The sequence below is a fragment of the Mirounga angustirostris genome, unplaced genomic scaffold (assembly GCF_029215605.1).
Source record: "Mirounga angustirostris isolate CCGP_5_RB_7025 unplaced genomic scaffold, mMirAng1.0.hap1 SCAF_4, whole genome shotgun sequence".
In the NCBI taxonomy this organism is placed as follows: Eukaryota; Metazoa; Chordata; class Mammalia; order Carnivora; family Phocidae; genus Mirounga; species Mirounga angustirostris.
Genome location: NW_026991712.1, coordinates 21,877,379 through 21,949,467, shown reverse-complemented (window position 1 = coordinate 21,949,467; position 72,089 = coordinate 21,877,379). Strand labels below are relative to the sequence as shown.

General features: G+C 39.4%; 1 pseudogene; it reads left to right on the top strand.

Moving 5' to 3' along the window:
- Positions 1–46,009: 46,009 nt before the first annotated feature.
- Positions 46,010–46,700, top strand: LOC123858782 (large ribosomal subunit protein uL6-like; annotated as a pseudogene).
- Positions 46,701–72,089: the final 25,389 nt, after the last annotated feature.

Genomic DNA, 72,089 nt, shown 5'->3' with positions numbered 1-72,089 from the left:
TCAAAACATCAACTCTTTTCATGGAAATGGAACAAATAATCCTAAAATTTGTATGGAACCAGAAAAGACCCTGAACAGCCAGAGGAATGTTGAAAAAGAAAAAACAAAGCTGATGGCATCACAATTCCGGACTTCAAACTCTATTACTGAGCTATAATATCAAGACAGTATGGTACTGGCACAAAAACAGACACATAGATCAATGGAACAGAATAGAGAGCCCAGAAATGGACCCTCAACTCCCTGGTCAACTAATCTGTGACAAAGCAGGAAAGAATGTCCAATGGAAAAAAGATAGTCCCTTCAACCAATGGTGTTGGGAAAATTGGACAGCCACAAGCAGAAGAATGAAACTGGACCATTTCCTTACGGCACACACAAAAATAGACTCAAAATGGATGAAAAGACCTAAATGTGAGACAGGAATCCATCAAAATCCTAGAGGAGAACACAGGCAGCAACCTCTTCTGATCTCAGCCACAGCAACTTCTTCCTAGAAACATCGCCAAAGGCAAGGGAAGCAAGGGCGAAAATGAACTGTTGGGACTTCATCAAGATAAAAAGCTTTGCACAGGGGCGCCTGGGTGGCTCAGTCGTTAAGCACCTGCCTTCGACTCAGTCCTGGGATCGAGCCCCACATTGGGCTCCCTGCTCAGCAGGGAGCCTGCTTCTCCTCTCCCTCTGCCTGCCACTTTGCCTACTTGTGATCTCTCTCTTGCTCTCTCTCTGTGTCAAATAAATAAAAAATAAATAAATAAATAAAGCTTTTGCACAGCAAAGGAAACAGTCAACAAAACCAAAAGACAACCGACAGAATGGAAGAAGATATTTGCAAATGACATATCAGATAAAGGGCTAGTATCCAAAATCTATAAAGAACTTATCAAACTCGACACCCAAAAAACAAATAATCCAATCAAGAAATGGGCAGAAGATATGAACAGACATTTCTGCAAAGAAGACATCCAATGGCCAACAGACATATGAAAAAGTGCTCAACATCACTCGGCATCAGAGAAACACAAACAAAATCTCAATGAGATACCACCTAACAGCAGTCAGAATGGCTAAAATGAACAAGTCAGGAAACGACAGATGTTGGCGAGGATTCAGAGAATGGGGAACCCTCCTACACTGTTGGTGGGAATGCAAGCTGGTGCAGCCACTCTGGAAAACAGTATGGAGGTTCCTCAAAAAGTTGAAAATAGAGCTACCCTACGACCCAGCAATTGCACTATTGGATATTTACCCCAAAGATACAAATGTAGTGATCCGAAGGGGCACGTGCACCCCAATGTTTATAGCAGTAATGTTCACAACAGCCAAACTATGGAAAGAGCCTAGATGTCCATCAACAGATGAACGGATAAAGAAGATGTGGAATATATATACAATGGAATATTATGCAGCCATCAAATATGAAATCTTGCCATTTGCAACGACATGGATGGAACTAGAGGGTATTATGCTAAGTGAAATAAGTCAATCAGAGAAAGACAATTACCATATGATCTCGCTGATATGTGGAATTTGAGAAACAAGGCAGAGGACCATGGGGAAAGAGAGTTAAAAATGAAATGGGATGAAACTAGAGAGGGAGACAAACTGTAAGAGACTCTCAATCTCAGGAAACAAACTGAGGGTTGCTGGAGTGGTGGGGGGTGGGAGGGATGGGGTGGCTGGGTGATGGACACTGGGGAGGGTATGTGCTATGGTGAGCGCCGTGAATTGTGTAAGACTGATGAATCATAGACCTCTACTCCTGAAACAAATAATACATTATATGTTAATAAAAAAATGTAAATGGGCAAGCAGATTTCCTCATGTAGTTTTAACCATATGGAACCTCATCAGCACAAAGGGTACTGAGTTTATGAAATAAAAAAGTCCAGAACACTAAAATATATATATATATATATTGTCTTGGTTTAGATTTTTCCAGAAGCAGTCCGTCAAACAAGGACTTATGTGCAAGTAGTCTATTTTAGTAGTGATCCCAGGAAACAGGATAGGGAAATGAAAGTAAGGTAGAGAGGAAAGAAGACATTAAATATGGGTTGTTAAGTCAGAAATCATAATATATAACTGGAGTTTCATCTCACTGGGAAACAATGGGATATGGGCAGAATAAGCCTCGAAGTCATCCCAAAAAGAGATGTGAGGAAGATGAAGTATTTATCGCCAGCCCACATCTACCATTGAGTGGGAGCTCCTTCCAGGAACCCTCTGGGTGGGCTGAGCATACTCCCATGACCAGAAAAAAAAACAAAAAAAACAAAAAAACACGTGTTCCTAGGCAGGGATTTATAGGGATCTGACATTAAGCATCCCCCCCAAGGGGGGAATGTGGTTAAACAAGTGCTTCTGCTATAATGATTTTCTCCATGTTACAGATAAGAAAACTGAGGCACATATAGGTTAAATGACTTACCTTGGAATATTAACTTAGTAATGATTTGACCCTTGAAATCTGGCCCCAGGGTATATAACTCCTAATGATAATACTGTGCCCCACCATTGTGTAAAAGGATGGAAGGAAGGAAGGAAACAGAAAGAGAGGAAGGGAGGGAGGAAAAAGTCAGTTCTTCATGAACACATCTTATTTCTACTACTAGATTCAAGCTTCCAGAGAACAGAAATTACATTTTATTCATCTTTATATCCCTCCTCAGCCATCTTTCAACCAACCCTACAACCCTGCACCCACCCTGAATGCTACCAAAAAAATGCTCTGCACCGAGTAAATCCCAATAAATAGTTGTTGGTGGGTGAGCAAACCCCTGTCTAAGGAGATAACCATATGGCCCTGACCATTAGGATGCTTATAATCAAAAACTATATTTTCAATTCCTGATACAGTGTAGACTAGTAGGCTTTGGAGTCAGAATCACTCCCAGGAATCATTCACTCTCAGCATTTCACATTCCATAGTTGATACTCCTAATGGGTTCCTAATAAATCATTTCCTATCTGCAATATTGCATGATTTCACAATTTGCAAGATGTTTACACGTTCCTCACTCTACTTATTTCTTCATGAGTTACTTCAAACGCCTATGTACCTCTACTACTGCACTCTCAATTGCCCTAAATTGTATAAAGGAGAAAAACAAAGGTCAGAATCTATAAAAATGAAAGTAAAAGTATGTTTTATAGGATTCTTTTTCAGCAAATATTCACTCCCCCCTCCCTGGGGGTAGAGCATATAACCCTGGACCACCGACATAAAGCCGTGTCATCGGTTTTGGCTAAAGGAATATAGGCAAAGGTGATGTGCTTATTCCAAAATGAGCCTTTAAAAAACAGCAAGTTTCAGGGCACCTGGGTGGCTCAGTCATTAAGCGTCTGCCTTCGGCTCAGGTCATGATCCCAGGATCCTGGGATCGAGCCCCGCATCGGGCTCCCTGCTCAGCAGGAAGCCTGCTTCTCCCTCTCCCACTCCCCCTGCTTGTGTTCCCTCTCTCTCTCTCTCTGTGTCAAATAAATAAATTAAAAAAAAAAAAAAAAAACAGCAAGTTTCTTCTAGCCCTGCAGTGTTCCTGCAATTTGCCATGGGAATGACATACCCAGGTAGCTGCAGCCCCTTGGTCCTGGGTTCCGGAAGGAAAGGTACAGAAACTGACATGAATCTGATCTTGAACCTGAAGCAGAACTGAGCCTAGTTGACCTACAGTTCTATGAGCAAGAAGTTGATTTACATATTCACAAGTAAGAAATATTTATGAGTACGTGCTATGTTGGTTGTTCTAAGCCATTGAGATTTGGGAATTGATTTTTATGCAGTATTATTGCAACAACAGTTGACTAATACCACAGGTGTGTAGTATTTGAAGTTCTCATGTGTCTTTCATGGCCAGGCTCTCGGCACTTGAAGAAATCCTCAGTCTCCCCAGATGTTTCCCACTTGAGCAATGGAGTTGGATGGCTGGGAATAGAAGCTTTGCTTATTTCAGGCCAAGGGCTCAGGACCCTCAGAGGATTCAGGACTGGTGAAAAGCCACAGCATGGTCCAAGATACAGGTGCTCATGCTTATATATAAGTAGATGCATCACTTATTCGTGGAACATAAGGAATAGCATGGAGGACATTAGGAGAAGGAAGGGAAAAATGGGGGGGGGAATTGGAGGGAGAGATGAACCATGAGAGACTATGGACTCTGAGAAACAAACAGGGTTTTAGAGGGGAGGGGCATGGGGGGATTGGTTAGCCCAGTGATGGGTATTAAGGAGGGCACGTACTGCATGGAGCACTGGGTGTTATATGAAAACAATGGATCGTGGATCACCACATCAAAAACCAGTGATGTATTGTATGGTGACTAACATAACATAATAAAATTAAAAAAAAAAAGTAGATGCATCATTAACTTCAACAGCAATAAATTAAAGTGATTTTCAGTTGATTATTATATCTCAAATGAAATAAAATTAACTTTCTACTAATTAGCCACAAATTCCTAATGTGTTTATCTTTACCATCCCAGCTCTGCTAAGTTGAAAGCCTCAAATCCATCAACCAATAAATCATTCCTTGGGTTTCACTTCAGGGACCAATTAAAAGCATCAACATGTTTTCTTCCATTACACTGGCAGGGTTTACCTCCAGCTGTTGGGATCAGGGCTTCTAAAAGTATGAAGCATGATTGTCCAGGGAAAAGGCACTTCAGACAACTGGAGGAAAACAGATTCTGTGGAAAGCTAGTTTAGGCAAGCCTAGTGGTTCTGCCCTCCCCACTTTATTCAGAGGGCACATCCTTCCCTGAACATGTGCTAAATAATACAGCTGACACCGCAGCAGGAAAGGTCCTGCTCCCAAACCTGGAGGGAGAGCTCCTGGCAGATAATCCAAGGGCTGGTAATTTAGCACTTACGCAGGCATCACTCCTCCTGAGGGTCTCCTTTTACGTCTCCTGCTCTGTGAAACTTTCCACTCAGGACTTAGATAAATGTTTTCCAGATGGTATCAATCATGGTGTTACCTACTAATAGGAATCAAGGAAAAGTAATTGAATTAATTAGCAAGTCAAAAAGGAAAAGGAGGAGTACTGTGCATGAAAGAAGAAAAAGAAGAAACCTCGGAGTTACCTAATCTTCTAGAGTCAAGGTCATTCAAGAAAAAGGGGTCTGGATGAACGTCAAGAAACCTGAGACCTAGCCAATAGCATGGTTGCTCCAAACCACAGGCTTTGGTTTTCAACAGACATAGGCTGCGATCTCACTTCAGTCTCAAATTAACTATACAGAATGGGCAAGCTACTTGGCCTCCCTGAGCCCGTTTCCTCACATGCTTAAAAACAAAGTAAAATAATGCAACTTGTATAATGCCATTTTTACAGACGAAGGTGCATAGATGTAAAGCACCTAGCCAAGTGTCTACCCATAGGCACTAAAAAACTGTTCATTCCCATCTGCAGTCGAATGGCCCCAATTTTTCCCCCTTCCTGAATCCACACCATTGCCACATCTGGGGCAGAGTGTACTTTCCCACTCCTCACTTTGGGCTTGACCACATGGCTTGCTTTGACCAATAAATGTGGGCAGATGTGACAGTGTGCCCATTCTGAGACTAAGCTTTCAAAGAGACCCTACATATTTCCACTTGCCCTTCCCACTTCCACCTTAACCACAGAAAAACATCCTGGCTGGCCTGCTGGTCCAAGAAGGAGAAAAAAGACGGGGAGCAGGGATGTGCCAGCCAATTTACAGAATCAGCAAGCCCAGCCCAGCCCAGAACATCTATAACAGCTGTATCATCTCCTGTTCCTCCTCTGAGCTCTAACTGCATATCTGTCCAGAACTTACTGAATAAATATCTTTTACAATGCTGATATTAGAGAAGAGGCCCAGAAAATAGTAAGCTTAAACGCATCACACAAACTTCTGCTATACTTCTCCTTACACACTTTCAGGTGTTTAAGAAAAGTAACTTTGTTATGATGAGACCTATTTTTTAATACTTTTATTACAAATGCCCTATTCTGCTGAGTAGCAGAAAAAAATCTCTTGGTCATTTTAGGGTTTCTTCCCCCTCCAGTGTCTAAGTTTTGGAGATTCATCACAGGGCATGATGGGGGGGCGGGGGGCAGGAGGTTGGGAGAGACGATGTGGACATCATTGTTTCTGGTTGTCTATCTTTGCAGGTCTCTGCTGAAATGTCTTGGCCTATGTCAGCAAGGATCCAGGGTCTGATTCATTCTTGGCTGACCTTCTTCTGGAAGCCTATGATGATCTCAACTGAAGGAAGCTTGGAGCTGTTCTCAGACATGCAAGAAGTGTTCTGAAGCATCTGCATCTTGCTGAGGTCAAGCGGCATACGGTGCATTGGTCTTGGACATGTCTATCTGGAAGCACCTGCTGGATATTTCTTATTGACTGTCCAGATTCTCACAGAAAAGGGAGCATGGGTCCTCTTGCATAAGGATTCTATAACAGGCCTTCTGAGGCCACTGCCATTCTCTCCTCTCCCTCCTAGATTGAGCATGGAATATGGCAGGATGAAAGGTCGCCTCTGTCAGGAGCCCAGAAAGGTATCAAAACATTCCCCCTCCAACTCTCTTTCTTCAATTCTGGGGGATATTTTAGTATCAGACGTGAGGAGATTTGCTGTTTTCCTTTCTTCCATCATCTGCAAGACCTATCCTTTTGAAACTCAAACGCTGAGAAAACTTTCCTTTTCTCTCTTTCGTGTGGATAATCACTACTTTGAAACACCAAGTCTGCAAAATTCTAACTGTGGCCTGTTAAAGAGTCAAGGGGCAATGCATTTCAAGAAAAACAACCAAACTCCTATCGGTTGACATTTCAAAACTATTTTCCGTCACAATTGCGTGTACTTGTTTTGTGAAATTCAAGATATGAGGTACTAAATATTACTTTGTGTTTGCATCATGATGGATTTCTTATATAATCTACTATTTAACTCAAGGAGATATTGGGTAAATAAGTGAATTAATAACTAGGATTTCTATATCAGCTCTTGTTCTCATTATGTTTTGGGTTGTCTGTTTTCGATATTTGGAGATGCACTCTTTGGCCCAGCTGTACTTATGCCTAGATTAACCTGTGATTTGCAGATGTGTTCTAGTTCCACAATGCCAGAAAAATTCAATTATGCCTACTAAGGTCATCTCTAGAAAGCATGACCATATTGACATTTTACAGTGAATAGTGGCCATCAGAGAATACCTAGCCAATAGCACACTATATCTGCTTATATTATAATGGCCAAAATAACCAGGTGTGAAACCAGTATTTTAGCTCTATTTATAGCCAAATCGAACCAGGCAATGATCCAAGCAAAGGGCTAGCACTCAGTCCAATTCAAGCTGAGCAAGTGTGACTTCATGCTGCAAAGGGTGAACAAAAATGCGAGCCATTGTATCATGTATTGAGATTTAAAATAGAATAGAACCTCCTGGAGAGGGTAAATATTGACATGAACAAGCTGGCTTCTGAGTATTTACCTCGATTTGCAAGTAGGTATCAAGAGCAAGATAGGATTGTCAAATGCAATAGTACCCTATAGGACATTCTCTAGAGAGCTACTTGCAGGCTATTATGTTCCTCAAAACATGAATATCCATAAACTACTTAAGGACTTCTATTTTTGGCCATGATGGAGTATGAGGGGAAAGATTTACTCTGATACTTTAAAAAAACTAAAGAAAAAATACATGAAATAACCGTTTTCACACACTGGACAACAGGCAGTGCGCGAGAGTGTTCAGTGAGAAAAGAGAAACAAAAGAGATGAGCCTATGGTTTCCTATCATAATGCCTGGAGACAGTCCTCAGGTTGGTTTGCAGGGAATGGAATCCAAACTGTTACCAGAAGTCTCCCTAAGGTGACAAGACAGAGTTGAGAAAATGGGAAGCCCATGGTGGCTCAAAATCACAGAGACAACAACCAGAGATGAGACTGCTTCACGGATGGAGAGATCTGGGGATCTGAAGATGGTTCCTTTGGAGTCTTCAGTTAATTACTGCTCAGTGCACCCATGTTAGGAAAACTCCCTGAGGCCAGACAAGGAATCAGCAGGAAGGATTAGAGGGAAGAGCCCCTGGGGCTCATACAAAGCAGAGGACAGTTTGTGTTCCTACCTGCCAGAGTTGAAAAACCTTATAATGCATGGGAGCATCACATCGAGTACTCCAAAGAGTACTGCCTCAGTCCTGGGACAAAATTAGTCTTTGACTAAAGATTTCTCTAGTCCCACCTTAAATTCAAACCTTGAAAAAAAAATCAATCTGTTTCCAAGTAACTTAAGGATACCCCAGAACAAAGATCAAGAATACTTAAATGTGTGTAAAATATCCAGCAACCAACAAGGTAAAATTGACAATATCCGGCATATAATAAAAAATTACCAGGGGCTCCTGGGTGGCTCAGTTGGTTAAGGGTCTGACTCTTGGTTTCGGCTCAGGTCATGATCTCAGGATCATGAGATGGAGCCCTGTGTCTCACCTCACGCTCAGTGGGGGTGTCTGCTTGGGATTCTCTCCCTCTCCCTCTGCCCCTACCCCACACTCTCTCGCACACCCATGTGCACACTTGCGCTCTCTCAAACAAAAAAAAAAATTTCAAATCTTTAAAAAAAATTACCAGGCAGGCAAAGAAGCATGAAAATATGACCTATCACAAGGAAAAAAAAAAAACAATCAATAAAAATAGGCTAATGAAAACAGATGCTAAAAATAATAGACAACAGCATTAAAACATCTATTATGCCAATATTGCAGATGTTCAGGAAGGCAGAATAAAGAACAAGAATGTTAAACTTTTCAAGATGAAGAGTAAAATGTCTGTATTGAAGAATAGGATTGACAGCAGATGAATGAGGCAGGAAAATGTTAATAAATACATAGCAATTTAATCCAAAATGAAAGAGAGAAAACTGAAAAAAAATAAAATAAAATAATGTGAGCTGTGGGTCAACTTCAACATGCATATAATTGAAGTCCATGAAGTGGGGGTATTAGAAAAATACCTGAAAAAATATGGCCAAAATATTTCTAAATTTGATGAAAACTATAAACCTATAGATATAAGGATTCCAATAAACCCCAAATACAATAGAACCACTTCAAGACACATCATAAGAAAATGACTAAAATCAGTGATTAAGATAAAACCTTAAAAACAGAATCAACACATGCAAAACAGAAAAAAAAAAAAGAAAGAAAAAAAAATGACCACAGAGTTCTTGTTGGAAAGAAAGTAAGCCTGACAATCATGGGGCGACACCTTCAAAGACCTGAAAAAAGTTTTCACTTAGAGCTCTATTCCCAGTGAAAATATCCTTCAAAACTGAAGGTGAAGTAAAAATTTTGTGAGACAGTACGAAAGCTGAAAGAATTCATTATCAGTAGACCTCCAACATAAGACATGTTAAAGAAAGAAAAATGATACCAGATGGAAGTCTGGATCTACACAAAGATGAGGGAAACCAGATACATAAATACATGGGTAAAGAGAAAACATTCTTTTTCATTTTTTAAATCTCTCTAAAAGATCATTGACAGCTTAAATAAAAAAATAATAATGAATCGTGGGCTATGTCACATCCATGGAAGTAAAATGCATATCAATAGCACAAAGATCTTGAGAGGGAAAATGGAAATAAACTATTGTTTCTTATACTATACAGAAAGTGGTGTAATATTATTTGAACATAGACTGTGATAAGATAAAGTTGTATATAATAAACCCTCAAATAGCTACTCTAAGAATAAAACTGAGAGTTTAATAAGCCAACAAAGAAGATAACAATGAGATGTTTAAAATGTTATTCAATTATTCCAAAAAGAAGGCAAAAAGAGGAAAATGGTACCAAAAAGAAAAACATATGATAAGAATAGAAAACAAAAAACCAAATATTATATTTAAATTAACCATATCGATGATCACATTAAATGGAAATCATCTAAACCTGCCGATTAAAAGGTAGAGATTGGGCGCCTAGGTGGCTCTGTTGGTTAAGCGACTGCCTTCAGCTCAGGTCATGATCCTGGAGTCCTGGGATCGAGTCCCACATCAGGCTCCCTGCTCAGCAGGGAGTCTGCTTCTCCCTCTGACCTGCCCCCCTCATGCTCTCTATCTCATTCTCTCTCTCAAATAAATAAATAAAATCTTTTAAAAATAAATAAATAAAAGGTAGAGATTGTCAGACTGAATAAAAACACAAGACTCAACAATATGCTGCCTGTAAGTAATACTCTTCAAATATAATTACACAAAGAGGCTGAAAGTAAAAAAATATATACTAATAAGATTAATTCCACATTTGAAAAAGTAATCAAGTAATTCATATTAAGGGGCTAGAAAAGAAAAACATTATAAAATAATTCCAATCAATGTAAAAAAAAAGCATTTGACAAAATCTAACATCCACTTAGGATAAGAAATCTCACAAAAGTAGGACTGAAAGGAACCTCCTCATCCTGAAAAAGGACTTCTACAAAAGACCTACACTCAAATCACACAGAATGGTGAAAGATAAAAGGCTAGAATCAAGACCAAAAACAAGAAAGGACATCTGCTCTTAATATTTCTGTTTAACATTGTACTGAAGGTTCTAGTCAGTTAAATAAGACAAGCAAAAGATATGAAAGTAAAACTGTCTTTATTCACAGATGACATGATCATCTGTGTGGAAAATACTAAGGATTTCACCAAGACTCTACTGGTACTAATAAATGGGGTTAGCAAGATTTTAGAATAGAAGGTCAATATACAAAAACCAATTGTATTTCTATATACTAGAAACAATCATAGAGTGAAATTAAAACACAATGTCATTTACAATGGCACCAGAAAATATGAAATACTTGGAATAAATTTGACAGAAGATGTGTATGACCCATATACTGAATACTACAAAACACTGGAATGGGAAATTAAAGAAGACCTCAATAAATGAAAAGTTGTATCATATTCATTGATTCGAAAACTCAATATTATTAAAACATCAATTCTCTCCAAACTGACTGACAGATTCAATGTAATCTCAATCAAAATTGCAGCAGACTTTTTGTGGGCCTGTGTAAAAATGAGCAAGGGGTTTCTAACACTTACGTGGAAATGCAAACAACCTAGATTAGCCAAAGTAAGAGAGTCCAAAAGTTGACCTTCTTGTATATGGTTAATTGACTTCTCACAAATGCACTAAATTAATTAATGGGGAAAAGATAATCTTTTCAACAAAATGATGTTGGGACAACTAGCGAGCCAGATGCAAATAAATAAAGCTCAGCCCTTACCTCCTCCATTATATAAAAAAGGCCCCAAAGTGAGCCATTGACCTGATTATAAGAACTAAAATTATACAATGTCCAGAAGAAACCATAGGAGGCAGTATTGCCTTGAATCTGGTAAAGGTTTATTAAACGGGACATCAAAAGCACAAACTATGAAAGCAAAACATCAATAAATAGGACCTCATCAAAATTAAATATGTTTGCTCTTCAGCAGTCCATGTTATATAAATGAAAAGCAGGCATGGGCAAAGATATTGGCCAAACACATATCTGCCTAAGGACCTGCAGCTCTTTATAAAAAGGTCCTTATATCTCAATAATCAAAAGGAAAACAACCCAATAAAAAATAGCAAAAGAACTGAACAGTCATTTAACCAACATAAATAAAAATATGGATGGCAAAATAGCTCATGAAAATACACCTAGCATCAGTTCTCATTAGGTAAATCTAAATTAAAACCACAATGATACAATACAACACATCCACTTAGATGGCTCAGAGTGAAAGGACTGACCATACCAAACGTTGGTGAGGATAGAGAGTAACTGAGTTCTCATACACTGTTGACATGAATGTAGAAGGGTTGGGAAATATGTAACCATTTCTTTAAAAGTTAAACATTCCTTCCATATGACCCAGCCATTCCACCCCTGGGTATTTACTCAAGAGAATGAGAACATATGCCCATAAGAAGTTGTATGCAAATGTTCATTGCACCTTTACTTGTAATTGCAAAGAATGGAAAAGTCCTAAACATTCAAACAAATGAATAGATAATCAAATTGTGATGTATCTCTATAATGCTATTACTCAACAATATAAAACCATTGATACATGCAACATGGATGAATCTCAGAATAATTATATTGAATGAAAAAATACCAGACAAAAAACAGCATACTCTATTATGCCATCTATTCACAAGTCTATACAATGCAACCTAATCTATACTGACAGAAAGCACATCAGTGGTGGCCTGGTTATGGGAAATGGGGAAGAAATGAATTACAAGGAGACCCAAGGAACATACGAAGTGATGGATACACTCATTCTCTTGACTCTGTTGATGGTTTTACAGGTATATATGCATCTCAAACTCATAACATTTTATAATTTAAATATATGCTCTTTATTTTGGGCCAAGTATATACCTCAATAAAGAAAGAAACAATATTTCATGAAAAGAAATCATTTTCTTGATATATACTACCACAATCACCAAAACTCACTTTGTATCCAACTGGATGTTCAACAAGAAGGCATTTTGGCTCTCCACCCCCACCCCACTATGTAGTTCTCCCTGGCCAATCACACTGATGAACTGTGGCAGAAGAGATGAGGATCACTTCCAGGTAGGGTCAAAAAAAAAAAAAAAAATCCTTCTGAGTAATTATGTACTCTTTCCTGAGTAATCGTGCACTCTTTTATTTAAACCATATTTTGACTAAGTGGCAATTACTCTGAGAACTCTGAGCATGACAGAGCCACAAAACTGAGTAAGACTGGAATCCTGGATCACTGTCTGAAGCAGAACTGCCTAAGAGATCCATGTGACCAGCTCTGCTCTTTTTGAACTATTTCAACAGTGAAAAATAAATGCTCCTCTGTTTTACTCACTTACTTATTTGACAGAGAGAGAGAGAGCACACGCACAAGCAGGGGGGAGGAGCAGAGGGAGGGGGAGAAGCAGGCTCCCCCCTCCCCACCCCCGCTGAGCAGAGAGCCAGACATGTGACTTGATCCCAGGGCTGGGATCAATACCTGAGCAAAAGGCAGACGCCTAACCAACTGAGCAACCCAGGCTCCCCAAATGCTCCTCTGTTAAGGAACTAAGAGTTGGAGGTTTTTTCTGTTATAGTAGCTGGCATTATCTTAACCATTAGAGAAATTCATCTCTTGATTTGGGGTGGTGCTTTGTCTAAAAACAAAATGAAACAACAACAAAAAACTAGCATATATAGCATTGGCTTAGCAGTCAATGATGATGGGTGGTGAGAAAAAAGATATAAAAAGATATAAGATATTATACATCTGGAGAATTCTGTTGTGCTCATTTGGTAAAAATTTGGTAAAATTTTCACCCATGATCCTTTGGAAGGGAGACCACCCTCCTACTGAACCGTTAATCTCTGCCTTGTCTTTACATCACCTGCTCCTCCACATGGTGTCAAATCCCTCTCTGCTTCTCTCTCATTAGATCACTTGTGATTACATTTAGGGCCCACCTGGAGAGTGCAGGTGAACTACCTCCCCATCTCAAGATCCTTAACCGCATCTGCAAGGTCCTTTCTGTCCCAAATAGAGTAACATTTCCAGGTTTCAGGGATTAGGACTGGGTATCTTTGGGAATCAAGATTCAGCCTCCTACATAGATGAAGTTTTATAGGAGGCATTTTAAATATGTTCAAATAATTAAAGGAAAGTATGTCTAAAGAAGATTTTTAAAAAGTATGAGAATAATGCCTCACCAAACGAGAATATCAATAAAGAGATAGACATTGTGAACGAAAACAGACTAGAAATTTTAGAACTGAAAAGTAACATAAATGAAATGAAAAATTCAGTAGAGGGGCTCAAGCACCTTTAAACTGGCAGAAGAAAGAGGAGCCGAAAGTCTGAGGGAAAGAAAGGTAAAAGAATGAAGAAATATTATCAGAGCACCAGAGATGTGTGGGACATCACCATGGACACGAACATACACATAACGAAAGGAGAAAGGAGCTGCACGTATTTCTTACTGGGGGTTATGGTGCAAAAAGTTTGGGACGTGCTAGCCTAAGAGCATGCTAGAGGATGTGCTCTTGGAGGACAGCTCTGTCCTTGTATGAGAGATAATTTATGGGTCCAAATTCCTAGCCGGTGGGATTGAAGCAAAGTTATTCATCAGAACTCAGACAAACTGCAAATGCCATTTGTCTTCTGTGATGGTTCATATGAAATAAGGAACATCTGAGGCTCCTCTAGGGCCAGGCTCTACTGAAGTTGCCCTAGGAACCAAAGTTACCAACACCAGCAACTGATGAGAGTTTGTCTGCCTCCATCAGACGATGAAGCAGTGGTGTTTGCCTCATATTATCTCCCTTAATCATCACGAAAGCCCTCTGTGATGGATAATACTGCCCCAGCTTTAGAGACTGAGGTTCAGGACAGTTTCACAGTTTGTCCAGATTTATGCAGCTAGTCAGTAGCTCAGCTGAGATCTGAATGAGTTTCCCCTGGTTCCCAGGGATCCAAAATCTGAAACCGTAGTCTTTCACCGCTCCAAGACAGCACATGTGCATCTATGTTCTATATATGAACATCTTTTATTTTGTTTATTTAAAAAAAAATTATTTGGGTGCCTTGGTGGCTCAAGTCTGTTAAGCATCTGCCTTCCGCCCAGGTCATGATCTCAGGGTCCTGGAACCAAGTCCTGCATTGGACTCCCTGCTCGGCAGGGAGTCTGCTTCTCCCTCTGTCCCTCCCCCTGCTTGTGCTGGCTTTTTCTCTCTCTCAAAATAAATAAATAAATAAATAAATAAATAAATAAATAAATAAATAAATAAATAAATAAAAAGAAATATTTATTTATTTGAGAGAGAGAGAGAGGGAGAGCTCATCTGCAGTGGGAGGGGCAGAGGAAGAAGGAGACAAGCAGACTCCCTGCTGAGTGTGGAGCCCAATGTAGGCTCAATCCCAGGACCCCGAGAGCATGACCTGAGCCAAAATTGAGAGTTGGGCACTTAACCAACTGAGCCACCCAGGTGCCCCTATATGAACATATTTTAAATGAAGATAAAGTCTCTCATTTATTTCACACATTTTCAATTTCTTTTTGAGATATAATTGACATAACATATTAATTTCAGATGTACACACCGATCCAATATTGGTATATATTATGAAATGATCACCACAAGTCTACTTGACATTCATCACCATTGAGAGCTACCAAGTTTTATTTTTTAATTTGCAATTATTTGATCAAAAATAAGGCTCATGGCTTCAAGATCACTCACTTGTAATACAGTAGAACAAACCAGAAAATATATTACCGACATCCTCCAAGAAAGAAAGCGTGTGTTTTCCTAAGATTTCTAAATATTCGTTGGTTCCATGGGAAAGTAGACTGTTCCAGAGAGCTGCTAGAGATGATGATGATGATAAATACTCATAGGGCCAGCTAAACAGATCTGAAAAATAGAACCTCTTAAAAACAACTCTTCACTATTGGTTTACAATCCTCTCCGTTTCAGGACATTTAACAAAGAAAAATGCTATGGTCTTGCTTTCAGGTAAAAAAAAAAAAAAAGAAGAAGAAGAAGAAAAATAAATTTCAGAAATAGGCCAAGTAAAGTGGACCATGAAGCAACAGCTCCTCCTACAGCATCTGAGAAGGTTTTTCTCTCTTCTTGGTCAGCTTTCAGGCTTCCTTCCCCATTCAAATATGCTGATTATCCTCTCAATTCCCAGGAATCTCCTCCTGCCCGGAAACTACTGTCAGCATTAGAGTTTTAAACCCACTTATACTAAGTGGAAAGTGGCCTTTTAAAGCAGAAAGGTCCCCCCAGAGCACAAGCTCTAACGTTACTAAAGGCGGAATCCTAAACTGATCCGTGTAAGTGCGAGGCTAGTTCCAGGAGTGGGAGAGAGAAGCCCGAGGATTCCAAGGCTAGACTATTAGGAGAGATTCTACCTCCATTTACGGGAAGTACTCAGGAATCTCAGGTACTTCAAATACTGCCCATTTTGTCGGCCACCTCTTACTTTCTAACCAGGCCACAAGATGGCGCTACTCTCCAACTGTTCACTTCCTGCACCAGCCAGGGCCCCAGGGTGCACAGGAGCTCAGCAGGCAAAAAACTTGGTAAAAATAAAGTGGGTTTTTTGTTTTTTTTTTTTTTTGGCTGAAAGATATATTAAATCAGCAACCTCTGCTTTTAAAGGAAACTTCAGACACGAGGAAAGAGAATGCTCGAATTATGAGCTACTTCTTCCTGAATTTTGGTAAATATTTAAGCATAGATTCTTTAACATATGGCACCAGAAGCTTACTATTGGAAAAAAAAAAAAAAAAGCAGAATACCACAAGCCATTTTTAAGAAAGGCTTTATTCTTTGTCTCCGAGACACGGTCCCCTGAATCAATGAAAAAAAGCAAGCAATAATGCTTTTCCTCTTGAGAAATTTCTCCAAGTGTGCGATGGATTTCGTTTATTTTTCTTTTGGGGCTGCATATGGATTGGTTGGCAGAGTTTCTGCAGTGGATTTTAAGCTGACCTAAAACACACCCTGACATACAAACACGTGTGTACACACATGCTTGCCCTTCAGTGACTGGAATTCTACCGCACGGAGCTCCATTGCCCCACCGCACGGCTGACGAGGCCCCTGCCTGACCCGTCTCTCTGGAAACCTTTTCACAGGCAAAGGCTCCACTCTCATCCAAGCCAACTCGGAACTCGGAACTCGGATGCTACTTCCTCGCCAGCCTCCTGGCTTCTATAAGCACATTCGGTTGAAGTGACCAGGCCAGCACTTAGAACTTCGTTGGTAAATGTCACAAAGTAACTTCCAACACACATCGTTCAGAAAAATGCGTCATTCCAACAAAAACCACACTTTGCCAGAAGAAGCTTTTTCCTGTGTGGAAAAGATAGCAGAAAGGAAGAGACGTTGCATAGTTACGGATTTATTCTAAACGGCACACATTTTCTCTTTCAAAACACAGTTCACCAAAGTGGCGACATTTGGGAAAAACAGGTGTATTTTTTTAATTTCCCTCCCATATCACATCTGCTTCATATCATCTCTCTTCTCTCTCTCTCTCTTTTTTTTTAAGATTTTATTTATTTATTTGACAGAGAGAGCCACAGCGAGAGCAGGAACACAAGCAGGGGGAGTCGGGGGAGGGGGGGAAGCAGGCTTCCCGCTGAGCAGGGAGCCCGATGCGGGGCTCGATCCCAGGACCCTGGGATCACGACCCGAGCGGAAGGCAGACGCTTAACCAACCGGAGCCACCCAGGCGCCCTCATCTCTCTTCTCTTAATGCACCTCGCCATCTCCCTCTTCCTCCGTCCAGCCTCCAGCAGACAGGCAGCCGGGCAGGCGGCCCAGGAGCTGAGCGTGAAGCATGAGCTCCGCCTACTGACAACTGCCGAGAAGACAGGCTCACCCAAACTCACCGCAGACCATCCAAATTAGAGGTAGACTTTCCCGAATTTAGTCCAAGTTGCAAAAAATCGCTTAAACACACACACATACACACACACACAAATGTAAATAATAATATTATATTAAAACTTCATGCATTTAGAGGGAGCATTTGGTTTAACCTTCTGCAAAAATATTTTCAGGAGTGGATTGATTATGCAAATATATGCAATGACAAGACCAGCTTTCAGTTCAGTCTTGTGTTACCGTGCCTTTCAGATGTTGAAAGCCCATCCTAAGACCCAGAGATCTCCTCCGCGGGCTCTGATCAAGGGCAAGAAATTTCCTGATCCATTCCATAACAAGATAGGAAGCTTTGGTTTATGGCCTTTAGGAGATTGCAGAATGCATCCCCAACAGTCTCAGGAGCCCAGAGGCAGCTGGTCAATGGCAGTCATCTGGAGGGAACCACATAGTAGAGTAGGTCAAAATTTAATTTTTCCCTTTGTTCTATATTGAGCTGACCCTGGAACTGTTCCTTTCCCTTCCTGCCTTACTATGGATGGATGGTTTTGTTCTAAATTCTTATAATTTGTGAGACATCGTTCAGAATTATCTCTGCATTGTCTTGTTGTGTAGAACATTTATTTGACAGATGCTTACGTGTCCAACACTGTTCTTTGATGCTCAGTTATAAAGCTGCCACCCTCAGAGCCCAGCACAAGAAACAGACGAGCAAAGCATTGAGTAGGGGGCTAGGAGAGCAGGGGTTTCCTGGATAGACATGGATGTCAGCAGGTGACCTAATAATTTAATTATACAAAGTTATGTGTGCCATGTTTTTGGGTCTTGGATTGTACTCTCTTCTCTTGGGAATCCAACCCCCCTATGGCTGCCACCTACCCATTTTGGACTTTGGTAAGTATTCTCCCTCTCGTCAATTCTGGGGTTCCAATACATCATGTACAGTTAAATAATATCTAAGTAACTTTTTCACCATTAACCCTTCCCCCAGTGTCTCAAAAACAAGTATTTATCTGCTCTCATTATGATTAGAGGCCATGATATCTTTAGTAACAATAAATTGATGGATTTTTCCAACCCTTCGAAAATCGGGTGCTTTGACATTTCACACCCGTAAAGCCATGGCATTTATCCATTCAGAGGGGAGTTAACACCACCAAGAATTAAAGACGTCATTTCCTAGGCTTTGGCTTTCAAAATGAAATTATTTAAACCTACAGTCAGCCGGTAGTCTGAAAGCAAAGCTTTTACATTTCAAAAGAAAAATAAAGTTTTGTGGAGTGATGAAAGGGTTTTAACATTGCAACGAGCCAGACATTGCAGAACTGACACTAGAACAGATCACAGAGCAAGGAAGAATTCAGAATACGACCCGAGAAAGAGGCGTGTCAGGATGGGGGCGGAGCTCCGGGCGTGGCATCAGGCGCACATGGCCCCATTTTCTGCCCGCTGTCTTTGGGGCTGGAACTCAAAGGCTGGGATAGAAATACGTGGGTGGGTTCGGGTGGGTGAGTGTTTTATGTTTGGCTTCCCTGAACTTGAGAGATCGTAAAAACAGCTTTTCAGAACAAATTTGCAGAGGTGCCATACTGACTTGAGCTGAGTAGCAAGGGCTAAGGGAAGTCCTGAGGGCTCCTTATGATCACAATGCACACCACCACCGGGTAAAGTAAGCACCTGAGAGGGCTGGTGGACCAAAAGGCCGTGAAAATAAAGGTGCAGAAAGCAAGAACCTTATAGCTGGAGACAATGGCAGAATGTCTGACTTTAAGCAACGGATGCAAGTACAAAATTCAACAGCTAGGGGAAATAAGGGGCACTTGGGGGACACCAGAGGACTCCACTGCCCACCCAGACAGGCGCTAGAGAAAGCTTCCTGCCCTGGAGGCCATGTGTCCCTCTACTCACTTAAAAGTACTTAACCCATGTCTTCAAAAAGAGGAAGTAGAAGGGGAATTCTTTAAAAGGGGTGAACAGTTCTGTTAGGAAGTTTCAACTTTAGACTGAAAAATAGATATATTTACATATGTATTTTATATGCATGTGTATATATTTGCATACATTATGCATGTATATACATTTTATATATACATATGTGTTTACAGTGGCCATATGTATACATATATATCTTTACAGTGGTGATAGAGCCAGTTTGCATGGGCTAGTGAAAGCCAATCTTAAGCATCTCTTCTCAGCTCCATATTCAGCAACATCATGTTGGTGGCTTGAAATTGGCCCCATGGGATATTTACACTATAGAAACTAGCAATGCTACAAATCAGGAACTCCTCCCACAAAAAGTGATTGTTAAACATTGGCCAGCTCACATACGTCATCAGATGTGTGAATATGTGTGTGCGTGCATTCACGTGCTTTCTCATCAGAGTGTTTTAAACTAAAAGAGACTAAGTCACCTTTACCAAGCATTCTCTCCCACATCTCACCCTCGAAACACGCGCGCGCGCACACACACGCGCGCACGCGCACATGCGTGGAATCATCCTCAGAAATGAGAATTTCTGAGCAAGATGAGACCTGTGATTCAAAAGAAGAAGTTAGCTTTTACACATGTGAGACGTGAAGAGTAAATTTCAACCACACTATGCTTTACAAGGAGATACCTATCTTTTGGGTCATTACTGACAATGTTGGCTGCTCCTATCTCTGTCATCATATGGTTGGTGGAGTAAATCTGCATTTGACTCTCTGCTCAACACTTATTATGTGATCCTGCATAAGTTATTCTACCTCTCAGTTCCCATTTCCTCCTGCATAAAATATCCTTACCTAGTAGGGTCGTTGAGGAGAGAAACGCAAGTACAGGCCAGGTCAATATTAGGCTTAATAAACAAGTACTGTTAAAGGTAAGGTACTCGGTTAATAGAACAGATGCTTTCTTCCATGCATCTGCGATGGGCTGGAGAGAGCCCACTGGGAGTAGGGGAGTGAGGGAATCACAGTCCACAGCAAAAGGCATCACCCTACACTTTTTAAAAGAGCTTACTTATGGGGCGTCTGGGTGGCTCGTTAAGCGTCTGCCTTCAGCTCAGGTCATGATCCCAGCGTCCTGGGATCGAGCCCCGCATCATGCTCCCTGCTCCACAGGGAGTCAGCTTCTCCCTCTCCCACTTGTGTTCCTCTGCTTGTGTTCCCTCTCCTGCTGTGTCTCTCTCTGTCAAATAAATAAAATCTTTAAAAAAAAAAAAAAAAGGAGCTTACTTACAAGTCTGCAGGAGATTATGTGCTCCCCCAGGGGGCGTGGGGGAGTGAGCCTGACTGCAGAGGGGTGGGGGGACACGATCAAATGTGGTCCGCTTCACTCTCTAGGAATAACATCCTAAGGCTGGGCACGGAGCTGGGTATCTGAGGAGCTTTCTTAAATCAAAAGCAAAAAGGTTTGGGAAAGGCCTGCTTGTGCACACAGCTCCTTGAATGCAAAATACATATGTGGCAAAGTGACAGACCAACGCCAGCCAGCACGGAGGGGACAGCAGGGGCTGACAGTGTAAGGCTGAATCCGCTCACACGCCTCCCCCAGGAAACAAAAAGGCAGGTGAAAAAATCAGAGAGAGGTGAACGAGAGCATGAAAGGCCTTTTTTATTCTCAACTAAGTGTGGCGTGAAAGGTGATCCGTGTGAAAGGGAACAAGGCTGCCGGTGGCAGAGAGGCGAACGCGGGACAGCGTTCTTAATATTTGCTGTCTGCGCTGGGAGGGAAGAGGCTGGATAATTGCCCAAATCTCATAACCTTTAATTACCCACATCCCGGAGGACAAATTAAAGAATGTGCCAATAACACCTGAAACCAAGGTTACAGGTTCTAGAACTGTCAGACAACAGTTCCTTAGAAGTGAAGGAATTTTCCTTGATATTTTCACACCCATGGGTAGGAGAGAGTGAGCAGCGAGGACGTGAGAATCCTCAGAGGTCTGCCACCCCAGCCTGGCCTCTTTTTCCAACGTCTCCCTCCTCCCCACTCCCAGCCTACCAGGCGCACGCCCCCACCCCAGTTCTAAACATAAACATTGGCTGCGAAGTGACGGCATAACATTAAAGAAGGGGGGAGTGGGGGGCTCACGGGAAAGATTCTGAGCATCACACTTGCCATCTATTTTAGAGGATCAAAGAGAATAGTGGCAATGACCCCGCCTCTCTCCCCTTCCCATTCTTCCTTTGTTACAACTCTTTGAAGATGTGCCTCCTATCATTTGGGTTTCCAAACATGCTCCCAATAGCAGCTAGGCCGGAAATGGAGGTAGAAAACAAGAGGATTTGGCGGGTAAGATGGAACTTGGACTGTGGCAGAGGAAGAGCCAGCTGGTACAAGAGGGAATGTGGGCACTGCGACGAGGCATTAGATCCAGAGTGAAGGAAGCCCTGGCTAACTCAGAAGCAAGCTGCGTTTCAGGATGCACATCCCTAGCCGAAAGCACCTCCGCGTCTGCTGCGAGAACCAGAAAAGTGCTTTTGTCTGCGATGGGGAATTTGGAAACCCAGTTAGGGAAAACTGGTTAGAATGTTGAAAAGTCCCAAAGCAGGACCTCCCCTAGGAGTCCATGTGCAAACACATGTCATTGTTGTTTTTGGCCCAGTTGTGCAATCCACCCGTCTACACATATATATGTATGGGCACCTGCCTTGCTTCATTATTGTGCAGGGCATGATAAGGTTTCAGGAGGTGGTGCCTGGACTCAAGACACATGAAGTCCAGTGGGAAAGATGAGTTTAGCATCAACAGCAAGATCCCACGTATGATGAAATGCTACATAAATAAATTCACGGAACCAAAAAGGCGGTCATTTGTTCTTCTGCCTATTCTTTGAGGATAGGAAGATAATCTCTTCAGTTCATCAGTATCAAGGAGACCACCACGCACAAATAGGAATCCCATAACTGTGGCTAGAGTCAACTTACTGCTCCCATTTGTTGGGGGATAAAGGGAAAGTTTCTACCATAAATGCCCTTTCTTGGCAGTGCAGGAGACAGCACTCAGAGACAGAAAGGGAGCCAATGTTTAGCCTGGAAATCTTTGCCCAAGGTCTTCCTATACCATTATTTATTTGTGTTCTTGGGCAAGATGTTTTAACTCTGTCTCAGTTTTCTCATCTGTAATATAAAGATAAATATAATTTCTATCAGGCTCTACTGTGAGGATAAAATGAGAGAATGCAAGTAAAAGAGCTTTGCAAAATTAAAAAGTGGATGAATAAGAAGTTTTAGTGATGATAATCATAACCTACAATAAGCTTTCCCACCTCTGGGCTAAGTATTGCTTTCTTTAACCTGTAAATTACCTTGGGAAAAGGTAGCATGCAATGCTCCCATCACTTCCCTGTGAATGAGGCCACAGATTTCCTCTGGTTGCTGAAGGGCCTTGATCCAGCATAGGGAACCTGGGCATCAAAGGCTTCTAAGTCTTACCTAGGGCTGTCCCATACCATGTTTAGATTTATGGAAGAAGACGTTTTAAAGAAGTGAGTGGAAAGAAAAATTCTTGTAGCACCTGTTGCAAACCTCATTGTTCATATCAAATAGTAGAGAAGGGTCTGAGATGCTACTTGGAATCAACAATGGCCAAAACCAAATGTCAGGCCAGTGACAACCATCTTGGCACATTTCTGGCATGTTCTACCTTAGCTTCTTTTCAGGCTTTTTTGTGGGAATGTCTAAGGAGATCCTGAGCCTGGGTAGAGTGAAAGGGCATTAGGGAAAGAAAAAGGGGGAGCAGTTCTTTCTTCAGTGGATACCCACATGTCCTCTGTAAACCTCAGCCATAGGGTGTTAGATGAAAGGCCATCACTTCTTACCCTCTTCTCTACGCTTTTTTATTCAAATCAGGGCCAAGACCAAGTAAGACAACTAAGATGCCTAGGGCCAAAGTTTAAAGAGGTGTTCATTCATTCTCAAGGTTGATGCTTGATTAAAAAAAAAAAAAAAAAGAAAGAAACATCAAAGGTTGCCTTAAATAAGGAATGAAATACAAAGGGCCAACAATTAGCTTGATGCTAGGTATGAAGGAAAAAAAGGGCTAGGGAAGCCACTTTCTCCTGACGAGATGTGCATTATATGTAAGATTCAGCAACCTGTAACACCGACTAATAGAGTAACTACCTCTCCTTCTTGCTGCCATCCTAGATTCACTGGCCATCTGTCATCGCAGACTCGCAGGATCCCAGAAGTATTAGGGTCAGGGTAATTGTTCCACTTTGCTTTGCTCTAGTCTAGAAGTGCCTCAGAGGGTTATCCTGTTAGTTGTTCGATCCTCTGTGTTCCCAAAATACTCTCTCCCTATATTTTATTCACCTTGAACAGTGAGAATCTACCTCCTTTCTTGGCACATTGACAGTGTTTAATATGTTGTGTGAAAGATGTGATAAATGCTCAAATTCACTTCAAAACACGTCTGCTGAGGGCACACTATCATTCTTGCCTTGAGTGGAGGGAAAGAGCCTCTTAATCTTGTCTTTTAGATTTCTCATTGGCTCATGTTCTTGGATGAAATTTTTCCACTGAAAATAGAATATACTTAAGATTAGAATGCCTTTTTGTTAAAAAAAAATAAGAAAAAGAAGGAAAAATGTGCAAGCACTAAAGAGCCAACGAAGTTCAAAAAGGAAATTCTGCAATGCTGCACACAATCTAAGCCAGGAATTATCTTGACAGTATGTGGCTGGCTGGTTTTTCTAGGCTGGCTAATTTTTAAGGAATTGGCTGAGGTTAAAACAGCAAACAAAAACATTTTTGCCTTCTTGGGAAGAAAATTTGCTTGGATCTTAAGGTGATGATGTTGGTAAAGTAGCCTTTTCCACCACCATTCTCAGAAAGTCAATCTGAAACACTTGATATTCTGTCCTTGCCCTGAACCTACATCTAGGGGAGTTGTTAATGAGGGATCCATGAATGGGTGGCTCAGGGAGACAGAACTCCCTGAAAAAAACATGCACAATATTGTAAGAAAACATACATGTGCTTCTGTGCATGTGTGGGCATTTTGTGAAGGAAGACCACAGTTTGGTCATCTTCCAAAGTTTAAGAACTACTGTACCACATTTAAGATTTCAAAAAAAATATCTGTTAAATGAATCACAATTTCATAGTGGAAAGAATATTATCCAGGAGCCCCAAGATCTGGTGGCTTTGCCAATACCCACATGAGAGACTAAGGACAAAGTCCATTAGATTTTTTGAAGCTCAGCTTTCTTAAGTGTTTTAAGAATTTTTAAGTATTACCATCAGGTGATAGACAAAGGGCTCTAAATTTAAGAAGGATATTGACAACAATGAACAACTTTCCCCCAAATCTCCAATGAAGAACTAGTTAGTGGACAGTTTAATTCCAGGGTCCAAATGGGCTCCCTTCATAGAAAAAACAGAGTGAAGGAAATGTGCATTCCTTGGTATAAATCTTTAAGAATGTTCTATCTACTGTTGCCAACACTGACACTTCTCTAAGGAGCCTTTGAAATAGTGCAAAAATTTGACAAGACAGATATCTGGAGACTCATACTTTCTTCTCTTAGAAATAAAATAAAACATCTAGATAAAGAAAGTTAAGGGTCAAGGTTTAGAATCTGCAGCCCAAGAATTTTACACCCCACCCTCTAAAATATACTCAGGCCAAGAATGTGGCCAAAAACTAGGTAGTTAAAACAGACACTCCCTCTCTGGGTTTAGATAAAAACAAGGACGGGTCATCTTCAGAAAATTTTACCATGGGATAATGAAAACAAATTCTTTTATAGACTAGAAGTGACTAAAAACTGGCAGAATTTGAGATGCTAAACCCTAACCTGTTTAAATTTTAAAATGCATCAAACATTAAAAACATGAGGATTAGAAGGATAAGGACAAAAATATGACGTATGGGTTTTGCTCTGTACAGGAAGAAATAAATTTTCCTACTCCCTTTCTCTCATTTTGAGAATATTAGAAGACAACACCCTGCTTGAATATCTGATCTGGGGCAAGGTAAGATTAAAAAAAATAAATAAGAATAAAAATTTCAAACTTTCTGCTGATGCTTTGTGCTCTTCAGGGTGGAAAAAAAGAAGTACATGGTGACTTTGTTGATGAAAACACCTGACAGAGTCTTTCCAGTTGAGAAAGACAGGCCCCACGGGCAGATCTCCAGCAATGGTTCTCAACTGACTGCACTTCAGAATCACTAGGGAACCTTTAAAAATAGAAATAGAGATGCCTAGCATTCACCAGGAAATTCTGATCTTGTTGGGGACAGATAATGCCTAGCGAGCAGAATTTATAAAAGTTCCTGTTGATGATTCTAGTGAGCAGCCAGAATTGAAAACCACTCTTCTAGAAGAAGGTTGAGGAAAAAGTCTAAATTGCTCTGCTTAATCAAGTTATGAGAATTCTTAGTTTGGAACTGGTAGCTTGAGAGAGAGGAGTTAGGAATTATGGAATTGGATACGGAAAAAATACAGACAAAGGGATTAAAAAAGGAAAATGAATGGATCTCAAAGACTGGCTCAGACTGGAGCCTCTGTAGGACAGACACATGGTAAGAGATTCCCTACCACGGATGGCCAAGTATCTTCAAGATTGTTGATGTGAAATATTCTATTGTAAGTATCTACTTGTCCTCTGTTGTAGTGTGATGTTGCTCTATCAACAGTACTCAGTTTCTCAGGAGTGAAGGTTAGTGAAGAAAGAACCAAGAAAATAATAAACAGACTCTCCAGTATTAAGGAGGGCACGTGTTGTGATGAGCACTGGGTGTTCTATGCAACTAATGAATCATTGAATACTACATCAAAAACTAATGATGTACTATACAGTGGCTAACTGAACATAATAAAATAAATAAATAAACAAACAGACAGACAGACTCTCCAGAAAACTGAGGATTTGGGAGAAAGTGTTAAGCTTACTCTAGATCATGAAATGTGGACTTAAGTCTCTTTGTTCAACAATTATGCTGAGTTGTTTTGCTTCTGACCATGATGAAACACCTGGTAGTAGATTATCCATTCCACCATCAATAACTATAAAACTGGACAAAATTTATTAAAAAAAACAAACAAACAATATGCTGAGATTAGACAAAGAATAGCACAGCAAGGTAATTCCCAAAGAAAGGAACACAAATAAGGTGAACCCTATTTGTAAACTAAACAACTAATCTGATTTGCACAAGGCTGAGAAAATTTTAAGTCATGACCAAGAAGAGTTCAAGACCTCATTGAACAGGGCATTTAGTAGAGAGACCATAACGGCCACACATTAAGAATAGTTATATAGACAAAGAGTTAACACTTCTCTAAGACAAGCTCTAACAGAAGTTAAAAACAAGCCTTGAAAGTAACAAATGGACCTAGAAGCAAAGTTAACTGATTCCTAGTACAACATATGACACTCTTTTTAGGAAGAAAGCAAAATCTAGGTATTCTAACTAGGTAACAATCACAATACCCAGTATCCAATCAAAAATTACTAGGCATGGGGGTGCCTGGGTGGCTCAGTAGGATAAGCATCTGCCTTCTGCTCAGGTCCTGATCTCAGGGTCCTGAGCCTGAGCTCCACATCAGGCTCCCTGCACAGCAGGGAGGCTGCTTCTCCTTCTGCCCCTTCCCCTGCTCATGCTCTCATTCTCTCTCTCTCTCTCTCTCTCAAGTAAATAAATTCTGAAAAAAAAAAAGAAAATTACCAGGCATGTAAAGAAGCAGAATATCAGGATCCATCATAGAAAAGCCAAAACAATTTTGAAAACGTGAGACAAAGTAGGAGGACTTACACTTCCTATTTTCAACTTTCATTGTAAAGCTATAATAGTTTAAAAACTATGGTAAGGAAATAAGCATAGCAATACAGATCAAAGGGAAAGAATATTGTTTTGGAGAACGTTTATGAGGTAATTCAATGCAAAAAGAACACTTTTTCCAACAAGTTGTGCAAAAACAGCAATATAGGACAAAAAGAAGTGTAATCCTTATTTAAAACATAAACAAAAAGTAACTTAAAATTGATTTAATCTAAATTTTTAAAACCTATATTATTTCCAGAAGAAAATATAGAATATCTTTGTGACCTTTGGGTGGGCAAGATTTTTAAAAAATTATTACAAAAATAACTCACCATAAAAGAAAAAGATTGATAAATTAGAATTTCATCAACCTTCTCTTTAAAAAAACACTTTTTGGAAAGTGAAAAGGCTGAGAGAGGATATTTACAGCACATATTGCAATATCTAACAAAAAGCATTTTCAAAATAAGTACAGAAAGTTTACATCTCAGTAATAAGATGAACAAACCAATAAAAACTTGGCAAAAGATGGAACAGACACTTCACAAAAGAGGATATTCAGATGACTATTAAACACAAGAAAAAATGTTCAACATCATTATTCATTGAGGAATGCAAATGAAATCACAATGATACACCACTAGAATAACTAAAATTAAAAATACTGACAATACCAGGTGTGGGCAAGGATGTGGAGAAACGTGAACTGTCATGCATTATCAATGGAAGTGTTAACTGATACAACTAGTTTGAAACACAGCTTGGCAGTTTCTTCTATAGTTAAATAAACACTACATGACTCAGAAGTTCTACTATAAGAAAAATGTAAACACATTTCCACACAAAGGTGTGTACACAAATGTTCACAAGCATTGTTCATCAGAGCCACAAAATGGAAACAACACACATATGCATCAAGAAGTGGCACATGCACCTGAAACTAATAGGATATTGTATGTCAGTTATACTTCAATTAAAAATAAATAAATAGGGATGCCTAAGTGGCTCAGTTAATTGAGTGGCCAGCTCTTGATTTCGGCTCAGGTCATAATCTCAGAATCCTGGGATCGAGCCACGCATGGGTCTCCATGCTCAGTGGGGACTCTGCTTGAGGATTCTCTCTCTCCCTCTTCATCAGCCCCTCCCCCTGCTCTCTCTCTCTCTCTAAATGAATAAATATTAAATAAATGAATAAATAAATAAAATTTAAAAAGAAGTGATGTATTCGTACAACTACTACTCAGCAATTAAAAGAAACAAAGTACTAATACTGGGAGAAAGATGGCACAGGAACAGGAGACCTAAATTTCATCTGGTCCCAGGAATTCAGCTAGATAGGGATCAAACCATTCTAAATACCTACGAACTCAACAGGAGATGGAAGAAAAGATAAGCAGCAACTCTCTGAACAGAAAAGCAACCACTTTCTGGAAGGTAGGACGTGCGGAGAAGTGAATCTGAGGCGATATTCAGGAGGATAGATGGCGAGGGTAGGGAGCTCCCGTGGGCCGCTACCGGCAAGTGATAGAGCCACGGAGCACAAAATTGCAACTTTTAGAAGCTGCTCCACCGAGGGACGTCGCTCCACTGGCTAAGCGGGGGATGGAAACCTCGCTGGGACAGTGTGGTCTCAGGACCCTCAGGGTCACAGAAAGAACGGGGGTGCCTGAGTGCAGCAGAGCTCCCAGGTGTTGGAGCGGGGAAGCCGGCTGCAGAGACAAAGCTGAGGACTGGGCTCTCAGCTCAGGGTTGCCATAAACTGTGATCTGCAGCACAGTTGGGCCACTGCTCCTCCAGCAGGGACCTAACATGTGGCAGATCTGGAGAGACTCCCCTTCCTCCCCCAGGAGGAGCGGCATGGGAGCGTGCCGCAGGGATCTGCTGGGTTTGGAGACTCCACATGGGGTCATGTGACAGAGATAGAAGCACTCAGTCACAGGCCGGGTGAGCACGGAGTGCGGCCGGAGACCGGGGAGACGGGAGTGATTGACTGCTTTTCTCTGGGGCTCACTGAGGAGTGGGGCCCCAAGTTCTCAGCTCCTCTGGGGCGGAGATTGGGAGGCCGCCATTTTCACTCTTATCCTCCAAAGCTGTACAAAAACTCTGGAGAGCAAAGCCGAGCAGATTACTTAGCCCAGCCCCGGCAAGGGCAGGGCAATTCCACCTCCGACAAAGACATTTGAGAACCACTGCAACAGGCCCCTCCCCAAGAAGATCAGCAAGAAAGGCCAGCCAAAGCCAAGTTTACCAATCAATGAGAACGGCAGAACTCCAGCCCTAGGGGAATACTGCACATAGAATTCATGGCTTTTTCCCCATGATTCTTTAGTCTTTCAAAGTCAATTTTTTTAATTTTCTTTTTTCTTTTTCTTTTTTTTTTTTTTTGAATTTTTCTTTTTCCCCTTTTCAACCAACATCTTATCAATCCTTTTTTTTTTTTAATCTTTTTTATTTTTCATTTTTAGAGTCATATTCTATCCATTCATAGTAGTTAACCTTATTTTTGGTATATATATATAAGTTGTTCTCTCTTTAAAATTTTGGGATACAGTTTCCTCTAACAGACCAAAATATACCCTAATCTCTAGTGTATGGTTTTTGTTCTAGTCTCCTGCCTGATCACATTCTCTCCCCCTTTTTTTTTTAATTTCTCCTCTTTTTCAACCAACTTCTTATCAATTCCTTTTATAAAATCTTTTATAATTTTCATCTTTACAGTCAAATTCCATCCCTTCATCATATTTACCCTTATTTTTGTACATATATAAATTTTTCTTTAAAATTTTGGGAGGCACTTTCTTCTAACAGACAAAAATACACCCAAAATCTAGTGTGTGGCACTGATCTATGCACCAGCCTGATCATATTTGATCATATTCTGTTTTTTTTATTTCTTTTTCTCTTTTTCTTTTCTTCTTTTCTTTTTTCCTTTTCTTTCCCCCCAGTTTTGGGTCTCTTCTAATTTGTTTATTGTATATTTTTCTGGGGTTGTTGTTACCCTGTTAGCATTTTGTTCTCTCATTCATCTATTCTCCTCTGGACAAAATGACAAGATGAAAAAACTCACCTCAAAAAAAAGAACAAGAGGCAGTACCGACTGCCAGGGACCTAATTTATATGGACATTAGTAAGATGTCAAAACTAGAGTTCAGAATGACGATTACAAAGATACTAGCTGGCCTTGAAAAAAAGCATGGAAGATACTAGAGAAACCCTTTCTGGAGAAATAAAAGAACTAAAATCTAACCAAGTTGAAATCAAAAAGGCTATTAATGAGGTGCAATAAAAAATGGAGGCTCTAACTGCTAGGATAAATGAGGCAGAAGAATTAGTGATATAGAAGACCAAATGATGGAGAATACAGAAGCTGAGAAAAAGAGATAAACAACTACTGGATCAAGAGGGCAGAATTTGAGAGATAAGTGATACCATAAGATGAAACAATATTAGAATAACTGGGATCCCAGAAGAGAAAGAGAGAGGGGGCAGAAGGTATATTGGAGCAAATTATAGCAGCAAACTTCCCCAACAGGGGAAGGAAACAGGCATCAAAATCCAGGAGGCACAGAGAACCCCCCTCAAAATAGGTCAACACCCCAACATCTAATAGTAAAACTTACAAGTCTCAGAGACAAAGAGAAAATCCTGAAAGCAGCTTGGGACAAGAGGTCTGTAACCTACAATGGTACAAACATTAGATTGGCAACAGACCTATCCACAGAGACTGGCAGGCCAGAAAGGACTGGCATGATATATTCAGAGCACTAAATGAGAAAAATATGCAGCCAAGAATACTATATCCAGCTAGGCTGTCACTGAAAATAGAAGGAGAGATAAAAAGCTTCCAGGACAAACAAAACTAAAAGAATTTGCGAACACCAAACCAGTCCTACAAGAAATACTGAAAGGGGTCCTCAAAGCAAAGAAAGAGCCTAAAAGTAACAAAGACCAGAAAGGAACACAGACAATATACAGTAACAGTCACCTTACAGGCAATACGATGGCACTAAATTCATATCTTTCAATAGTTACCCTGAATGTAAATGGGCTAAATGCCCCAATCAAAAGACACAGGCTATCAGATTGGATAAAAAAACAAGACCCATTGATATGCTGTCTGCAAGAGACTCATTTTAGACCCAACGACACCTCCAGATTGAAAGGGAGGGGGTGGAAAACCCTTTACTAGGCTAATGGACATCCAAAGAAAGCTGGGGTGGCAATCCTTATATCAGACAAATTAGATTTTAAACGAAAGACTATAAGAGATGAGGAAGGACACTACATAATACTTAAAGGGTCTATCCAACAAGAAGATCTAACAATTGTAAATATTTATGCCCCTCACATGGGAGCAGCCAATTATATAAGCCAACTAATAACAAAATCAAAGAAACACATTGAAAATAATACAATAATAGTAGAGGACTTTAACACCCCCCTCACTGAAATGAACAGATCATCTAAGCAAAATATCAACAAGGAAATAAAGGCTTTAAATGACACACTGGACCAGATGGACTTCACAGATATATTCAGAACATTCCATCCAAAAGCAACAGAATACACATTCTTCTCTAGCGCCCATGGAACATTCTCCAGAATAGATCACATCCTAGGTCACAAATCAGGTCTCAACCGGTACCAAAAGACTGTGATCATTCCCTGCATATTTTCGGACCACAATGCTTTGAAACTAGAACTCAATCACAAGAGGAAAGTCAGAAAGAACTCAAATACATGGAGGCTAAAGAGCATCGTACTGAAGAATGAATGGCTCAAAGAGAAAACTAAAGAAGATTTTAAAAAATTCATGGAAACAAATGAAAATGAAAACACAACTCTTCAAAGTCTTTGGGATACAGCAAAGGCAGTCCTAAGAGGAAAGTATATAGCAACACAAACCTTTCTCAAGAAACAAGAAAGATCTCAAATACACAACCTAACCCTACACCTAAAGGAGCTGGAGAAATAACAGCAAATAAAGCCTAAACCCAGCAGGAGAAGAGAAATAATAAAGATCAGAGCAGAAATCAATGAAATAGAAACCAAAAGAATAGTAGAACAGATCAATGAAACTAGGAGCTGGTTCTTTGAGAGAATTAATAAGAGTGATAAACCCCTGGCAAGACTTACCAAAAAGAAAAGAAAAATGTCCCAAATAAATAAAATCATGAATGATAGAGGAGCGATCACAACCAACACCAAAGAAATACAAACAATTATAAGAACATATTATGAGCAACTATATACCAGCAAATTAGACAATCTGGAAGAAATGGATGCATTCTAGAGACCTATAAACTACCAAAACTGAATCAGGAAGAAATAGAAAACCTGAACAGACCCATAACCACTAAGGAAATTGAAACAGTAATCAAAAATCTCCCAACAAACAAGAGCCCAGGGCCAGATGGTTTCCCAGGGGAATTCTACCAAACATTTCAAGAAGAATTAATACCTATTCTTCTGAAACTGTTCCAAAAAATAAAAATGGAAGGAAAACTTCCAAACTCATGTTATGAGGCCAGCATTACCTTGATCCCAAAAACAGACAAAGACCCCATCAAAAAGGAGAATTACAGACCAACATCCCTGATGAACATGGAGCAAAAATTCTCCCCAAAATACTAGCCAATAGGATCCAACAGTACATTAAAAGGATTATTCACCATGAACAAGTGGGATTTATTCCTGGGCTGCAATGTTGGTTCAACATCTGCAAATCAATCAATGTGATACAATACATTAATAAAAGAAAGAACAAGAACCATATGATCCTCTCAAAAGATGCAGAAAAAGCATTTGACAAAGTACAGCATTCTTTCTCGATTAAAACTCTTCACAGTGGGGCATCTGGGTGGCTCAGTTGGTTAAATCGACTGCCTTCGGCTCAGGTCATGACCCTGGAATCCCTGGATCGAGTCCCGCATCGGGCTCCCTGCTCGGCGGGGAGTCTGCTTCTCCCTCTGACCCTCCCCCCTCTCATGTGCTCTCTCTCATTCTCTCTCTCTCAAATAAATAAATAAAATCTTTAAAAAAAAACTCTTCACAGTGTATGGATAGAGGGTACATACCTCAGTATCATAAAAGCCATCTATGAAAAACCCACAGCGAATATCCTACTCAATGGGATAAAACTGAGAGCTTTTCCCCTAAGGTCAGGAACACAGCAGGGATGTCCACTATCACCACTGCTATTCAACATAGTACTAGAAGTCCTAGCCTCAGCAATCAGACAACAAAAAGAAATAAAAGGCATCAAATCGGCAAAGAAGAAGTCAAACTTTCACTCTTTGCAGATGATATGATACTTTACGTGGAAAGCCCAAAAGACTCCTCCCCAAAACTGTTAGAACTCATACAGGAATTCAGTAAAGTGGCAGGATATAAAATCAATGCAGAGAAATCAGTGGCATTTCTATACACCAACAACAAGACAGAAGAAAGAGAAATTAAGGAGTCAATCCCATTTACAACTGCCCCAAAAACCATAAGATACCTAGGAATAAATCTAAGCAAAGAGGCAAAGGATCTGTACTCAGAAAACAGAATACTCGTGACAGAAATTGAGGAAGACACAAAGAAATGGAAAAAAGTTCCATGCTTATGGATTGGAAGAACAAATATTGTGAAGATGTCAATGCTACCTAGAGCAACCTACACATTTAATGCAATCCCTATCAAAATACCATCAACTCTTTTCACAGAAATGGAACAAATAATCCTAAAATTTGTACTGAACCAGAAAAGACCCTGAACAGCCAGAGGAATGTTGAAAAAGAAAAAACAAAGCTGGTGGCATCACAATTCCAGGCTTCAAGCTCTATTACAAAGCTGTAATCATCAAGACAGTATGGAACTGGCACAAAAACAGACACATAGATCAATGGAACAGATAGAGAGCCCAGAAATGGACCCTTAACTCTATAGTCAACTAATCTTCGACAAAGCAGGAAAGAATGTCCAATGGAAAAAAGACAGTCTCTTCAACAAATGGTGTTGGGAAAATTGGACAGCCACAAGCAGAAGAATGAAACTGTGCCATTTCCTTACAGCACACAAAAATAGGCTCAAAATGGATGAAAGACCTAAGTGTGAGACAGGAATCCATCAAAATCCTAGAGGAGAACACAGGCAGCAACCTCTTCGATCTCCGCTGCAGCAACTTCTTCCTAGAAACATTGCCAAAAGCAAGGGAAGCAAGGGCAAAAATGAACTACTGGGACTTCATCACGATAAAATCTTTTGCACAGCAAAGGAAACAGTCAACAAAACCAAAAGACAACCGACAGAATGGAAGAAGATATTTGCAAATGACATATCAGATAAAGGGCTAGCATCCAAAATCTATAAAGAACTTATCAAACTCAAAACCCAAAGAACAAAGAAGCCAATCAAGAAATGGGCAGAAGACATGAACAGACATTTCTGCAAAGAATACATCCAAATGGCCAACAGACACATGAAAAAATGCTCAACATCACTTGGCAACAGAAATACAAATCAAAACCACAATGAGATACCACCTCACACCAGTCAGAATGGCTAAAATGAACAAGTCAGGAAACGACAGATGTTGGCGGGTATGTGGAGAAAGGGGAACCCTCCTACACTGTTGGTGGGAATGCAAGCTAGTGCAGCCACTCTGGAAAACAGTATGGAGGTTCCTCAAAATTTGAAAATAGAGCTACCCTATGACCCAGCAATTGCACTACTGGGTATTTACCCCAAAGCTACAAATGTAGGGATTCGAAGGGGTATGTGCACCCCATTGTTTATAGCAGTAATGTCCACAATAGCCAAACTATGGAAAGAGCCAAGATGTCTATCAACAGATAAATGGATAAAGAAGATGTGGTATAGGGGCGCCTGGGTGGCTCAGTCGGTTAAGCGACTGCCTTCGGCTCAGGTCATGATCCTGGAGTCCCGGGATCGAGTCCCGCATCGGGCTCCCTGCTCGGCAGGGAGTCTGCTTCTCCCTCTGACCCTCCTCCCTCTCATGCTCTCTGTCTCTCATTCTCTCTCAAATAAATAAATAAAATCTTAAAAAAAAAAAAAAAAAGATTTGGTATATATACACAATGGAATATTATGCAGCCATCAAAAAAAATCTCACCATTTGCAATGATGTGGATGGAACTAGAGGGTATTATGCTAAGCGAAATAAGTCAATCAGAGAAAGACATGTATCATATGATCTCACTGATATATGAGGAATTCTTAATCTCAGGAAAGAAACTGAGGGTAGCTGGAGTGGTGGGGTGTGGGAGGGATGGGGTGACTGGGTGATAGACATTGGGAGGGTATGTGCTATGGTGAGAACTGTGAATTGTGTAAGACTGATGAATCACAGACCTGTACCTCTGAAACAAATAATACATTTTATGTTTAAAAAAAAGAAGAAGAAGAAGATAGTAGGAAGGGAAAAATTAAGGGGGGAAATTGGAGGGGGAGACGAACAATGAGAGACGATGGACTCCGAATAACAAACTGAGGGTTCTAGAGGGGAGAGGGGTGGGGCGATGGGTTAGTCTGGTGATGAGTATTAAAGAGGGCAGGTATTGAATGGAGCACTGGGTGTTATACGCAAACAATGAATCATGGAACACTACATCAAAAACTAATGACTAACAAATTAAATTTTAAAAAAAGAAATAAAAAAAAGAAATAAACTACTAACATATACAACATGGATGAATCTCAAAAATACCATATTTAGCCAGGTAGAACAACAGTGTGTGATCCTATTCTTTACAAAACTAATCCTTAGATACAGAAAACAGTTCAGTGGATTGGGCTTGAGAAGGAAGTTGACTGCAAAAAGGCATGAGGGGAAAATTAAAGGTAATGAAAATATTTTTTAATTTTATTGTGCTGGAATAAACCAAATACATTTCTCAAACCTTATTAAACTGTAAGAGTAAATTTGGATCATTTTATTGTGTATAAATTTTGCCTCAATAAAATTGATAAAAACAAACAATTATATGGAGAGAATTTGTCTATAAAGTGAGAAAATAAAAAGCAATAGACAACCTAGTAGCTAGAGATTCTTAAAAATTCAACCAGTGAGACAATTTGCATCAGGAACAAAGTATTTTTTAACCTGTCAGTACCCTTTTTTTCTCATTGTAAAATAGGGATCATATAAGTACTTCTTACATAGGATTGCCCTGATAATCAAATTAGTCAATATATGTAAAGCAGTTAGAATAAATCCTGAAATATTAAGAATTCAATACAGGTTAGCTATAGTTGTCATTGCTTCTACTAAGAGTCAAAACTATACCAGGTGTGTGGAGGGTATAGTGATAAGCATTGTGGATGACCCCACTCTTGAGGAGCGTAGGTTTTAGTGGGAAGCAAGACCAGGTAATTCTCAGTCCACGGTGAGGTACTCTGGGAGACTGGTGGACAAGTGCCCCTTTACAGTCATGTAAGCTTCCCAACATTTGTCACATGAAAATGTATTTTCTGCCTTTCTCTTGGAAAATAAATGGGTGGAATTGACACATTGTGGGTATTGCCTATTATTATTACATAATTTATAATATAATCTGTATGTACATTTCCCAGAGAACAATTTATATGTACTGAAACAAAAGGAATATGTATTTCTTGATAACTTAGTTTGAAATTTTGCTTGCTATTTTTATGTTGCTCTTAGGAAAAAAGCAAAGGAACTTCCTTCAAAGGAGAACAAAATTATGATCGGATGTTACTATGGCTCATCATGTCAGCCTCGGGATACATGTTAAAACAGTCAGGAATCTGACTTTCAAGAAATCATTTGGACATGTCCTTTGGGCTTGGGTTGAGGGCATCATTTCTATGTCCAACTTCGAAGACCAAAGTGCCTGCTGTAGTAGTTTCCTGTGGCTACAGCAAAAAACTACCACAAACTGGGCGGCATAAGACACCACATATTTATTCTCTCACACTTCTGGAGGCTAGAAATCCTAAATCAACGTGTCCACAGGGCCTCACTTTTCTGGAAGCTCTGGGAAGAGAATCCATTTTATGTTTCTCTCCTAACTTCTAGTGGCTTCTGGTAACCCTTGGAACTCTGACTTTTAACTACATCAGTCCAATCTCTTCCTCCTTCTTCACATGGCCTTCTCCTCTATTTGTTCTTTTCTTTTGCTCTTATAAGGACATTTGTCATTGGATTTAAGTTTTACCCGCGTAATCCAGGATGATCTCATCTCAAGATCCTGAACTTCATTATGTCTGCAAAGACCCTTTTGCCAAATAAGGTAACATTCACAGGTTCCAGGAATTTGGACATGAACGTATCTTTTTGGGAGTCACCATTCAACCCACTACACATCCATCTTCCTACCGTGCTTGGATTTTTTAGATAATCCCCATGTTCTACAGAGGACAAAAATGTAATTCTGGGATTACTGAATATTACTTAGCATTGCCAGAATGAAGGAATAAAGGAAACAGGGGAATTACTGAATTTAAGATTCATGAGGACAGACATTGTGTATGTTATTCACTCTTATTCCACAACACCTTTAACAGTGCCCAGCATACATACAGTTTTTTTTTTAAGAGAGAGAGACCGAGTGAGAGCACAAACAGGGGTGGGGGAGGGGCAGAGGAAGAGGGAGAGAGAGAATTTTAAGTAGGCTCCACACCCAGCGTGGAGCCTGATGGGACTCGATCTCATGACCCTGAGATCATGACCTGAGCTAAAATCAAGAGTCAGACGCTTAACCAACTAAACCACCCAGGGACCCCTAGGAGATTTTTGGTAGATGTTTATTAATTCTAAGAATGAATAGATAACTCACAAACTAGTCTTTGTATCTTGGTGTCCTGAAAAAATCAAATTTGGCCTCAATTAGTCAATGAAATTTTGGTAAGGCCCCCAAGCAAAGAGACTATAACGAGAAAAAGCTAATGCTGACTCCTGGTAGCACAGGGTAGCAGAAATGCTCCTGGTGACCCAAGTTGGGCCAGGATCGGAGGGAAAATGAATCCCATGGTGGGGGCAGCTGCAGAGCCAGGAGAGAGGCAAAGCTTTATTCTAGGCTCTGAGGCAATGAGTCTCCCTCTTCCAGTTATCACAAATATATCTCCTTCCCATGATCATTCAGCAGGTCTTTTGACAATAAAGCAACAGTTGAGAATGAGAGATTATATCCTTTTTGAAGCTTTCAACTACAGGAAACCATAGACTTAAAAAAGCAAAACAATAACAAAAACTAACTCTTCATGTGTTTTCCTGTAAAGAGAAAGTGGATAGGGGACTCCCAGGAGCATCCATTCTTCAAATTCTCATCCCCTGGGTTTGCCCAGAGATTACCTGATTAGCAGGCTTTCACCCAAAAGTTATGAGCTACAGGGAAACTCAGTGATTGGGGCAAACAGATCAGTCAAGAAATTCTCTGAGTGACACTCTTTATGGCCTTCCAAGAGACACTTGACCACTCTGTGTCTCAATTATTGGCAAACTGGGGACAGTGGTAACAACACTTGCTTACCCTACAGGGATGCTGTAAGGGCCAATTAACCGTGGGCAATGTCACTGGAGATTGAAGGATGAGTGCCATTATGTAGTTACAAGGCATTATTACTGTAGTGTGAGTGGTGAATGGAAAGTAGAGGCTTAGCAAGGAAATTCATGGGTCTGCCTTGCAGCAGCTTCCTGATAAATTGCCAATAAAGCCTTCCTAATTTATCTCATTCTGCCTGCACGGTGACTTATACCTGACAGTCTCTGCGGAAGACAGAGAGGAAGAACGAGGCAGCCAAGCCAGGTACAAAACATTGACAACATGAAATCAGGCACTACAGAAGAGGTTTCTTCTGAAGCTGAATTTTAATCATCCCTTTACATTCTATCTTGAATATTGATTGAGCAAGGGCCATGGGAGGGGTTTGCCATGAAATTAGAGAGAAAGGGATAAATTCTGAAGATGCATTTCACCTGGAATCATTAGGCAGTGACCTTTAGGATTTAAACTGGTGTTCATCAGCTTGACTTCAGATCCTCTAGTGAGAAATGGGGCACAAAACCGAGCCACAGGTCCAGACAGTGTAGGCTGATGGCTCTGTCTGAGCATTTCGATAATGTATGAAGCCGATTTGGGCCACACCAAAAGGTTGCCTTAAGAGCTGAAATGAAAATACATAAGCAATTACAGAGCTGCAGGGTCAGTAGTTTGGGGAGAGGGCCTGGAAAAATTAAAGAATGTCTTCAAAACCAAACCAATATGCCAAACTCCACTTGGGGACTCTGGCCCAATGCCAGGCCAGATGTGTTATGACTAGCTCCTTGTGGTGGGCAAAAGAGAAAAAAAATGGACTTGCATAAGAAAATAAAGAGACAACCGAGAAAAAAAAAAAAGAAAAAAATAAAGATACGTCTTTAGACACAGAAAAGCCTAGACTACTAGGACAAAAAACATCTGCTCAACAGAAATCTGATTCTGCCAGTCGACCAAGGAGATTTAGGGATTTAAGAGAAAATCCAAAAACCTGGAATACCTCAGAGTGCTAAAAAATGCGGAAGATTTTTGGAGCCTGAGAAACCATTTGGGCATGGGAGAGAAGGGCCACGGGGCATGGGAGGTGGTAATTCTCACCGTTTTCCAAAGCCGTTAATTCCTTCTGCCTTTATAATCCTTATCATCACTGAGCTCTTATGTCAGACACTGTGCTAAGTGGTTTAGATATATTGTCACGCCTAATTGTTGCAACAGCTGTGTAAGTTAGAGACTGAAATTATTCCCATTTAAGACATGAGCAATCTGAGGCTCAGACAGGTTATAAAATTTTCTCACAACCCCAGAGTTAACAACTGGTAAATCTGGGACTCAACCCTGAGACTTTGACTCCAGCGGCCTTGTTTAAATACTAATATTGTTCTCTCTCCTGAAACACCTTTCTGGGCAATAAAACACCTTCTGAGGTAAGTGCTACTGAAATTCCTACCAGGATTACAGCTCAGATGAAATGGAACAAATGCCCTACAAAATGCTATTAAGAAAATGCTATGGGATTGTGTTGAAAGAAGAGATAAATTTCATTGGGCTGAGGAAAATGGATGAGACAAAGACGAGAGAGGAGAGGCAGCATGGAGGCAGAGACTGAACTTTTCACTGGCCTTTTTAGCATGAAGTAATTGCCACCTCATAAAATCCTCACAGCAGTCCTCTGAAGCACGTAGCATTTTTACCTATTTTACAAATAGGGAAACTGAAGCAGAGAAATGTGCAAAATGCAACCCATAGTTATAAATACAACAGAAGGATTAGGAGCTAGAGCGCCATGTTGGGGTCTTGAGCTCTAAAGACCTCACTCTTTCTGTTAAATTGCACTGCACGATGGGAAGTGGCATCAAGGTGGGGCTTGCGTACCATCTAGGGTTTCCACAGGAAGAACAGGAAACATATTCCAGATAAAAGAGAGTGTGAGCCGACAGCATCACACACAGGAAGAAAAACAAAAGGAGACAGTATGTGAGATTGAAGATGCAGAGGTGGGAAAGTGCAGTGAATTTTTGCAAAACTCTAAATAGTCTAACTTAGATAAATGTGAAGGATCAGAAGAGGTCTGGAAAAGAATGGCTCCCAAAGTCATGAATTTTACCTTGTTCAAGGGGTACGAACCTTCATTCTGGACAGAGACAGTTACTGCAGGTTAACTAAACTTATTGTGGCAATCTTTGCAAAGTATATATAAATCAAACCACTATGCTGTACACGATAAACTTACATAGCATTATATGTTAATTATGTCTCAACAAAACTGGAAAAAATTAAAAAATAAAACATTTTTAAGAGAAGGTGATCAGTGAGGTACAACCACATCAGTATATATGCTGTGTGGGAACTGAAAAGTTGCTGCTGGTCTCCTCTCCTGAATCCGGCCCAGGAGGTACCAAAAGAAGCAAAAGGAAGATTGAGAAATCTATCAAAGTAAGAAAAAACAGAGAAACACCAGGGATAAGGGAAAACAATGGGTTAGGTCCTTGCATATGTTTTGGGTGTAGTCATCAATGCAGAGCATCTGGATAGGGAGCAAAGAAACAATTTTCCGTGCACTATTTTCTCTCCCCAACATCCCCTTGAGATTACTAAACTACAAAGCAGATCAAGAGCAACCCAGCACAGACCCTGCAGTGAGGCAGGGAAACTTGGGGTGATGCTAACGTCCTCCTGGAGTATATAGCAGCTAACCACAGGTGCTAACAGGTCTGGCTGGCCTTTCCGTGCTCCCTCCTCCCTGAACATCCCTTCCCCACACCGAGTGCTAAGTGACTACAACTAAGGTTAACCATCCTTGATTAAGAGCAGTGCCAAGATCAATATACAAGTCATAATTCATTTCAGCAAATACTTTCTCTGCATCAGTTAAAACTGTCATATGGATTTTCTCCTTTATTCTATTAATGTGGTGAATTAAATTAACTGGTTTTCAAATGTTACACCAACCTCGCATTCTTAGGATTAACCTTACTTGGTGATGATATATAATCCTTTTCATATAGGACTAGATTTGATTTGCAAATATCAAATTTGCATCCATGTTCAAGAGGGGTATTAATCTGTATTTTTTTTGAGAGAGAGAACATGTGGAGGGGCAGAGGGGGAGAGAGAGAGAGAGAGAGAGAGAGAGAGAGAATCTTGAGCAGGCTCCATATCCAGGGAGGAGCCCGAGGTGGGGCTCAATCTCACCATCCAAGATCATGACCTGAGACAAAACCAAGAGTCAGACACTTAACTAACTGAGCCACCCCAGGGCCCCTTAATTGGTAGTTTTACTTATTTTTTAATGTTTGTTTTGTATTGTAATTTCTTTGCCAGTTTTCGGTATTGGTGTTTTGAAGTTCTCAAAAGAAGTTTGGAAGTGTTCTCTCCCTTTCTATTTTCTGAAAGAGATTGCATAAATTTGGTGACAATTCTTCCTTAAATGTTTGATAGCATTTACTAAAGAACCATCTGGGCCAGCAGTTTTCTTCACGTGAAGATTGTTGACAACAATTTCAGCTGATTTAAGAAATGCAGAACTGTTGATATTTTCTGTTCCATCTTGTGTTAGTGTTGGTAAATTTTATTTTCAAGGAATGTGTGTGTTTCAACTAAATGGTGACCTGGTGTTGTTCATAGCATTCTCTTATTTTTTACTGAATATCTGCTGAATCAACAGTGACTATTCCTCTATCATTTCTGAAAGCATATTAGTACATTATGCTTTTGCTCCTTTTCTTCTGTCCAATCTGGTTAAGGGTTTATGAATTCATTAATCCTTTGAAAGAACCATCTTTTCCCTAAGTTAATTTTCCCTCTTGTTTGCTTATTTCTACTTCATGGACATTTACTCTAATATTTATTAGAAAATCTTCCTTCTTTGTGTTTATTTCACTTCTCTTTTTCTTGTTTCTTAAAGTAAAATTTAATTGTAGACTCTTTTTTGTTTTTTAAGATTTTATTTATCCATTTGAGAGAGAGAGGCAGAAAGAGCACGAGCAGGGGGAGAGGCAGAGGGAGAGGGAGAAGCGGACTCCCCGCTGAGACAGGACCTCCCCCCCTCAGTGTGGGGCTCTATCCCAGGACCTGGAGATCATGACCTGAGCCAAAGGCAGACACTTAACCGTCTAAGCCACCCAGGCGCCCCTTATTGTAGACTTTCGGTTTCTAACATGGGCATTTAGGATGATACATTTATTTTTAAACGTTCTGAAAATTTTAATTTGTTGTCCTTTTATTGTCATCCAGTTCAAAATATTTTTAATTTTCTTTGCTTTACTGAGTTATAGATTACTTAGAAGTGTTGTTTTATTTTCAAATATTCAGAGTTTTCCTAGATTATTTTCTGTTTCAATTCAGTAATTAGGAAACATACTCCGCATAATTTCAATAATTTTAAATTTGTTAAAATTCATTTTATGGTGCAGTACACAGTCTATCTCATTGAATGTACCACATACACTTCAAGAGAATGGGCATACTGTATGTCTTTAGTGCATTTTACTATAATTATCAATTAGGTCAAGGTAGTTGATAGTGTTTGTCAGACTAGGTTTTTACTGGTTTTGCTGTTACTTGTTTATCAATTGCTAAGAGAGAGGTGGTCACATTCCCAAATATTATTTGAAATACTCTCTCTCTCCCTTTAATTTTGTTAATTTTTGCTTCATCTATTTTAAAGCTCTGTTATGAAGTGAATATACATTTAGAGTTGGCATGTCTTCACAATAAACTGACTATCGTGTTATTATGGAATGCCCTTCTTTATCTCTTTGTCTTGAAGTACTGATTTTATTTGATACTAATATAGTTACTAACCCTCCTTATATTTGCTGTTTGTATATCATTTTTTTCTATCCCTTTATTTTGAATCTCTTTATTTCTATATAAATTGCATCTTTTATACAGCATACAGATGAAGAGGGGGGTATTACTGCTTTTTTTTTCTCTTTTAATAATTTCTGCCTTTTAGTTGTTTAGTTCATAATAGCTAATATTGATGTGATTTGATATCGTCTACCGCCTTATTATTTATTTTCTTTTTTTTCTCCTCTCTATTTCTATCTCTGTGCTCTTCATTTCTTGACTCCTTTTGGATCATTTGAATATTTTATTAGAATTCCATTTCAAGTTATCTTTTGGTTTCTGGATTATACCTCTGTTATTTTTTAAAGCTGGTACTCTGTGAATTACAATATATATCCCTAACTTTTCACAGCCTACTTAGAGTTAGTATCATCCCTTTCATGTAAAATGTGAAAATTTTACAATCATAGAGACCCATCTACCACCCCATTGTTCTTTATGCTACAGTTATCATATCTATTATAAAAGTGGTAAGAAAATGTTATTTGTTTTCAACAGTCAAATGTATTTTAAAGAAATTGGTAAGAAAAATATACAGTATTTATCATTTCTAATGCTGTTTGTTTGTTATAAAAGATCTGAGTTTCCTTTCAGGTAACATTTTCCTAGAGCCTGAAGAATTTCTTCTAGCATTCCTTGGAGTCTTATGTCTGCTGGTAATGAATACTCTTAGTCTTATTGCATCTGAAAATGTCTTTATTTTGCCTTCATTTTTGAAGGTTATTTTCATGGGATGTAGATTTCTGGGTTGACAGTTTTGTTTTTCTTTCAGCTTTAAAGATGTTTTCCCACTGTCTTATGGCTTTCTTAGTTTCTGATGAGAATTCAGGAGTCTTTTGAATTGCTGCATCCCTGTACAGTGTGTATTGCTTTTCTCTAGCTGCTTTTTAGAGTTTTCATCTTTGGGTTTCAGTAGATTGACTATGATTCCTAGCTGTGGGTTCACTGAACTTCTTCTTTTTTTTTTTTTAAGATTTTATTTATTTATTTGAGAGAGAGAGAAGGAGAGAGAGAGAACACATGAGAGGGGATAGGATCAGAGGACGAAGCAGACTCCCCGCTGAGCAGGAGCCCGATGCGGGACTCGATCCCGGGACTCCGGGATCATGACCTGAGCCGAAGGCAGTCGCTTAACCAACTGAGCCACCCAGGTGCCCCTTCACTGAACTTCTTGAGAGACCATATTTATGCCTTTATCTAAATTCAAAAAACTGTCCAACATCGATTCTTCAAAATGGTATCAAGGCAAAATTCACATAACATAAAATTAACTATTTAACAGTTTGATGGCCTTTAGTATATTCTCAATGTTGTGCAACCATCACCTCTACCTAGTTCAAAATATTTTCATCACCCCTAATGGCAATCCTCTACCCATTAAGCAGCTACTCCTCAGCCCTCTCTCCACCAGCCTGTGACAACTACTAATCTGCTTTCTGTCCTATGGATTTACCTATTCTAAATATTTCATATAAATGAAATTGTATAATTTCTGACCTTTTGTGTCTGGCTTCTTTCACTGAGCATAATGATTTTGATGTTCATTCATGTTGTAACATGTATCAGCCCTTCATTTTTATGGCTGGATAATATTCTATTACATGGTTATACATATTTTATTTACCTCTCCATCCACTGGGGGACACTTCAGTTATTTCCATCTTTTGGCTATTGTAATTAGTGCTTCTGTGAGCATGTACAGATATTTCTTAGAATACCTCTTTTTAATTATTTTCCTCAATGGTTGCATCATTTGACACCCCCACCAGCAACGTACATGGGTTCCAATTTCTCTACATCCTCATCGACACTGGCTATTTTGTTGTTGCTTTTTTTAGCAACAGTGAGTCAGAAAAAAATTTGAAGACACAAAAACACAAAGAACAAACAAAAAGAAAAATCAGACTACATCCCAATGGGTGTGAAATGGTAATTCATTGTGGTTTTGATTTTTGTTTCTCTAATATGTAAAGATATTAAGCATCTTTTCATGTGCTAGTTGGCCTTTTGTATATCTTCTTTGGAGAGATGTCTATTGAAGTCTTCTCACTTTTAAACCGTGTTATTTGTCTTTTTGTTGTTCTGTTGTGTTATTTATATATTATGGATATTAGACTTTTATCAGATATATGATTTGCAAATACTTTCACTCAGTCTATACACTGTCTTTTCACTTTCTTGATAAATGTCCTTTGATGCACAAAATTTTTAATTTTGATGTAGTCTGATTTTTCTTTTTGTTTGTTCTTTGTGTTTTTGTGTCTTCAAATTTTTTTCTGACTCACTGTATCTTTCTTATCTTCTGCAATGCCAGTTACACGTACACTAGACATTTGGTATTGTGCCTCAGGTCCTGAGGCTCTCTCTTCTTCAGACTCTTTCATTTGTCATCTCCATGCTGACAAGTTGACCTAGTACTTTAAAAATTTTCCTTTGCATCATTACACATAGCCACTTTAAAATCTATGTGTTCTAGCTCTTTGCCACATCTCCTGCAAGAATGAAGACGATTCTCAGCAATCAGACTGTCGACATTCCAGAAAATGTCGACATCACTCTGAAGGGATGCAGTTATTGTGAAGGGACCCAGAGGAACCCTACGAAGGGACTTGAATCACATCAATGTATAACTCAGTCTTCTCGGAAAGAAAAAGAAGAGGCTCCAAGTTGACAAATGGTGGGGAAATAGAAAAGAGCTGGCTACTGTTCGCACTATCTGTAGTCGCGTACAGAACATGATCAAGGGCGTTACACTGGGCTTCCTTTACAAGATGAGGTCTGTGTATGTTCACTTCCCCATCAACGTTGTTATTCAGGAGAATGGTTCTCTTGTTGAAATCCGAAATTTCTTGGGTGAGAAATACATCCACAGGGTTCAGATGAGGCCAGGTGTTGCTTGTTCTGTATCTCAAGCCCAAAAAGATGAGTTAATTCTTGAAGGAAATGACATTGAATTTGTATCAAACTCAGCTGCTTTGATTCAGCAAGCCACAACTGTTAAAAACAAGGATATCAGAAAATTTTTGGATGGTATCTATGTTTCTGAAAAAGGAGAAGTTCAGCAGGCTGATAAATAAGATCTGAGTTGTCCCTCTACAGAAACAGCAAGATGCCGGATGATTTTTCAGACTTATTTGCAATATTTTAAAGATACAATAAAAGCTATACTAAAATCTATGGGTTCTAATCCCTGTTGGGCTTAGTGGTTTGCTTATTCTTTTTTTTGAGAATGAATCATATTTTCCTAGTTCTTCAAATGTTAAGTAATTTTCTATTATATCCTGGAAAGTAACTCCGCTATATTCCTCTAGAGAATGGGTATTTTGGTTGTTTTGGTAGACAAATAACTTGGTTGAATTCAAGATGCAACTATTTTGGGGAAAGGGTTCTAACCTCAATCCAGTTCCTTTATCTGTAGCTGGACTGCTTTAATTCTGCACCCCCCCCCAACATATGTGGCTTCATGGTTAGAGAATTGGGTAGAATTTATTTACAAAATTCAGGGCTCTCTCTCTTGCTCTTTCTTTTCCTGGATACGACCCATCCCTTTACTTTCCAGCAGCTGTGGTTCCCCTGAATTCTGTCCTCTGGTTCATTAGGCCAGAAAGTCTGTTTTCTATCAAGGTTTTAAGCTTTAGCCGACTTTCAGGCTAACAGCTAAAATAATGGGAAATTTATCCCATTCTGTTCTCTTCTTGCAGTTTTTGACTCTCCTTCAGAGTCTGCCTTTTTTTGTTCACTGCCTGGTACCTCCAGGTATTTTTGTATTTTGTCCAGAGTTGAGGGTTGTTGCTCACAGGAGGTAGGTACTGTTGGGGCTTACGCCACCATACACCAGCAACAGAACAGCTTTATAGCTTTTTGAAAATATTCTCATCACAACACGTACCACATTTGATTTTAGCTACTTACATCTTGCCTTCTCTTTCTGTTAGACTGCTCTTCTTGAGCATAAAGACTATCTCCTTTTATTTTTTTTAAAGATTTTATTTATTTATTTGAGAGAGAGAGAGTGAGAGACAGAGAGCATGAGAGGGAGGAGGGTCAGAGGGAGAAGCAGACTCCCCGCCGAGCAGGGAGCCCGACGCGGGACTCGATCCCAGGACTCCAGGATCATGACCTGAGCCGAAGGCAGTCGCTTAACCAACTGAGCCACCCAGGCGCCCAAGACTATCTCCTTTTAAAGGCATAATCTTTTTACTCTTCAATAAATTTCTTTTGGAAACTCCCATTCTCTCTTCCAAGATGGTGTCTCCATCACACAGACCCACCTTTCCCACTAGAGATATAGATACATGCTGTAAATAGAATCCATCACAGTCCCTTTTTCTGGGATTTGGCCACTTGAAGACAGTGTATCACCTTATGTCATTATAATCTGAATGGCTCAGGACTCCTGGGTGGCTCAGTCAGTGAAGTGCCTGACTTCGGCTCAGGTCATGATCCCAGGGTCCTGAGATCAAGTGTCACAATGAGCTCCTTGCTCAGTGGGGAGTCTGCTTTTCCCTCTGCCTGCTCTACCTGCCGCTCCCTGGGCTTGTGCTCTCTCCCTCTGACAAATAGAAAAAAAAAATTAAAAATAAAATCTGAATGGCCCATGGAAGTCAGAAATTGCCAGGAATCTTCTTTGCTGTCATGGACAGAGAAACTTCCTGAGATGAAAACCTGTAAAGGGGCAGACAAGCTAAGAGAAGGAGAAAGAGAGAGAGGATCCTGATGGCATAATTTAACCTTAGAATTCTATCTTGCTTAAAGAAAACTTCATTCCTTTGGCTTCCAAGTTATGGGAGTTATAAATATTTGTGCGAAAACAGTTTTGAGTTGGGTGTTGCACATTTATGACATCTATCGTACTGAATCTTCTATATCTGGCACAGCAACTGCCTACTTAAGATAGATAATAAAAGCTTAGATAATGAAAGTGTGATGAAAGGTAGACATATACTGTTACTGAAAAGGAGCATCCCCTGTGTGAGCATGACACAGGCATCCAAGATTATCAAATGGGTCACTGTTGGGAAATCAAACCAACTTGAGTTCATCTTTCATTATTGTTCAGAGCTTACCAGACCCTGATATGGAATCTGAATCACCTTTATCACCTCTGCCAACATCTAGGCTACAGTGAAGTAGATACTCAATTTTATGGATAGCCTTGCTATGAATTTGTTCACCTTCAATAATAAAAATAAAGCAGTGATATGTATGTTTGTTTATTTTTTATTGCTTGTTCCTAAGTGTTCCATTTTGAAAAGAAAGCAATTTGGCAGTGTTTAGCGCCCTCTTTCCTAGTATCTTCACCTTGGCACATTCTGCTCTCTCTGTCAGACCCACGCAAAGGTGGTCATTGCTGGGTGATATGTTGTTCACAGTGTTGGAAGCCTCACTGAGAGCGTCTGTTTCCAGTAGCATTTACAACATAGGGAGCACCATAACCAGCTGAGTTTGTGAAAGCTCTTTTCTTCTATCTTGCCAAGAATTCAATCTGTTTCTGGTTCCTGCAGACTAACAAAAGCTGTTGCTATGTTATCACTCTAAAAGATGAAGCCATGTAGTCATATGTAAGCTTCCCTTTATATGGCAAAATGTCACCCAGTGACAGGACCAAGAGCTTAGCAACTATATCTGAACGGTTAACATGTCTGTCAGCACTATGGTGACAGTCTTTGGTACAAGCTGAATACCTGCTTAGTGACCCCTAACTCATTCTGTATTCTTCCATTAAAATCAACAATAGATTTTTGAGAAATTTCAACTGCTTTGATTGATCCAAGACTCAAATCCAATAGCAGAAACTGCAGAAACAATTTTAAGAGAAATAAAATTGGGGTGTAAAATTGCAACTGTGGTATGATGAATATGTGTTTCTAATATATCAAGAACCCATAAAAATTCATAAGAACAACCCATCAGGATCTCAGAAGAAGAGTATCTAAGGGATAAGAAGAGTAAAATAAAAATCTACAAGATAAAAATAGATAAATGGAACCTACATGAAAAAATGTTCAATTTAACTAACAATCTAAGTAATATAAATTAGAAGATACAACTTATCTACCCATCACAATATCTAAGATGTGAAAAAAAAATATTCATAAGATTAGAATGAGAGAAACATTTTTTATCCTCGGAGGCAAGCATGCAAACATAGAACCTCTCTGGGGAAAAAAATGGCAAAATTTTGTGTTCTGTATAGTCATCCATTAATTTGTATCAGAAAACAAATTCAAGTTGATTAAAAGGACACCTAAATATAAGAAGACTGAAAGAAGAAAAAGAAGTGGGGGAGGAAGAGGGAAGAAGACAATGTAGGAGATAACATGGAGCTGAAAATAAGATGGAAGATGAAGCTGGGGGAAGGAGGAGCAAGATGGCGGAGGAGTAGACGATATTTGGGAAGATAGACGGAGGGGGAGGGGGCCTCCGTCGGCCGCTTCTGGCAAGTGATAGAGCAGCGGGGCACAAAATTGGAACTTTTAGAAGTCGGCTCCGCTGAGGGATGTCACTCCAGTGGCTAAGCAGGGGGTGGAAACCTCGTGGACAGTGTGGTCTCAGGACCCTGGGGGTCACAGAAAGACTGGGGGTGCCTGAGTGAGGCAGAGCTCCCAGGTATCAGAGTGGGGAAGCCAGCTGCAGAGACAGAGCCAAGGCGCAGGCTCTCAGCCCAGGGTTGCCATAAAACATAATCCACGGCACAGTCGGGCCACTGCTCTTCCAGCAGGGACCCAACAAGTGCCAGATCCGGGGAGACTCCCCTTCGTCCCCCGGGAGGAGGGGCACGGGAGTGCATTGCAGGGATCTGTTCAGTTTGGAGACTCCACACGGGGTCGTGTGCCAGAGATAGAAACTCTCAGTCACAGGCCAGGTGAGCACAGAGTGCAGCCGGAGACCGGGGAGACGGGAGTGATTGACTGCTTTTCTCTGGCACTGCAATGAGGAGTGGGGCCCCAAGTTCTCAGCTCCTCCAGGGCTGAGATCAGGAGGCCTCCATTTTCACTCTTGTCCTCCAAAGCTGTATGGAAAGCTTGCAGGGAACAAAAGCTCCCGAGAACAAACCTGAGCAGATTACTTAGCCTGGCCCCGGCAAGGGCAGGGCAATTCCGCCTCCGGCAAAGACATTTAAGAGCCATGGCAACAGGCCCCTCCCCCAGAAGATCAGCAAGAAGAGCCAGCCAAGACCAAGTTTACTGATCAATGAGAACGACAGAACTCCAGTGCTAGGGGAATACAGCACATAGAATTCATGGCTTTTTTCCCCCTGATTCTTTAGTCTTTCAAAGTTAATTTTTAAAATTTTTTTTTCTTTCTCTATTTTTTTTTATTTTTTCTTTTTCCCTTTTTCAACCAACATCTTATCAATTTCTTTTTAAAAATCTTTTTTAATTTTCATTTTTACAGTCATATTTTATCCCTTCATTGTATTTAACCTTATTTTATGTATATATATATTTTTTTTTCTTTTTTAAAATTTTGGGATACAGTTTCTTCTAACACACCAAAATATGCCCTAAATCTAGTGTATGACGTTGTCCTAGTCTCCCACCTGATAACATTCTCTCTTTTAATTTTTTTCATTCTTTTTTTAACTAACTTTTTATCAATTCCTTTTTTAAAATCTTTTTAAATTTTTATCTTTACAGTCATATTCCATCCCTTCATTGTATTTACCCTTATTTTTGTACACATAAAAGTTTTTCATTCCTTAAAATTTTGGGAGGCAATTTCTTCTAACAGACCAAAATACACCCAAAATCTAGTGTGTAGCTCTGTTCTATTCACCAGCTTAATCATATTCTTTTGTTTTGTTTTGTTTTATTTCCTTTTCTTTTCCCCCGGTTTCAGGACTCTTCTGATTTGTTTAGTGTATATTTTTCTGGGGTCGTTGTTACCCTGTTAGCATTTTGTTCTCTCATTCATCTATTCTCCTCTGGACAAAATGACAAGATGAAAAAACTCACCTCAAAAAAAAAAAAAAAAGAACAAGAGGCAGTACATACTGCCAGGGACCTAAAATCAATACAGACATTAGTAAGATGTCAGAAATAGAGTTCAGAATGACAATTATAAAGATACTAGCTGGGCTTAAAAAAAAAGCATAGATGATACTAGAGAATCCCTTTCTGGAGAAATAAAAGAGCTAAAATCTAACCAAGTTGATATAAAAAAGGCTATTAATGAGGTGCAATCAAAAATGGAGGCTCTAACTGCTAGGATAAATGAGGCAGAAGGGAGAATTAGTGATATAGAAGACCAAATGATGGAGAATACAGAAGCTGAGAAAAAGAGAGATAAACAACTACTGGATCATGAGGGGAGGATTCGAAAGATAAGTAAAACCATAAAGTGAAATATTAGAATAATTGGGATCCCAGAAGAAGAAGAAAGAGAGAGGGGGGCAGAAGGTATATTGGAGCAAATTATAGCAGAGAACTTCCCTAATTTAAGGAAGGAAACAGGCATCAAAATCCAGGAGGCACAGAGAACCCCCCTCAAAATAGGTCAACACCCCGACATATAATAGTAAAACTCACAAGTCTCAGAGACAAAGAGAAAATCCTGAAAGCAGCTCGGGACAAGAGGTCTGTAACCAACAATGGTAGAAACATTAAATTGGCAACAAACCTATCCACAGAGACTGGCAGGGCAGAAAGGACTGGCATGATATATTCAGAGCATTAAACGAGAAAAATATGCAGCCAAGAATACTATATCCAGCTAGGCTGTCACTGAAAATAGAAGGAGAGATAAAAAGCTTCCAGGACAAACAAAACTAAAAGAATTTGTGAACACCAAACCAGCCCTACAAGAAATATTGAAAGGGATCCTCTAAGCAAAGAAAGAGCCTAAAAGTAACATAGACCAGAAAGGAACAGAGACAATATACAATAACAGTCACCTTACAGGCGATACGATGGCACTAAATTCATATCTTTCAATAGTTACCCTGAATGTAAATGGGCTAAATGCACTTGTTTGTTGGGAGATATTTGATTACTGCTTCAATTTCCTTAGTGGTTATGGGTCTGTTCAGGTTTTCTATTTGACATAGAACCTCTCTGGGAAAAAAAAATGGCAAAATTTTGTGTTCTGGATAGTCATCCATTAATTTGTATCAAAAAACAAATTCAAGTTGATTAAAAGGACACCTAAATATAAGAAGACTGAAAGACACAGGCTATCAGATTGGATAAAAAAATAAGACCCATCGATATGCTCTCTGCAAGAGACTCATTTTAGACCCAACAACACCTCCAGATTGAAAGGGAGGGGGTGGAAAACCCTTTACTAGGCTAATGGACATCAAAAGAAAGCTGGGGTGGCAATCCTTATATCAGACAAATTAGATTTTAAACGAAAGACTATAAGAGATGAGGAAGGACACTACATAATACTTAAAGGGTCTATCCAACAAGAAGATCTAACAATTGTAAATATTTATGCCCCTCACATGGGAACAGCCAATTATATATATAGCTAATAACAAAATCAAAGAAACACATTGAAAATAATACAATAATAGTAGAGGACTTTAACACCCCCCTCACTGAAATGAACAGATCATCTAAGCAAAATATCAACAAGGAAATAAAGGCTTTAAATGACACACTGGACCAGATGGACTTCACAGATATATTCAGAACATTCCATCCAAAAGCAACAGAATACACATTCTTCTCTAGTGCACATGGAACATTCTCCAGAATAGGTCACATCCTGGGTCACAAATCAGGTCTCAACCGGTACCAAAAGACTGTGATCATTCCCTGCATATTTTTGGACCACAATGCTTTGAAACTAGAACTCAATCACAAGAGGAAAGTCAGAAAGAACTCAAATACATGGAGGCTAAAGAGCATCCTACTAAAGAATGAATGACTCAACCAGGAAATTAAAGAAAAATTAAAAAAAATTCATGGAAACAAATGAAAATGAAAACACAACTGTTCAAAGTCTTTGGGATACAGCAAAGGCAGTCCTAAGAGGAAAGTATATAGCAATACAAACCTTTCTCAAGAAACAAGAAAGATCTCAAATACACAACCTAACCCTACACCTAAAGGAGCTGGAGAAAGAACAGCAAATAAAGCCTAAACCCGGCAGGAGAAGAGAAATAATAAAGATCAGAGCAGAAATCAATGAAATAGAAACCAAAAGAACAGCAGAACAGATCAACGAAACTAGGAACTGGTTCTTTGAAAGAAATAATAAAGATCAGAGCAGAAATCAATGAAATAGAAACCAAAAGAACAGCAGAACAGATCAACGAAACTAGGAACTGGTTCTTTGAAAGAATTAATAAAATTGATAAACCCCTGGCCAGACTTATCAAAAAGAAAAGAGAAAGGACTCAAATAAATAAAATCATGAATGAAAGAGGAGAGATCACAACAACACCAAAGAAATACAAACAATTATAAGAACATATTCTGAGCAACTATATACCAGGAAATTAGATAATCTGGAAGAAATGGATGCAGTCCTAGAGATGTATAAACTAACAAAACTGAACCAGGAGGAAATAGAAAACCTGAACAGACCCATAACCACTAAGGAAATTGAAACAGTAATCAAAAATCTCCCAACAAACAAGAGCCCAGGGCCAGATGGCTTCCCAGGGGAATTCTACCAAACATTTCAAGAAGAATTAATACCTATTCTTCTGAAACTGTTCCAAAAAATAAAAATGGAAGGAAAACTTCCGAACTCATTTTATGAGGCCAGTATTACCTTGATCTCAAAACCAGAAAAAGACCCCATCAAAAAGGAAAATTACAGACCAACATCCCTGATGAACATGGATACAAAAATTCTCACCAAAATACTAGCCAGTAGGATTCAACAGTACATTAAAAGGATTATTCACCATGAACAAGTGGGATTTATTCCTGGGCTGCAACATTGGTTCAACATCCGCAAATCAATCAGTGTGATACAATACATTAAAAAAAGAAAGAACAAGAACCATATGATCTTCTCAAAAGATGCAGAAAAAGCATTTGACAAAGTACAGCATCCTTTCTCGATTAAAACTCTTCACAGTGTATGGATAGAGGGTACATACCTCAGTATCATAAAAGCCATCTATGAAAAACCCACAGCGAATATCATACTCAATGGGGTAAAACTGAGAGCTTTCCCCCTAAGGTCAGGAAAACAGCAGGGATGTCCACTATCACCACTGCTATTCAACATAGTACTAGAAGTCCTAGCCTCAGCAATCAGACAACAAAAAGAAATAAAAGGCATCAAATCGGCAAAGAAGAAGTTAAACTCTCACTCTTTGCAGATGATATGATATTTTATGTGGAAGACCCAAAAGACTCCTCCCCAAAACTGCTAGAACTCATACAGGAATTCAGTAAAGTGGCAGGATATAAAATCAATGCACAGATATCAGTGGCATTCCTATACACCAACAGCAAGACAGAAGAAAGAGAAATTAAGCAGTCGATCCCATTTACAACTGCACCCAAAACCATAAGATAACTAGGAATAAATCTAACCAAAGAGGCAAAGAATCTGTACTCAGAAAACTATAGAATACTCAGGAAAGAAATTGAGGAAGACAAAAAGAAATGGAAAAACGTTCCATGCTCATGGATTGGAAGAACAAATATTGTGAAAATGTCTATGCTACCTAGAGCAATCTACTCATTTAATGCAATCCCTATCAAAATACCATCAACTCTTTTCACAGAAATGGAACAAATAATCCTAAAATTTGTACTGAACCAGAAAAGACCCTGAACAGCCAGAGGAATGTTGAAAAAGAAAAAACAAAGCTGGTGGCAACACAATTCCAGACTTCAAGCTATATTACAAAGCTGTAATATCAAGACAGTATGGTACTGGCACAAAAGCAGACACATAGATCAATGGAATAATGTGAAGAAGACATCCAAATGGCCAAGAGACACATGACAAAGTGCTCAGCATTGCTCAGCATCAGGGAAATCCAAATCAAAACCTCAATGAGACACCACCTCACACCAGTCAGAATGGCTAAAATGAACAAGTCAGGAAACGACAGATGTTGGTGAGGATGTGGAGAAAGAGGAACCCTCCTACACTGTTGGTGGGAATGCAAGCTGGTGCAGCCACTCTGGAAAACAGTATGGAGGTTCCTCAAAAAGTTGAAAATAGAGCTACCCTAAACCCAGCAATTGGACTACTGGGTATTTACCCCAAAGATACAAATGCAGTGATCCAAAGGGGCACGTGCCCCCCAATGATTATAGCAGCAATGTCCACAATAGGCAAACTATGGTAAGAGCCTAGATATCCATCAACAGATGAATGGATAAAGAAGATGTGATACACACACACACACACACACACACACACACTGGAATATTATGCAGCCATCAAAAAACCCGAAATCTTGCCATTTGCAGCGATGTGGATGGAAATGGAGGGTATTATGCTAAGTGAAATAAGTCAATCAGAGAAAGACAATTACCATATGATCTCGCTGATATGTGGAATTTGAGAAACAAGGCAGAGGATCATAGGGAAAGAGAGGAAAAAATGAAATGGGATGAAACCAGAGAAGGAGACAAACCGTAAGAGACTCTTCATCTCAGGAAAAAAACTGAGGGTAGCTGGAGTGGTGGGGGGTGGGAGGGATAGGGTGGCTGGGTTATGGACATTGGCGAGGGTATGTGCTATGGTGAGCACTGTGAATTGTTTAAGACTGATGAATCACAGACCTCTACTCCTGAAACAAATAATACATTATATGTTAATTAAAAAACTTTTTTAAAAAGATAGTTCTTAAGTATAAAAAAAAGAAAGAAATGAAAATGAATGCCCTCAAGAGCTACCAGTCAATGGACAAGGAGAACCACTGTGAAGAAAAATTCTTTCCCATCATAGTTCACTGCATCCTTTTCTTGAAGTTTTGTGTGGGTGCCTTAGCACAACCCAATGGTAATGACCTTGTTTGCTTTTCAAAACTTCAGAGATGGAGGTGACTATCTTCCAGAAATGCACACAGGAACAGTTGGACCTTTGCATCTCTTGGTTGGGAGGATAAGAGCATCTCTGTTTATATAAGGAGATAGCTGCATCCTCTTCAGTGCAAGCTTAATTAAAGCTGTTTTACTGCTGTATTGAAATGTAACTATGTGTAGAAGGAGTAGATTAATAGCCAGAAGGGGTAGAGTGTGGTGATTATTTAAATGCTGCCTCTTGGCTTCTCTACTGTTTCCTGATGCTAGAGTTGGAGCTTTGTAAGCCTCATATCTCCTTTGCCAGCTGGATCTCCATTAGGCTCTGCTCATAGGGATGCTAGGAGGAAGACTCCAAGCCTGGAGAGGAAGAAGCACGTACTCCTTCTTGCTTTGTTTCCTGTTCCGGTCTCGCCATTACAGCAATGGCTCTTTAACAGCAATTGGTGCCAGCAGCACTGCTTCTGATCTGCGGTTCTCCCAATACTGTCCTTTCTTGGGGACACGAACACAGCCCCACGCAGCACCCTTCCACAGAGGTCCGAGTCTCAGATGCACGGGGCCCTTCCTTCAAGCTCTTACCTTTTAATAATTCCAACTTCTTCCCTTCCTTCTTCATAGCCACAGAGGTACAGGGACCACTTCTGTGATACCTCAGTGCCACCTTTTTGCTTTGGTACCTTATGTTAAATTTTCTCTGTCATAATAAATAACTCTCCTGACTGGAGCCAGACTGATACGATGGAGACAATAATAATACAGTTTTCACAGAAGTGTGTATATGTGTGTGTGATATGATCTACATCTCTCAACAATTCTGTATGTAATTCTATGTTATATATCACACATGTAAATATATTTTTATAAATTGTACTCAGAATTGTATATGGCACATAGCATATGCTCAATATCTGGAATTTTTATTAATAGCAATACTATAATAATAATAACACTGCTTTGAGAAGCAACATCTTGATGTAGGGAAGTTCTGGCTGGGTGACTTGAGCTAATGGAGTACATCTTAACTGCCAACTGCAAGGCTGCAGAAAAGTGAGAAATATTTATGAAAGAGGCAGGTGAGTCTACCTAAGTTTTCCAAAGTGAGAAATATCGAAGTCTTTTTTTTTTAACTGAATAAACCTATATAATCATCCTCTATTGAACATATGGAATACGGACGTTCAGAATCTTGATAGCCCAGGAGAGATAGTAAACAGAGAGAAACTGCCACGCATTGTCCTCTTGCTATATACCAGCTAATTTTCAATGTTACCCCATCCTCCCTTACCATTGCTGTAGTGAGTTAGGTATTATTGTTCTCATTTCATGGATGGCGCAACAAAGACTCATAGAGGCTGAACAGCTTGTCTTGGTTACATGTGATACCAGAGGAAGAACTAGAATGTGAAACAAGATTTGTATCTACAAAAACACAAAAATCATCAGAACGGAAACCTTTAGGGTGTGTTCATGTGGCGGGGGGAGGGTGGGGAGGGGGGAAGACTGCAACCAATATAAGGAGCCAAAAGCTATTATCCACCCAATGTTAAAGACTTCTTATAATCCAATGGGGGAAAACTCCAGGAAGCTCAAAAAAGAAAGAAATTTAATCAAAGTCACATCACAAGATCAGGCCTATAATGTGACACCGGGAAGCAGAGAAGTGTTCTTCCCTATAAACCACACTTTATTATGGAATTACCATCCATATCTATACTGCTCACTGGAAAGACTGACCCAACCCCAGTCATGAAATCCACTGGCTTATATAAATTGTGAACTCCATGGGCTTTTGAAAAATTACCTTCATCAACTAGAAGAATGAAACACGCTACCTACTAAGGATGTTTGTTGCAAGTAGACACGTAATGACGTTTTCATATGAAGAAAGAAAGAAAAGATTAAATTTGGGGTGCGTGGAACGGTGTTGCCAGGACAGATGCAGTAAAGAGGACTATTAATGGTCTTCGTGTGCAAGGAGAAATGTGCTCTTTTCCTATTTAAAAAAGGTTACCCCAAAAGGTTTCTAATTGTTTTACTGAAGTAAATAAATTCTGTGCATGTAAATGTTACATGAGAATATGTTATATAATGCTAAAGGCTGTGTCAAGGCCAGTTTTCATGGAAAATTTTTAAAACTATCAAGTTTTGAGTCTTGATCTTAGACTCCATTAAGCACTGTATTAGGATAGACTAAGTTATGCTATAATAACAGGTTAAACCCACAGTTCCAAAAGCTAAAGAAACCAAGGTTTATTTCCTGTTCATACAGTTTTCTCTGGGCTTTTCATTTCTCTAGGCTTCTTTATCCCACTGGCACCATCATACCAATATGTGCTTCTGCCCAGGAAAGGGCAGACTGGAAGGACCAGCACCAGCAATTAAATATTTCTACCTAGAAGTGACACACATTACTTACACTCCTAGTCCACTGACTGCGTCACCTGGCCACTCTTCGTTTCAAGGAGAGGGGAAAGTGCAAACCTCCTCTGTGCCAAGAAAGAGAAAACTAGATAATGGTGAAGAATAGCAAAACCTGCCCAGAACCCTCTACATACATTTCTCATTTAAACTTTCCATGGTCCTGAGATGTAAGCACAATATGACCTTCTTTTTACAAATAAGGAACTTGAGTCTTAGAGTCATTCTGTGAGTTTCCCAGTGTCACGTGGCTACAAAGGTAGCAGAGCTAAGATTCAAACACAGGTCTGAGAACCCCAAAGACACGCTTCAGATCCCCATGCCATCCTACCTCCTTGGATGTAGATGGGCATCTGAATGGACATCTACTTTCTGCCATGATTATTTCTTTCAGGCAACACTTGCCCAAGAATAAAGGTTGAGAAAAGTCTAAGGTAACTTTGAGTCTGTAATTCAGCAAGAGACAGGAACAACCCATTGGGACCACGTTAAAAAAAAAGAAAAAGTTGCAACAAACAACTTCAGCTTTTTAATTTCTTCACATTTTCTCTTGTGTCCCCTGTGTTCTCCATAATAATAAATAGGAAAGACTTTAAGGATTAAAGATACTGTGAGCTTGTCTTTGGGTGCAATGGAGAGGATAATGTCTGGGGAGATGACACCCTTTTTTGGTGAAGTAAGAGCTCTAAGGGATAAAATGAATGGTGGTAGCATTAAAGAAGAGAAGAAAGTAGACTGTTTCTGACATGTGCTGCAGGGAAAAGAAACAGCCCTCCCTTGACTGAGAAATGTACCTGAGCAAGAGCAAAGCTATGCCACTCTGCCCCCATCAACATTAGGATCCGGCTTTGTTTTCTGGGAATTGAAATGGGAGGGTGAACTTATCTGCTACTCTCTCATGACCTGTGTGGCTCATTTGCCAACACACGAGCCACGGTTTTCAGGATCAATTCAACAAACAGTTATTAGGTACCTATTTCATCCAAGGGGCAGCAATGGCTTTAAAGAATTTATAATCTAGGAAAACAGATAAGACAGGAGTACAAATAAGGATAAACCACACATTCAAGAGAAATCTAAGCAAAGTGAATAGGAGAAATTGATTTCATCTGGAATAAAGATCCAGAAGAATTCACAGAAACATTTATCCTTAAAGTGGGCTTGGAGAGAAGGGTAGGGTTCATCATGAAAGAGATTAAAAAGCAAAAACATAAAATAGAGTAAAAGCATTAGAAAATGAATGGATATGAAAAGGCCACAGATGTGAGAAAAAGTTAGTAACCCACTTTGGATAAAGCATCCAATTATGAAAGATTTATGACAAGCTAAGTCTGGAAAGCTATGTTGGGATTAAGTCATAGAGGTCTCTGAGAAGTTTTTCCTGTGAAAATCTAACTGACCCTGAGTTAGCACATTAAGCCCTCAATGTCTGCAGTGAAAAATATACAGGATATTTGATGTTGCCAAAGACAAGAAGTGAGACTGTAAAGTAAGATTACCTGGGTTGGAATTATAACTCTACACTAATCACTATATATAACTGTGAAAAAATTATTTCAATTCTCTGCTCTTCATTTTCTCACCTTTAGAATGGGGATAATATTAATTAGGGGTTGTTGATAATTCAGTTTGATAAAACATGTAAGGAGCTCAAAGCAATACCTAGAACAAAGCAATCCACCAATCAATGCTAATATATTAACTGCTTTTATCCCTTGACACATACTATCTTCTTCATTAGGGCTACGGCAATAACTGACACCATATTAGTTTCCCTGTAGGAAGGATTGGCACTCAGTACAAATGTTAAGTTCACTAACAACTCCCTGAATTTCAAGTAAATTATCAAGCCATCTCAAATCTGCCCAAGACACAGAAATTATCTCAAGACTAGAAGTGAGCAAAGATGAGCTGTAAAAACTCACTATAAGGACTTGAAACACAATGTTACTCACCAAAGTGTTGTGTCTCAGGGTGTTTTTACTTTTACTTTACAACTTTATTTTACAACATCCTAACAAACATAACGATGAACCAAATTGTTGACAGACTTTATAGAACCAGTGGCTGCATGAAACATCTTTAGGGTAGAATAAGGTATAAAAAATAAGGTATTATCACTGTCACGGGTGTTTTGATCATGTAAAAGGGCAGTCTGTAGATGTTGTCACTACTCTACAACACATATATGCACACACACATATGCACACATATACACACATGGACACATGCACACAGACATACACGTGAACATATGCACACATACATGCACACACATACATACACACATATGCACACATGCACACACACATTCTCATGCCCCTCTCCATATGAACCAGGAACTAGGAAGACCATCTTTTTCTGGACTTAACACTTTTCTAGATCCTCTGTTATCCCAATTTAGGAGGAAGTATGAAAGTTACCTAAATGACTTGCATGTAGAATTCAGACAATACATTTTATTATTGTTATTTAGAACAAAAGTTTTGCTCAGGGTGCCTGGGTGGCTCAGTCATTAAGTGTCTGCCTTCGGCTCAGGTCATGATCCCAGGGTCCTGGAATCGAGCCTCTGCAGGAAGCCTGCTTCTCCCTCTCCCACTCCCCCTGCTTGTGTTCCCTTTCTCGCTGTGTCTCTCGCTGTCAAATAAATAAATAAAATCTTAAAAAAATAAATAAATAAAATAAAATCTTCTCTAAAAAAAAAAGTTTGCTCAATTCTCCCAATTGTAGTGCCTTTAGCCAACACTAATTATCTTACTTAAAATATGGCCACCTGTGCAACTTATTATATTTCAATACAATATAAACAGCTGAGTCATCGTAAAGACTGAAAACTGTCTTAATTTCTTTTTGATATGCAATTTCACAGTGAATAGGGGGGAAAGGCAGTTCAGGATAGAATAGAATAATAAGGGTCATGGAGATTTTTAAGAACATCTGAAAGGAATTATTTGGTTAATGAGAAGAAGGCTGAGAGAGGTAACATAGTAATCATTCCAAGAATTTTTCTTTTTATAAGAGAAAAAAAGTGACACATATTGAATCTCTAATACATTTTATCTACTGTTCCAGGGGCATTACATATATTCTTTCCTTTTATCATCATAAGAATAAACCTCACATTTGGAGAAGGTTTGGAGAAGTTAAATTATTTACCCGAGATTAATCACTTAGAAGCTGGCAGAGACAGAACTCAGTTGATTAGGCAAGTTATTATCACAGAAAATATATTTGATCAAAAAGTAACATGACTTTAAAAAATTGGTTACTCCTTGGTATTTATTGTAATAGCACTTGACATTTGCAAAACCAAATAAAACAGAACAGAAAATTTATTTTATCATGACATTTAAATTAGTCACAAGTACACCACAAAATATATGAAGTCTGGAGAGTACTTTTAAATATTATTTCGTGATATATGTGGGACAAGAATCCAAAGCCCTAAAATAACACAGGGGAAAAACTGTTCTTACGGCTGTTCCCAACATGATGCTTAAAGAATTGTTTAGATTGAAATTTCAAAATCACTGTGGTTTGGCTCATTCTCTTTCTTGAATCTTTTCAATTCTGTACTCAGAAGCCAAATACATCACTTCAAACAAAAATAATACAAAAATCCATTCTCCATGTTTATATGGAATTTAATTTCTTCTCTCACCACCACATTCCCAAATGCTTAAATCACAACATGGAGGGGGTGCCTTTGTGAGGTTTCCTATCAGAGGAAATGGTTTTACAGATGGAGCCCAGCTAAATCAAGTTGATAATTTGTTGACATTAGTGCAGTCATTCCTTCTTAGGTGATTCCTAAGATTAGTTCTGAAATCCGACTCACAGCCACCACATGGTCCTCTGCTCTTTCTGGTGGTAGAGGCAAGATTTGTCCTAGAATCATGTCAGTGCAACAAACACTGGTACATTCCTCATGCAAGGCACTGTGCTAGACACTCAGCACAGAGGGATGCTCAAGAAGCCAATCCTCTTCCTCAAGTCCCTGAGTAAGAACACAAATCAATGTGACACCTGTGATGTGTGTCATAAATAGTGAATGGAGGAATGAAAAAAGAAGAAAAGCTGAGATGGTGGGAGATGATCTTGAAACTGAGAAACTATAAAAGAAGAAAACAGATTTGGGGATTAACAGCAGGGGAAGAGACCTGCTACTCTGCAGAAGAAAGGTTTGGGTGTCCACCTTTAGGGTGAAGTAGGTGAAGGCTATGGGAGTGCACTTATGGTGATGAGCACTGAGTGATGTGGAGGGTTGTTGAGTCACTATGTTGCACACCTGAAGCTCATGTCACACTATATGTTAACTATACTGGAATTCCAGATTTTTTTTTTAAGATTTTACTTATTTATTTGACAGAGACACAGCGAAAGAGGGAACACAAGCAGGGGGAGTGGGAGAGGGAGAAGCAGGCTTCCCGCGGAGCAGGGAGCCCGATGCGGGGCTCGATCCCAGGACCCTGGGATCATGACCTGAGCCGAAGGCAGACGCTCAACGACTGAGCCACCCAGGTACCCCCAGATTTGTTTTTTTAAATGCCCACCTTTAGTGAAGACTTAGCTCTTACTGTCCGTAGCATTCTATCTGATAAAATTCTAAAGCTTCCAGATGAGATTTAGGACTAATTCAATCATAACTTGAAGCAGCAGCAACAGACAACATATTTCAATTTACACAGTTTTTCTCTAGACATTGATTTGGTGAGAATGTGGAAAATCAGACAGATGTAGGAACAGCCCTTTGTATGTGTTATTTTAATTGTGTAATTTGGCATGCATACCTGAGATACCCAATAGACCTGACAGGAGAGAGCAAGCCTCATGGATACATTCTTTTCTTCTTCTTTCCAAATAATAGCTTCCCAATAAATATTAATAAGTTCAGAAAAAGAACACTTAGCCATCAACAAGATCCCATTTTTCTTGCCCCTGGCTGGAGGGCCCTTAAGCAGACTCATTAATTTTCTTTAGCTATTATGAAGCAAGCCACATTTTTTTAGGGACTTCAAGTCCAGTTTTCTTCATTATGTGTGTACCTCAAGATCTTCCTTTCAATAGGACAGAGTTGGACTATTTTCCAGACAGAGTTTACGTATGTAAACATGCAGGCGTAAAACTATTCCTAGAGCAAGACACATGGCTTAGACAAAAGTATAGAATCATAGGAGTCATAGTTGTAAAGTTTTAGGATTTGAAGTGATCTTAAGGAGTATCAAGGAGTCCAATATCTTCATCCAGAAAGAGTTAGTAACTTTTTTTTTTTTAAGTAGGCTCCATGCCCAGCATGGAGCCCAATATGGGACTCAAACTCATGACCCTAAGATGAAGACCTGAGCTGAGATCAAGAGTTGGGCGCTTAACCAACTGAGCCACCCAGGTACCCCAAGAGTGAGTGAGTAACTTTTAAGGATACAAAGCCAGTTAATGAGCTACAGTACTCTAGTAAGTCTTGTGATATGTAGCTGAGTGGCCTTTTGTTGGTCCTAGAATGGACTAATAAAATGCCATAGAGCCCCAGCATCCTAGAGGAAACAAAGGATCATGGAAGGGTAAGAGCCATGTTTCTGAGGCTACAGCCCAGGTAGAGACCCCTGAAACAGTGGGGGAGGTTGAGCTGGATTACCATTCCCTAATCCCAAGTGGTTCTCATATGACCATAAATCAGAGTGCATCTGTCCACAGTGACTAGTCCAAGAGCACAGAACCCACTCAGGACCAATTAAATTTGGGACAGACAGCTTCTCTGTCCTCAATAACATGAGCAACAGTGATGCCTGTTGGGGGGCTGCCTACAGCCAATTTTTCCATCACACAGACAGTCTCTTCATAGCAGGAGAAAATGAAGCCAATAGGTTTAAAGAAAAACAAAACAAAACAAAAAATAAGCATAGCTGAAAGATGGTACCACTATATCTGATGACATAGTTTGGGCACCTGGATGGATCTCACCATGCTGGAAGCCCATATGACGTTGGACTTCCTAGCCACATTAGCCACTAAATTACCTTTCAGCTTAAATATGTCTAAAGTTATATATATTCCCAACACTAAGGGTCCTAATATAAATACTTACAAGTGTTTCCAAGAAGGAAACAGAATTTCTAGTTCTCCAGTACAGTCTCTACTAGACTTGTTTCAGACTAGTGAAGAGAAGTCAGAATTTTTGGGTTTCACAAAAACAGTGGTATATGTGATGTTTTAGATATTTGGGAAGGAGAAAATTCAAATAATTTGTTGTCAGTGTTTTTTCTCTTCCCTTTCAACTTCTACATTTACTGGCTTTTAGAGTTAAATACCTTTCACACGTGATGAAGGTCATATTCTTGAAATTTTTATAAATCTGTATGGAAATACTTATTTTTTTTCTTTTTTGTCAACTTTGTTTACAGAACCAAGTGTAAATATTAATAAAGGTGATGTTCACATTTTTCTACAGAACTGGATACTTATAGAAAAATTGTAAAATAAACTTGTGGCTCATTTAAAAAAATACTTATGAGTGTTTCATCACTAAATATGTAAATATCTGAAACTAACACTGAATTATAAATGTCTTAATGTCAAAACCATGAATTTTACATAGGAAGGGCTCACATCAGAGACAAACGGAACTGGTAAAGAAATTTTAAAAATTATTTAAAAGGAGGAATTTTTAAATGACATATTTTATAAGTGTACAAATTATATTCATCTGCCAATCCTTTGCTGTATAAGGCTGTATTTTTTTTAAGATTTTATTTATTTATTTGACAGAGCAAGAGAACACAAGCAGGGGTAACACTAGAGGGAGAGGGAGAAGCAGGCTCCCCACTGAGCAGGGAGCCCGATGCAGGACTTGATCCCAGGAGTCTGAGATCATGACCTGAGCCGAAGGCAAATGCTTAACCATTTAAGCCACCCAGGCACCCCAGTAAGGCCATATTTTTGAGAATAGGTCTAATGATTGGTCATTCCGCTTTCACTGAGCTTATGTATAGCAAGGGAGTGTATTAATTAAGAATTGCATTTAGCTTCCAGTAACAGAGAACATAACTAACTGTTCAAACAAATTAGGTGTTTATTCTCTCACATAACTTGAAGTCCCAGAATTTAGCAGTCCAGAACTAGTATGGTCATCCTATGAAATTGTCAGAAGCCAAACCTTCACCTATCTTTCTGCTTTATTGTCCTAAAGCATGCTTTCCACCTTCAAAACACCTCATGGATCATGTCAGCTGCTAGAGCTCCGACCATCAGTATCAAGACCAGGCTGCAAGGAGGAGAAAGAGGAATTAAATGGGCACATTTGTGAGTTATCACCATTACCATCATACAGTTTTCTGTTTGCATGTCATTGCAAGAACTTAATTTCATGGCCACACTTAGCTAAAAAAAATATCTGGGAAACGTCTTCTTTGGGAACTCTAATCATTGCTGCCCAAATAAAACTTGGATTCTGTTAGTAATGGAAAGGGGCAAATGGATATTGAGGGGCTCTCCCTTACATGCAAATATACTAGCTAAATTATGTGAAACTCTAAATTCTTCATGAGGACACCAGACGAATGGACACAGAGCCATTTTAGAATAATTAAATGCTACTTTTAGTGCAAAGAAAAATTTAATTGGGAAGAACGTTGCTCCTTAACATGATGCAGAGAATTAAATGGGCCTAGAAATATGAAGGATTCTTAAGAACCTCATTATTGTTGTATTTCAAAGCATCTTTGTTGGTATAGGGCTTACACACACGTTTCAACTAAAAATTTAAAGTAGGGAAGCCCCCTTAGTGAAAGACAAGGCACAAATTGTTTGGGATGAAAAGATGCCCCATGTCATGACATGTTTCTCAAGTATGGCATCCCCCCAAAGTGTGACTCTCTGGTTCCAGTCATGCATAGCACAGAGAACAGAATTTCAAAGCTTCCGAAAAAATTGGAACCTCCAAGAGCGATAAGCATTATGTTTGTCTCACTGCCTTCCCTCCTTTGACAGCCCTTCTGCTTCTTAATAAGCATTTTTCAATTCTTAACTTCACGACAAGCCTTGTTTCTCAGATCACTAATTATTACCTCCCCCCCCACCTCTGCGGTGACATGCTCAACAAACAGCACCATTTCAGATCCTGAGAAACTTGTGAAAACGAAACACCACCGGATTTTCTCACTGACATCATCCTGCTTCCAGTGACAGATCTGAAATGCCTGTGCATGTTAAATTGGGTGTTAAAAAAAACATCCGTTGGTGTTCAAACTGTCACAAATGCTGTGGAGGGCCCTGACTTGTAAGAAGATGTGGTTTCTTGTTTTGACAATTCTGGGTTGTTTTTTTTTTTTTTTTCCTTCTAAAACCTGCATGGTTTTAAAAACATGGATGGTTTTAGAGTAAGAGATTTTTCGTCTTCCCTTTGGATCAACAATTCCCACCCTTTGGGACACTTTCATTTTGCTCTATTCTGAGACACACCTTCCCTTTCACCTTTTGAAGATATTATATGTCAGGAATTTATTGTTTCAATTTCAATTAATTTTGTTTTGACAATCTCTTGGCACCACTTTATGGCTGAAGACACTCTGGGGTGTGGCAAAACCAAGACTGTGAATTACTGCTCTCTGTGTTCAAAGAAAATAGAGTTGCCAGCACCTTTATGAAAAGACCTAGAGAGAAAAGAGTAGACAATGGTATTTTGAGACAGCAAATTCTCCAAAAGGACCCAAACTGGTAATTAACTCCGCCTTCCGAAGTGGAAAATTTGGAAGAGAAAATTGTAGCTGATGGAGAATGATGCAAAGGCCTGGAAAAACTTGGGAGAACTCCTGTTTATTTTTCATTTTCTTAAAGAATGTTTTATTTTCTTTTCCATGAGAAAAATAAAGGAAGAAATGTGTTCAACTCTCTTAAACTTTAGTGGAAGATGACAGAGGGAATTCATATTTATAATCTCAAGGCTACATGATGTGGTAAAGTGGTTTTCAAACTGCCCCTTGGAACTCCTTAGCCAAGAAGAATATGTTAGGCATTTTAAGGAAGAGAGGCCACCATCCTGGCTTGAACCAGAGATGATACACACACACACACACACATATGTGTGTGTGTGTGTGTATTTGCTTAATTTTAAATATAATTTAAAATATAGTAATAAAGGGGCGCCTGGGTGGCTCAGTCATTAAACGTCTGCCTTCGGCTCTGGTCATGGTCCCAGGGTCCTGGGATCGAGCCCCACATCGGGCTCCCTGCTCAGCAGGAAGCCTGCTTCTCCTTCTCCCACTCCCCCTGCTTGTGTTCCCTGTCTCGCTGTGTCTCTGTCAAATAAATAAATAAAATCTTTAAAAATAAATAAATAAAATATAGTAATAAAAATATAATAAAATATAATTTAGATATAATTTATATTTATATACATAGATATGTTATAATATATAAATATATCATATATATTTAGATTCATTTTAGGTTAAGATATACACATACAGAAAGAACACACAACTATGACTCGAGAAACTGATTTTACTATTCATTGTGCCCTTATCCAGCTCTGTAATTAATGAACAAGTCAGTGTTTGGCTGTCAAATGAAAAGGTTAGTGGGTCACAAGGTCTCTTTGAGTACTAAATTCTATGTTTTGGTGACTCTTATCATCTCAGGTATCTCTAGAGAGGAGGAAAGGAACAGACTTCTAAATTCAAGAATTATAATGATCTTGGACAAAAAAGCAAGAGTATTTACTCTTTCAAAGTACAATTAAAGATCAAGTGAGGGAAGGCAGAAAACTAGGTTATATGAATTTTATTCTACCTCTACCTAAAGAGGACACTTATTTCTTCAGATTTTGAGGATAGATTTGCTCTTCCTATTTAGCTTTACTGAGAGAAGAGACATTCATTTGTGTGTCCCAAATGGGACCTGGCTGGAGACAAGAATAAAAAGGAGATGACCTGAGAGCTCACCCAGCAAAATTGCTTCCAGGGTCTGAGGGAGGTCTAGTCAATATTTATGTCCACGTGGTGCTGGAGTCAGGAACACAAGCTAGAACACTATTCTGTAGAGACAGGTGACCTTCCAACCATAACAAAAAAGTTAGGTAGACTTTTCCGCATTGAATGGGACCACGCAGAGTGCAATCACTTCTAGAGCTGTTATATTCATTTCTTTATCTGTCATTTTGCTCTATTGTGAGACACACCAAAATATTTTATTCTGGTTTATTTAAGCATTTAGTAAATGTCAGGCTCTGTGAAAGACAGGGAGAAATAAAAAAATGAAGAAGGAATCATGAAGCATCCAGGCTTTATAGGCAGATGCATACTTACAGCACAGTAACACGTCAGGTTCATGGATGGGGATGTGTACAGAGGAAAGACCCCTAATCGAGCTCTCAGGAAGTCATAGAAGGCTTCCTGAAAGAGCTGATACTGAGGGAGAACCTTAAAGTAAGTAAAAATTCATTCAACAAGAGGGCCTGAGTACACCGGGGGAAATATTAGCCCGGGAAAAGAAAAAAGTATACAATTGAGAAACTGCACAGTTAGGCACAAGGCCAGCAGAAGTACTGTTACTCATGACCCCCTTCCCCCAGTAATGAATTCTCTGCCTCACCCTCTGTGAGCCAGGTGAGGTTAGGATGGATGTGGGGAGTAAGAAGTAAGAGTTGGAACCCTGGAGGATTGCTTGCCCCTGAGCAAAGAAGAAAGCAGCTCATCTTTGTTTTTTCCTTTATCTGAGAAACTTCTCAGATTCTCCAAGGAAGTAAGATGATTCATGAGATGACTCTTAGGGAGACTTGTCCCAAATAAAATCTCTCAGATAAAATCATGGGTAGTCAAACACATTTCTGAGCTCTGTCACAAGCTTTATCTTTCCAAATCTGACTTTTGACACTCTTTTGCTTCAATTTTAATCATCTGGCCTTTCTGGCTTGACACAGAATAAGGGTGGCCTCCTAAATCAGATTCTCCTCACACATTCCCCCAAAACTCATCTGGATAAATAAAGAGCAGCAAATTAAACCACCCATAATCTATGCTTTCTGCATATGTAAGGAACAGAAAATATAAAATTATGAGCTTGAAACACTAACAACTAGGGATATTTTTCAAAATCCAGTTCTGAAGAACAGGCAGGCACAGATATTAAAGAGGTCATAGGAAAGAGCAACAGGGACCATAGAGGGGACAGAGTCCAAATAGAATTGCCCCAAAGTAACTTCCCACCATGAAAGCCCCACCATGAGTCCATAGAGAGATGAATGGATAAAGAAAATGTGGTATATACATACAATGAAATATTAAAAGCTTTAATTAAAAGCCCTTTATCAGCCTTAAAAAAAAGGAAACCTCCCATTTGCGACAACATGGAAGGACATTACACTAAGTAAAAAAAATGAGGCACAAAAGGACAAAAATGCATGGTTCCACTTAGATGAGATACCAAAAATAGTCAAGCTCATAGAGGTAGAGAATAAAATGATGGTTGCCAGGGGGGAATGCAGAGTTATAGTTCTATAGATTTGTTGTACAACATAGTGCATATAGTTTTCAACACTGTATTATACACTTAAAAACTTGGGAAGAGGGTAGATCTCATTTTAAGTGTTCTTGCCACACACACATACACACACACACACACACACAAACAGCAAGAGGGTACAAGAAATCCTTTGGAGGCAATGGATATGATACGTTTATTACCTTTTTTGTGGTGATGGTATCATGGGTATATGCACATGGCCAAATTCATCAAAATGTATATATTAAATATATACAACTTTTTGTATATTAAGTATACCTCAGTAAACTTTAAAAATAAAGATTCAGGGAATATCTTATTTGTCTTTGAATCCAAAGAGGCTAGCACAGCTCCAAGCACACTGTCACATTGGGAAGGGTACTATAATACCGTAATAAAGCATACACTACTGCATCAGGCTCCCTGGATGCAAATTCTACCATTTACTAGCTAGATGATCTTGGGAAACTCACATAACTTCTCTGTGCCTCTTTTCATCATCCGTAATTCAGGAATAAATTCTGCCTACCTACCTGTTGTAAGACTTAGAAGAGTCAATATTCAGAAAGCCATTCAAACAGTACCTGGCATGTAGCAGGAATTCACTAAATGTCAAATAGTTTACATTGTAAATGTTTGGTTACTTGCCTTCCTCTCCCCTCCCACACTACCTCTTCTCTTCAGACTGTGAGCTCCTTAAGATAAGTATTCTGCCTAAAATTGTCCTATACGAGGTATCATGGAAAGGGCATAGAAGACCTGGCTGTGAATCTTAATTTTGTTACTAATTAAAAGTTGCTTAATTCCCCTTAACCTTAGTCTCTGCTTTCACATATTCATCCACCAAACATTTATTATCTCCTCAACTACAGTGTAAGCTCTATAAAGTCAGGGACCACGTCTACCTTGCACTTAGCCTCATCCCCAAAGGCTAATACGGTACCTGGCTCATGGTGGGCTAGTGATAATTTTTGATAAATGCATGTATGAATAAATAAGCACTTAGTATTTGCCAGGCATTGGGTATAGCCATCTAGGATAGAATGAAGAATAAGGCATGATCTTAACTTTGCCAGAGTTTGCAATAAGGAAATAAAGAATAATAATGACTGCTCATAAGGTTATTGTGTAAATCAAGGAGATTCTCTAAGAAAAGCTGACCAGAGTCCCTGGCACATAGTAAGATACTCATGGTTAGGGTCCTAACAATGGCCCCATTAAAAGCACATATATTCCATATTTTAACATGACACATTACTAGTGTAATGTATAAAAAAGACCTAAAAGGGAGAAATGCATCATTTAGTTTGTGTACTCAGTTCTGAGCAAAATGGAAAATCAACTAACACTTGAATAATGCAAGAAATATCCTGGAGCTGTTTCATGTTGAACTCTGAACGAGTAAGTAAGTGCATAAAAAAGTGAGTGAAAGAATAAATGAAGGTATGAATAAATTAATGACTGCAAAGCTGCAATACCTGAACACAATAGCAAAGAAAGAGGATGCTGCATTTAAGTAGTGCTTTCTCAGCTAAAGCTAAATCATTTTCATGATTTGCACAGCCTGCACCTTAGCCAGAAACAACTTTCCCTGGAGGGTTCACAGCCTCTGAGAGCAGATATTCTCCAAGGAAGTAAGATGATTCATGAGATGACTCTTAGGGAGACTTGTCCCAAATAAAATCTCTCAGAAAAAAA